Source organism: Oncorhynchus mykiss, chromosome 10 (genome assembly GCF_057628025.1).
Source record: "Oncorhynchus mykiss isolate SJ-2025 chromosome 10, ASM5762802v1, whole genome shotgun sequence".
NCBI classification, from domain to species: domain Eukaryota; kingdom Metazoa; phylum Chordata; class Actinopteri; order Salmoniformes; family Salmonidae; genus Oncorhynchus; species Oncorhynchus mykiss.
The window spans coordinates 38,375,182-38,438,827 of NC_143031.1; the positions used below are offsets into that span (position 1 = coordinate 38,375,182).

A 63,646-nucleotide genomic window follows, 5' to 3' on the forward strand; every position below is an offset into this window, starting at 1 on the left:
ATCAATGAAATTAACCTTTGCAAGAATGTTCTTTTAATATTTGTTGTGTGTGCTAATTTCTCTTGTGTTTTTTTGACACATTAGATGACATTTAGATAGTTATTACATTACATAATCAAAGGGTGTTCATATAGGTAAATCATTATGGTGTTTGATAAGGAATTATTAAATGTTTTGTTATACAACAATCTATGTTTTAGTAAAGACATATATTGGCCCATGCACTCTGCATTTAGGAAAAACCTTTTGCGTGAGCATGTTGGACCAGTTATGTTCCAGTTGGATGGAGTCTTATCCCAGGTGGCACTAATGCTGTTGCTCTTGTTGCTCTTGTGAGCAACCTGCTACTGCCTAAGGAGAGTGGTTGAAATTTGTTTTGGATAACTGTGTCAGCGATGTAAGCCTGTGGTGGTGGCCGTTGTAAACGCCATGTATTTTTAGTAGCTACAAGCATTGCATGATGAGCAGTGATGTATCATCATGCATAATGGCAAAATTAGACCTGTGCTCTGCCACTGCATGTCCACGACACCGACTCAGCCAACTCTAACCTTTTTATTATAGGCTACTGTGGGTTGGTCCCGATTTTAACCCTATCTAAGTAAGTAATTGCATGATTTTCATATTTAATATTCACATTGACTGTCTAGCCTACTCCTATCGATATATTTTGAATGACTCTATGTATGCCTACTGGCCTTAATCCAAGGAATGTTTTATTTCGTCACTAGGGAATGTTGCCAAACTCAAAGGCTGACGGCAAAAAGGAACTCAAGGACTTTGGAAGCGAACTTCGTCCATACACAAACTTGCAGCAAACCAAACATTCTTAAAACCAAGCATTCAACTGTTCTATCGGGGTGTTCAGTTGTTTGATGACTTTTGTAGGTGCTTCACTCGTTTGTAGGCTATAACCTTTAAATGAATATTAAACGTTAGGATAGGCCAACTAGAGGAGTTTCATAGGTGAAACAGGCAGCGCTTCTCTCCGGCAACGCATTTGCCATATTGGACACAGACCATTTTTACCATTGCACACTCTCAAGAGGAAGAAAAAACACGATTATAGTCCATCGACAGAACTCATCACTTCAGGCAGTTTCATTTTCGCCTTCATGAATGGTGAGCGCAAATCTGTCATGAAGGATATTTCTGCTGGCTATATGTCAAAATGTATGGATCCGTGAGCAAAATTTTAATCAAATGTTTTATTTATGAAATAACGACATATTCGTTTTCATAAACGTTTTTATTTAAACTGGGTAAATAGTGTGTGATTTAGGCTACAAACTTCTGACAAAAAACTGTTCAATTACGCAATAGGGCAATCCTCCTATTTTTTTAAGGCTCAGTCTAATTATTGCCTCATTGTTTTGTTAACTGGAATAGGGCTATGACTTTAAACACTTATTAATGTGGCCTACTTGATCAATTCCGTTTCTTAAACATTTTTTCAACTCTGACGGCCTATCAGCGTAAACGCCTTTTTTTGGACTATGGAGATTCCAGTTGGATTAGGAGGAGTTTGTGACTCCCCAAACATAGTTTTTCGCGGACCTTTCCAAAACGTTTTCCACAACGTGAAAGCTACACTGCCTAGTAACACTACTGTCACCGAAACCTTGGACTTTTCTAGTTCGTACAGTTTCATGCAGAATAAACACCCCTGGGAGATGCGCCAAACTAACCGGCAATCACCCCGAAAAGAAATATCGTCAGGGACGGCTCGCAATTCTGACATTGAAGTGAAGGAAGATGACAGTATTAGTTTTTCCAGAACACTCGAATCGGATGCAAGACGTATCCATTTTGCCAAAAGCTCAACAGGAAACAAAACCGGGTTTTCCTCTGTGAACGAATTAGACTATCCAAACGCGAATGGATACGGATCCGGTCGCCCTGGACCGTTAGCCTGCAACACTAAACAACAGTGCTGTCAACCAGCTGTGCCCCATCACGGAGTGGAGTTAAGTCCTAACAGTTACGCCCGTGTGGCGAACAGTTGTTCCAATTCTGCCTGCACAACCATATCAGAAACGGCGAGGGAGCTCTGCAACGCTGTCTCTGTGTCGCTGGGATTGACCATGGACTTGAATGAGATGAATGACCTGGGACCTAATTACGCACCATCCAGTGCAAATGACCAAAGTCAAGGCAACTATTTGTTTCAGGTGCCTCTATTGAATTGTTCTGGAGCTGAAGAAAACGTCTCCATTACAGAATACAAATGCCCTAGTGAGCGCAATGCCAGGCCACTACAAAGTGATACACGAGTTAAGATGTTTAAAAGTTCCCCAGCAAATGACCTTACAGAAGAAGTGGCGACCATGGAGCACCTTAGCTCCAGACATCCATCCACAGGTGAACAGGAATTTAGACTGAATGAAAAGAGTGATGACCCGACTTCAAAAGAAACAGAGAATTCTCTGAGTACAAGAGCACGCTCTGCATCTTGTCATTTTGACCCACTGTTGCCAGCACACTTGGCACACTTCAGTCAAACTGACCCAGACAGAATCTCGTCTCATGTCATCCCAGCTCATGTCTGTGAAACTGGAGAAACAATGGAGGACAAATATGCTGACTACTTACAACAACAGTACAGTGTCAAGATAAAATATGAGGCCATTAGTAATGAACCTGCCGGAACGTCATGGGGTTCTCAGTACAACGGGTATAATGACAATGACAACACACAATATGGACCGAGGCAGGGTATGAATCCATACAATGCGGGACCAGACTCCGGGTTCATTTGTAACCCTTATGAATATGAGCGGGGTGGTGGTCTGGTGCGCAGAGAGCGGCCAACTTCTGAGCAGTGGTATCCGGGCGGGATGCTAGGGAGGATGCCCTATCCCAACTCCCCGTACTTAAAGAATGAGGTCGGTGACTGGCTGGATGTCTCTTACACAGATGCCAGGTAAGAAGGTTATTAAAACTCACAAATTCACAAACACTTTACATTACAGTGCCCTTATTAAGGGGTAATTAACCTACATGTTTAAATGCAGTGTAACAAAGCAATCTTTCACCTGTCAAGTTTTACAATGTTATGGGCTGCATAATTCTTCATTCCCTCTTCCAACAGACTATCACAATGTACTTACTCTATAGTAGACTACTTTTATATTTATGATGTATTTGATCAAAAACAAAATCAACGACCCCATTGTCAAATGGTTATATTGCAAATTATATAGTGCGCTGTATTGTATTATCTTCATGAATGTACAACATCAGTAGTAACAATGACTTCTGCATGAGTTAGACCACTATTGATTCTGAAAAGGATAGCTGTGAATAGTGTTGAAGGAACAGAAAAAAGACCACATTTTACCAGTTCAGATTTTTTAAACATAGAGGAATTGCAAAGTTTCACCTCCATATCTTCATGATCACACTCCAGTCAGCTTTGGGGTTTCCCATTGATGCACATGTCTTTCTCTCAGGGACTTTGCAGACAAGGCAAACAAGGTAATTTGTTAGCCACTTGCTCATTACAGCAAATAAAGATGTTATCAGCCTACTTTGTAGCCTACTTTGAGCATCTATAGGTATAAGCTCTGAATAGTGTATGCCCAGAGTGCTTGTCTGTTTTGCTTTTTTAAACAGGACGTTCTAGGCTTCGTTAGAACTTATGTAAATAATGTTGTGTGTATATCTTTGTCCTCTGATTTAATTGGACACAAAGCCACAAGCCACATGACTTAAGTATTTGTTGTGTACAGATCCATGGAACAGTTCTCAACAGTAAAATAATACATTTGTTAGGCTACTTTGAAGTGTTTCCAACATATATTTGGTCAACCTGCATGTAGAATGTGCAACTAATATCATGCAAAATCTCTGCAAAGTAAGCATTGCATTTGTAGTGTCTATATTACACTGAGTACAGTCCTTGAGCAAATGCTAGTTGTCTTAATGTTTTACTCACAGTGGTTTGATGCTTGGTGTAGTTGTAGTAGGATGGATAAAATGACGCGAAAGAGAGCCCTTATTGGACCAAGCATGGTCTGAAGTTCCGTGATCAGGATCATTGCGCAATACTAGAATCCCAGTTTTTACTATTCAATATCTGGTTTTGCATATTGTTTAAGTTTGAGAAGCAGGAATCTCAAATTACCAGAAAACAGACATTTACTTCCTTTCTGAGCTAATTTTTTAGCAAATATCTGAGCAAATGTTGCTAAATATTCTTGTTACTCTCACCTGGAGGTTGACACACTCATTTAACTTCCTGCTCTTTATTTCTGAGGAAAGGTTGCTAAATGAAAGCTGTAACCGTATAGTGTAATGTATATGGTGTACATCATTTTCATTCAACAGTACTGTATGTGCTCAGAAATTTGCCCAGAGAGGTAGTAAAATCAATCTCAACTTTAAAGGGGAACTGTAATGTTTCAAGAACTTATCATGTAGCCTACAGAGTAAGAGGAAGACATTATATACAGACTAGATGCTCTGTGAAGATTGACTTCTAAGAGTCAGTAACAATTCAATGAACAGACTTTAATCTTACACACAAGACATCACATACCCTAACACTGAATGGAGGGAGAATCTGTTATCGGTCCAGCCACAATGTTTTTCATTTCACTCCAAAAATAGCTACCGATGTTCTCAACTCCCATATATTCAGAACAAGAAATGCTATAAAATCATGTTTACAGTATAAACTGTTTACTAACATGATCATATGAGACGTGGACCTCTATTAATTTAAATTCAGGAAATATCTCAAACAAATTTCTTCCTTCCTGCCCTGTGAGAAATCTTTCTCTAAATCAGACTGATTTGGTGTTCAAATGTGATTACACAATATGCAGTAATCACATAATAATACAGTTGGACACATCCATTCCTTCTGTAAAGCTTGTTAAAGTAAAATACTAATTGTATGTGCCATTTGTAAGCACGAGAAATGATCATGAAGATATTAAGACATCATTTTTAGATGTGGGTTGAGAGACATGTCTCTGTCTGCAACTTGAAACTCAGCGATACAGCAATTATGTTCAACCAGAAGACAAAGAAGCATCTCTATAATATCTGTTAAAGGGAGAATTATTTCTCTAATTTCAGGATAATAGTGCATCTTTGGTTCCCTTACTTGTTGATTAATTTTGCCCTGTAGTTTTCTAATTTGCTACTTGCATTTACAAGATGTTTCTAAGATATTGAAGTGGTATTGAAATTATAATCAAACAATTGCATGTATTGTAATGGGTCAGATTTGCAGGTTTGCGTGTATTTCTCATTTCCACATTGTCACAAATATGTACATTTAGGACTACTTTGATTAATGTCATGAGATAGAGAAAGTTCTATATAAGGTAACTATGGTGACGTACTTTACTGTCCGTTTGACAGCAACCCAACATTATTCATACACATGGCCTTATTTTAGAATCCCTTTGTCTCTCTTGGAGAGCTCATCTCTATACGTTTTAACATGGTCTAATAGGCCCATTATAACTCATCCCTAGCTTGAGTTCCCATGTGAATTTCATTGTTTATTGAATTACCCCCCATAGACAAAATAGTATTGTCTCTGTCAGAAAATGCTTCACAGTGTGGCATTGACACTTACATTGTTCTGAGCTGCAGTATAACAGCAGTAACTACAATTCAACCAAACATAGACCTAATACATCACATTAGGTGCTTTTAAGTACACCCTTCTGGTGTACATTGTGTGTATACGTTCCTAGAAATATAGCCAGCTTGTTACTGTGAAGGTACAACCAGACCATGTATTTTCAATTACACATGATGTTCTTGTGTGCGGGCGGCAGGTAGCCTAGCGGTTAAGAGCGTTGGGCCAGTAACCGAATAAGCGCTGGTTTGAATCACCAGGCCGGGAAGATGTAAAAATCTGCCATTCTGTCCATGAGCGAGGCAGTTAACCCCCAACAACAAGTGCTGCCCGGGCGGCAATGATGTCAATTATGGCAGCTCCAGCATCTTTCTGATTCAGAGGGGTTGGGTTAAATGCAGAAGACACATTTCGGTTGAATGCATTCAGTTGCGCAACTGACTTGGTATCCCCCTTTCCCCATTGTAATAGCTTCCTCGGTTGGATGGTTGTATAAGCAATGTACTGTATGATCCAAGGGTATATATTATTTGAATAGACTGGAACTACACTATATTTACAAAATTATATGGACACCCCTTCAAATTAGTGGATTCAGCTATTTCAGTCACACCCATTGCTGACAGGTGTATAAAATCAAGCACATAGCCATGCAATCTCCATAGACAAACATTGGCAGTAGAATGGCCTTACTGAAAAGCTCAGTGACTTTCAACTTGTCATTGTCATAGGATGCCACCTTTCCAACAAGTCAGTTTGTCAAGTTTCTGCCCTGCTAGATCTGCCCCAGTCAAATGTAAAAGTTGTTATTGTGAAGTGGAAACGTCTAGGAGCAACAACGGCTCAGCTGCAAAGTGGTAGTCCACACAAACTCACAGAATGGGACCGCCGAGTGCTGAAGCGCGTAGCGCGTAAATAAAAACTGTCCTCAGTTGCAACACTCATTAACGAGCTACAAACTCCCTCTGGAAGCACGGTCAGCACAAAAACTGTTCGTCGGGAGCTTCATTTAATGGGTTTCCATTGCCGAGCAGCCGCACACAAGCCCAAGATCACCATGCACAATGCCAAGCATCGGCTAGAGTGGCGTAAAGCTCCCCGGAGCAGTGGAAACATGTTCTCTGGAGTGATGAATCACACTTCATCATTCTGACAGTCCGAACTGTGTTTGGCGGATGCCAGGAGAATGCTACCTGCCCCAATGCGTAGTGCCAACTGTAAAGTTTGGTGGAGGAGGAATAATGGTCTGAGGCTAGACCCTTCAGTTCCAGTGAAGGGAAATCTTAATGCTACAGCATACAATGACATTCTAGATTATTCTATGCTTCCAACTTTGTGGCAACAGTTTGGGGAAGGCCCTTTCCTGTTTCAGCATGACAATGCTCCCGTGCACAAAGCGAGGTCCATACAGAAATGATTTGTCGAGATCGGTGTGGAAGAACTTGACTGGCCTGCAAAAAGCCCTGACCTCAACCCCATTGAACACCTTTGGGACGAATTGGAATGTCGACTGTGAGCCAGGCCTAATCGCCAAACATCAGTGCCCCGACCTCACTAATGCTCTTGTGGGTAAATGGAATCAAGTCCCCGCAGTAATGTTCCAACATCTAGTAGAAAGCCTTCCCAGAAGTGTGGAGGCTGTTATAGCTGCAAAGGGGCGACCAACTCCATGTTAATGCCCATCATTTTGAAATGAGATGTTCCACGAGCAGGTGTCCACATACTTTTGGTCAAGTAGTGTTTCACCAACCACGTTACATAGATGTTAGAGGGTAAAGGGTACAGTGCCTATAGAAAGTCTACACCCCTCTTGGATTTCTTCACATTTTGTTACAAGTACAAGTAGGATTAAAATTGATTTAATTGTTATTTTTTTTGTCAACGTTCTACACAAAATATACTAATGTCAGTGGAAGAAATGTACAAAAATTTGTTTAAGATGAATTTAAAAATAAACACTAATATACCTTGATTACAGCTTTGAGTCTTCATCAGTAAGTCTCATTAGAGCTTTGCATACCCGTATTGTGCAATATTTGCCCATTATTCTTTTCCCAATTTTTCAAGCTCTGTCAGGGTTTTGGGGATAATGACTAGACTGCAATTTACAAGTCTTGCAATATATTTTCAAGCAGATTTAAGTCTAAACTGTAACTTGGCCACTCAGGAACATTCACTCCCTTTTTGAGCAACTCCAGTGTCGATTTGGCTTTGTGTTTGTTGTAGGTTATTATCAAATCAAATCAAACTTTCGGTCTGGTTGGCCATCCGGTTGGCCATTTTGATTAGTTGTTCAGCAGTCTTATGGCTTGGGGGTCAGTCTATGACTTTGGTGACTGGAGTCTTTGACCATTTTTGGGCCTTCCTCTGACACCGCCTAGTATATAGGTCCTGGATGTCAGGAAGCTTGGCCCCAGTGATGTACTTGGGCCAAACGCATTACCCTCTATAGCGCCTTACGGTCAGATGCTGAGCAGTTGCCATACCAGGCAGTTATGCAACCGGTCAGGATGCTCTCGACAGTGCAGCTGTAGAACTTTGAGAATCTGGGGACTCATGCCAAGTCTTTTCAGTCTCCTGAGGGGGAAAAGGTGTTGTCGTGCTGAATCAGGTTAGGATTCCTCTAGGATTTTGCCTGTACTTAGCTCCAGCCCGTTTCTTTTCATCCTGAAAAACTCCCCAGTCTTTGCAGATGTCAAGCATACCATTCCCATGATGGAGCCACCACCATGCTGTGATGTGTTGTTGGATTTGCCCCAAACATAAGGCATTGCATTTAAGCCAAAAAGTGTATTTCTTTGCCGTGTTTGTTGCAATATTAGTTTAGTGCCTTGTTGCATACATATGCATGTCTTGGAATTTTTATTCTGTATATTTGTGTTCGTCTTTTCACTCTGTCATTTAGGGCATTATTGTAGAGTCACGACAATGTTGTTGATCCACCCATCACAGCCATTGAACTCTGTCGCTGTTCTAAAATCACCAATGGCCTCATGGTGACATCCCTAAGCAGTTTCCTTCCTGTCCTTTAGCTCAGTTCAGAAGGAAGACTGCATCTCTGTGTCTGGGTGGTTTGATACATCATCCATCCATATACAATTTTTTACTTGACCGTGCTTAAAGAGATATTCAATGTCTGATTTGTTATTTTTCCCCTTCTATCAATCACTGTCCTTATTTATGAGGCTTTAAAAAGCTCCCTGGTCTTTTAGTTGAATCTGTGCTTGAAATTCAATACTTGACTGAGGGACTTTACAGATATTTTAGGTGCAGTATGTGGAACAGAGGAAGGGGCAGTCATTCAATTTAACTTGACATATAACAAAATATCATTTGTTAAGCCAAATTTGACTTCTGAACTCTTTTAGGCTTGCCTCAACAAAGGGGATGAATACTTATGCAGGGACTATATGGTAGTTATTTCATTTGTATAATTATTTTTTCACTTTGACATTATGGAGTATTTTGTGTGGATCAATGACACAAAAATTACAATTACTTCTATTTCAATCTCACTTTGTAACACAACAAAATGTGAAAAAAGTAAAACAAATATAGACTTTCTATATGCACTGTAAATGTTAAAATTGGCCAGTAATAATATATATAATGTATATTATCAAATGAGAATATATACTGTAGTTCCAAAAAGGTCAGTACAGTGAGTAAATAGGAACATGGAAGTGTTGAAAAACAAGATAGACCTCAAAAAGGCTTGTTAGGCAAAGGGTCAATTAAGTTGTCCATTTCTGTTGCAGCAATTATGCTCTGTTTGGTGTGAAAATAGATTTTTGCCTTACTCAGCAGTCACTGGCACCTAACACTTGTATTTTTGGGCTGCTACTTACCTTTAGCTGTCATCACCATGCCTATTTGCATATTTTTAACTATTGATGAAGATGAAGTTGTTCTACATTTTCCACATTATAGCAGCCAACCGTGTTTCCACCCAATATCACACAGGCGGTATAGTTCTTTACACTGTAAGTTTCAGGTTTAAAATAACAGTACAAATAGTTACCACCACATTACATTGACCATATTTACTTAACATTTCAGGGTGAGGGTTTGAGTTTGTAGTTACATTGAAAAATAACTACAACACCTGTTCTTTCCATGACATGATGACCAGGTGAGTCCAGGTGAAGCTATGATCCCTTATTTATGTCACTTGTTAAATCCACTTCAATCAATATAGATGAAGGGGAGGAGATAGTTTAAAGAAGGATTTTTAAGCCTTGAGACAATTGAGACATGGATTGAGTAAGTGTGCCAGTCAAGACAAAAGATTTAAGCGCCTTTGAATGGGGTATGGTAGTAGGTGTCAGGCACACCGGTTTGTGTCAAGAACTGCAACGCTAGTGGGTTTTTCATGCTCAACAGTTTGCCATGTGTATCAAGTCCATGTGTATCAATAGTGTGTATCAATAGTCCACCACCCAAAGGACATCCAGCTAACTTGACACAACTGTGGGAGGCATTGGAGTCAACAACGCTTTTGACACCTTGTAGAGTCCATGCCCAGACGAATTGAGGCTGTTCTGAGGGAAAAATAGGGGGTGCAACTAAATATTAGGAAGGTGTTCCTAATGTTTGGTATACTCAGTGTATATGCCACTGACTTAGAAGGCATGTGCGCACGTGTGCTCTTTTTGAGAACAAAGGGCTGGATGCACTAATGCTCAGTAGGCCACTGCTGATGTTGATGACCTAACCATCCGATCCACTCATGGTGAATTTACCTGAGATTCTAAATTACTCTCCAAATTGCACCTTAAGCGTGCAAGTGCTGTGCTAATGACGATTCATATGTCAGCCACACACCACTCACAGTGTATTATCTGGATTCCACAGTCTGAAATGTCTAAGTGTTATGATGCAAGATTTATATCAGATCTGGAACTTACAAACCATATGGCTATTACAGTTGCTCCAATTGGCTTATGGGCTACATTCTTCATATCAGCCCTCCTCTACTCCAGCCAATAAGCTTACATAAAATACAGAATAGCTTATTTTGCTCATGTTGAGTAGTCATTCACTTAGGCTACATTTCATCGGGGGAAATGTTAGATGTCTGGGTTAGATGGGGTGGGTACAAAGAACATCTGCAAAATTCTGTGGGTACATGGCAGGTCTGTGACAGAGTGAACAGTAATTTCTGAAGGAATACAATATAAACGTTTCTTGTTTGTTATCCTCAATGATTTTGACAATACAATTTATATGTGGAGATTTTTCTGTGTTGTCAAAATGGTCAGAACCAGTCTGGGTGAAAGGAATTCTACTTTTCTAACCTTTTTCCGTTTCCCCCCTGCTTTGCCATGCCATGCCCCAGTTTACATTCATATTCTTACGCCATGTTGACATCCACAGGATATGCCATCAACAATATAATGTTCAGAAGCATTATCATCATCACATATCCTCATTTTGGATTTCCAACAATTCCAATTATTTCCTTAAAGGTTTATAGCTAAAGTGGATAAGAGCAGCATAGAGTAACATTTATATCCTTGCATTGATTACATTAATAATTTCATCACACATTTGAAGTACCTACATTTATTACTGATTTATGATTAACCAGATCAGTCACTCTCAATATCTATGGATTAATTAACCAGTATTTCCCCTAGTTTTGTCAATGATCATGGAAGGGGTGTGTGTGGCTAATTTCCAGGAAAACAAATTTCATGCAATCCCATGCATTTTGCTGTGGCTAATTCTGTGTTCTTATGCTCAAATAGTATAACAAAACCAATCGGGACCCCCTGGGCATGTGCCCTGTGTGCCCCGTCAGTAATCCAGCCATGACAAAAAATACTTTTAAATACATTATTTTTAGGATGTTCAATTCTCCCTTAGTGTCTAGCTTTATTTGGGTGATTTCTAGTTCTCAAAGATTATATTATTTTAAATTATATAGTTTAATTATCTTTTCTACATACTTCCTGTCTGGCTTTAGGAACAATTTAGTGGTGCGCTGCTGCTTAGTGAACATATGGGAAACACTGAATTACTTCAATCTCCCAGTAACATCAGACCAGGTCATCAGAACAGAATTATACTCATCATATTAAGGCACTGAAACTGAGCTTTGTGCTTTATTCTCTAACAGCTGGCTTTTCTGGCTCTAGATTCTGACCAAGAGCCAGTGGGCATTTAGCCTACTGCTGATACTGTAGAGAGGACTGTTTTGCTGCTTGGTTATAAGCTTTGTCCTTGTGTTTTTTACATAGAGCCTTGACACCTAACGCTATACGTCATTGAGGTATAGTTATGTCTGTACACACTGTCCAATCTCTTCCTGTGCTGACAGCTGCAGTAGAGCACCCCTCTTGCCCCCCTTGGCCCTGGCACTGCTGTTCACACCTTTCCCACACTCTCAAGTCATCACACCCTCTGCCCAGCTCTGATTAGAAATCAGATACATTCTTACCCAGTCTGGTTCACCCGATGAGGATCTCACTCAGAAACTGTGAATCTGAGGGAGAAAAGTGAAAATGCTTAAATAATCTGGATCTGTGAATCAAATGAACTTTTCACTAAATATAAAGAACCACACAAATAGGGTATACACTTGATGGCAGTAGTATTGCACATAAGGCCTCAATGTGAGGAGTCGTATAGAATGCCAGCCAGAGGCAATCACGTTTAATTTTGATCAGGGACCATGGTCCAGATTGGGTTTCAGCTTTTGTGTGGGGTGTTAAGTGTCAGTGGCGTATACACTGAGATACCAAACATTAGGAACACCTTCCTAATATTGAGTTGCACCCCTCCCCCCCGTTGCCCTCAGAACAGCCTCAATTTGTTGGCATGGACTTTACAAGGTGTCAAAAGCATTCCATAGGGATGCTGGCCCATGTTGACTCCAATGCTTCCCACAGTTGTGTCAAGTTGGCTGGATGGCCTTTGGGTGGTGGACCATTCTTGATACACATGAGAAACTGTTGAGTGTGAATCAATCAAACCGGTGCACTTGGCACCTACTACCATACCCAGTTCATAGGCGCTTAAATATTTTGTTTTGTCCATTCACCCTCTGAATGGCACACATATACAATCCATGTCTCAAGGCTTAAAATCCTTCCTTAACCATTCTCCTCCCCTTCATCTACACTGATTGAAGTGGATTTAACAAGTGACATAAATAAGGGATCATAGCTTTCACCTGTATTCACCTAGTCAATCTATGTCATGGAATGTGTGTGTTTTGTATAGTCAGTGTATATCACAATGTTTATTTTTTTTAGCAAAATAACAACTTGCTTAAGCGAGCGACGTGCTTTTCATAATGTTAGCAATTGTTTTGTGCTTGTCAATTTGTCATATCATGACAATCAAGCTCTGCTGTTACACTATTGTAGTTTTGATTCATTTGAATATTCCATTAGTCCATTCTCAATGGTTTCACCCCTGAAGGAAAAATTACAGGCCTCAAGCATTAGGTTATGGTCACTTCTGTTAAAATGTCAGGAAACAACTTATCAGAGTGTATGTAGTGGCAAAAGAGAGAGGCAGAGGGTAATAGGAACACATGTGCTTATTGAAGGATGCTGTTGAGTAATTATGTACTGTTTGTTTGTGATGTTTCTAAAAGCCTTTAATATGTTCCTAAAGGTTTGAGGGTGGCAGAGACCACATGTTCCCCATGGAGTTCTTCTTCCCGCCCCAGAGGACCTGTCTGATCTGTGCAGATGAAGCATCTGGCTGCCACTATGGAGCGCTAACCTGTGGCAGCTGCAAAGTGTTCTTCAAGAGAGCTGCAGAAGGTAAGACTTGATAAAGTAATATGCCATTGCACCTCTCCACACAGAAGAAAGAGCAGAGCATCAATGGTGGAAATGGGATCCATAAACCAGATTCACCTCTCATGCTTTTTGGAAATAATGTATTAGATATAATGATGCCGTAAGAAACATAGTTCTTAATCTCTATGTATTTCAAAGGAAAATACCCATAGTATTGACATGGTTTATTTGGAATATGGAATAAAACCAATCTATGTACATTTTTTACAAAATTGCCAGAAGTTACATTCATCCTCGTCTACCCATCTGGGAAATCCTCATATGGAAAGTCATTACATTTTTTCAGTGAATCCTGTGAGTCATATGACATATGAAATCCTGTTTCTGAGTAAAAGCTCATGATTATGAGCAGGGATGGGCACAGCTAATCGAATATCCAGATATCTGCCCTGCCATAGGTATGCTACTTTTCCCACTTCAAATAGCAATTACAGTCACGCACCTCACCAGAAACTCCCAGCGCATAAAAGGGTTAGTTGTTTAGCAACAAAACCGACGTTTGCGCAACTATGGGGCAAAACAGACAGGGTTGGCTTAGATTGTTGACAACATGTAAACTACACTGAACAAAAATATGAACACAACATGTTCCATGAGCTGAAATAAAAGATCCCAGAAAATGTTCCATATGCACAAAAAGCTTATTTCTCTCAAATTTTGTGCACAAATTTGTTTACATCCCTTCTAGTGAGCATTTCTACATTGCCAAAATAATCCATCCACCTGACAGGTGTGGCATATCAAGAAGCTGATTAAATAGCATGATCATTACTAGGGTTGCATATTTTGGGGAATATTCAGAGATGGAAACTTATATGGGAATTAATGGAAATATATGCAAATTGATATGAATACCATTTAAATGTAGATGTTTTTTTGCATTGGATATATTTACCATATCATATGGAGACAGAAACATAAACCTTTTACCTGATCATAAGTAGACATATTTGCAAATTATTAAATCCTTCCAATAGAAATTTAAAAAACAATTTAGTTACGAATTTAACTTTAATTAAAGGAGTTGATTCTTCACATGGGATGATTTCACCGAACAACAAAAGAAAGGGAATATTAAATGATCCCCAATGATCTATCACATCTCCCAAAAACGTTTTCAACATACACCTGTAAAAAAGAAGTCTAGAAACTGAAGCTTTGGTGGTCTTTCTCTCAGGCTTCCATGTCTTCTCCCTGGATCTCCTTAATGTCCACTTCTTGAACATCAAACTCGGAGGCCTCATCTTCACTGTCACTTTCCAACCTTGTTGAGGATGGCTCATTGTCAGGCTCAAAAAGCAATCCACAAAGTCCCTTCCACCAGGTGGTTGATGAGATATGTTGGCACGACTGCCATATTGCATCTCCATCCCAAAGCCCTTGCTTTGGAAGTGTACTTTGCCAGACTGCCAAGAACCTTGCTCTCATCCAGGCCAAGGTGACGAGACACAGTAGTGATGACACCATAGGCCTTGTTGATCTCAGCACCAGACAGGGTGCTCTTACTTGGGGTCCAACATGTACGCTGTGGCATATATGGGCTTCAGGCAGAAGTCTTAAAGCTTTTTGATGTATTTTAGAACTGCAGTTTCCTCTGCTTGGAGCAACAGTGAAGTGGACAGGGCAGTACGGATTTCTTCTCTTACATCTGCAAGCAGAGTCTGAACACCAGACAGGATGGCATTGTCTCCCTCAATCTGTGCAATAGCTACTGCTATAGGTTTCAGGAGTTTCAGGCTGCTTACCACCCTCTCCCAAAATACATCATCCAGGAGGATCCTCTTGATGGGGCTGTCTATATCGTCAGACTGTGATATGGCCATTTCTTGGAGAGACTCCTTCCCCTCCAGGAGACTGTCAAACATAATGACAACAGGTGTTGCTGGGCAGCTTCAATGTGGTGCTCTTATTCTTCTCACTTTGCTTGGTGAGGTAGAGTTCTGCTATAACTTGATGACCCTTCACATACCTAACCATTTCCTTGGCTCTCTTGTAAAGTGTATCCATTGTTTTCAGTGCCATGATGTCCTTGAGGAGCAGATTCAATGCATGAGCAGCACAGCCAATGGGGGTGATGTGAGGGTAGGACTCCTCCACTTTAGACCAAGCAGCCTTCATGTTCGCAGCATTGTCTGTCATCAGTGCAAATACCATCTGTGGTTCAAGGTCATTGATGACTGCCTTCAGCTCATCTGCAATGTAGAGACCGGTGTGTCTGTTGTCCCTTGTGTCTGTGCTCTTGTAGAATACTGGTTGAGGGGTTGAGATGATGTAGTTATTTTTTCCTTGCCCACGAACATTCTACCACCCATCAGAGATGATTGCAATACAGTCTGCTTTCTCTATGATTTGCTTGACCTTCACTTGAAGTCTGTTGAACTCTGCATCCAGCAAATGAGTAGATAAAGCATGTCTGGTTGGAGGGGTGTATGCTGGGAGAAGAACATTCAGAAATATCTTCCAATACATATTGCCTGTGAGCATCAGAGGTGAACCAGTTGCATACAGAGCTCAAGCAAGACATTCATCAGCATTTCTCTGACTACGTACCTCCACTGAGTCAAAAACACTTCTGATTCCAGGAGGACCATGAGCAGTTGCTATCGATAAGGTGTCTGATTCATAATTTTTACCCCGAATAGAAGTAGAGCGACTTTTGTCAGAGGTTGATTGTTGTGAGTTCTGAGGGAACTTTGTGCACTTGGCCAGGTGATTCTGTATCTTTGTTGCCTTCTTCACATATGATTTGGCACAGTATTTGCAAATGTACACAGCTTTTCCTTCTACATTAGCTGCAGTGACATGTCCCCACACATCAGATAGTGCACGTGGCATTTTCCTGTAAAGATTAGGAAAAAATTAGTAAAAATAAATACAATTCCATGTACAGATAAATAGTTAAGCAGATAGATTAAACAACTTCTTTGTAAGGTAAATGTTATAAAATGAAACATGTATGGAAACAGGTGAATTAACACTCTTCAGTTAGCAGGCTCAAGCAAGCTAAAACCCACATGGTAGCAAAAACTAACTAGCAGAAAATGTTAACAAGTTAGAAATGATTTAAACACACTTTGCTGTAGGCTACTATTTACTAGTTAACAAAAAAATTATGTATGTCAGATAAAATATATTAACCCCTACCCTACCAGAAAGCATGTAGTCCTTGGCTCAGACAGTGTGGGCTCAATAGCATCTCATTAGTGTGCAAGATCTTGAGAATCAGCTGTACATGTGATGGAATAGTGCACTTCACATGTGATGGAAGAATGCACTGTGCATGCAGAGGGTTGCAATTCCATTGAATTGGGGATAGTTTAACCAAAATATGCACATCGGGCACCGCTCCCGAGCATACTACTCGCCAATGTCCAGTCTCTTGACAACAAGGTAGACGAAATCCGAGCAAGGGTTGCCTTCCAGAGAGATATCAGAGATTGTAACGTTCTTTGTTTCACGGATACATGGCTCACTCGGGATACGTCATCAGAGTCGGTACAGCCACCTGGCTTCTTCACACATCGCGCAGACAGAAACAAACATCTCTCTGGTCAGAAGAAGGGCGGGGTGTATGCCTTATGAATAACGAGACTTGGTCTGATCATAACAACATACTGGAACTCAAGTCCTTTTGTTCACCTGACCTAGAATTCCTTACAATTAAATGCCGACCGCATTATCTACCAAGAGAATTCTCTTCGATCATAATCACAGTAGTGTATATCCCGTCCCAAGCAGACACATCGGCAGCCCTGAAAGAACTTAATTTGACTCTATGTAAACTGGAAACCACATATCCTGAGGCTGCATTTATTGTAGCTGGGGATTTTAACAAGGCTAATCTGAAAGCAAGGCTCCCTAATTTTATCAGCATATCGAATGCGCGACCCGTGCTGGCAAAGCCCTGGATCATTGTTATTCTAACTTCCGCGATGCATATAAAGCCCTCCCCCGCCCCCCTTTCGGAAAAGCTGACCACGACTCTATTTTGTTGCTCCCAGCCTATAGACAGAAACTAAAACAGGAAGTGCCTGTGCTCAGGTCTGTTCAACGCTGGTCCGACCAATCGGATTCCACGCTTCAAGATTGCTTCGATCACGTGGACTTCGATCATGTTCCACATAGCGTCGGACAATAACATTGATGAATACGCTGATTCGGTGAGCGAGTTTATTAGCAAGTGCATCGGTGATGTTGTACCCACAGCGTCTATTAAAACATTCCCCAACCAGAAACCGTGGATTGACGGCAGCATTCGCACAAAACTGAAAGCGAGAAACACTGCTTTTAATCAGGGCAAGGTGACCAGAAACATGACCGAATACAAACAGTGTAGCTATTCCCTCCGCAAGGCAATCAAACAAGCTAAGTGTTAGTATAGAGACAAAGTAGAGTCGCAATTCAATGGCTTAGACACGAGAGGTATGTGGCAGGGTCTACAGTCAATCACGGACTACAAAAGGAAAACCAGCCCCATCGCGGACAACGATGTCTTGCTCCCCGACAAACTGAACAACTTCCTTTGCTTTGAGGACAACACAGTGCCACTGACACAGCCCACTACAAAAACCTGCGGGCACTCCTTCACTGCAGCCAACGTGAGTAAAATATTTAACCCTCGCAAGGCTGCCAGCCCAGACGGCATCCCAAGCCGCGTCCTCAGAGCATGCGCAGACCAGCTGGCTGGTGTGTTTACGGACATATTCAATCAATCCTTATCCCAGTCTGCTGTTCCCACATGCTTCAAGAGGGCCACCATTGTTCCTGTTCGCAAGAAAGCGAAGGTAACTGAGCTAAATGACTATCGCTCCGCAGCACTCACTTCCGTCATCATGAAGTGCTTTGAGAGACTAGTCAAGGACCATATCACCTCCACCCTACCTGACACCCTAGACCCACTCCAATTTGCTTACCACCCCAATAGGTCCACAGACGACGCAATCACAATCACACAGCACACTGCCCCAACCCATCTGGACAAGAGGAATACCTATGTAAGAATGCTGTTCATAGACTACAGCTCAGCATTTAACACCATAGTACCCTCCAAATTCGTCATTTAGCTCGAGACTCTGGGTCTCGACCCCGCCCTGTGCAACTGGGTCCTGGACTTCCTGATGGGCCGCCTCCAGGTGGTGAGGGTAGGTAACAACATCTCCACCCTGCTGATCCTCAACACTGGGGCCCTACAAGGGTGTGTTCTCAGCCCTCTCCTGTACTCCCTATTCACCCATGACTGCGTGGCCATGCACGCCTCCAACTCAATCATCAACTTTGCAGACAACACTACAGTGGTAGGCTTGATTACCAACAACGACGAGACGGCCTACAGGGAGGAGGTGAGGGCCCTCAGAGTGTGGTGTCAGGAAAATAACCTCACACTCAATGTTAACAAAACAAAGGAGATGATCGTGGACTTCAGGAAACAGCAGAGGGAGCAGCCCCCTATCCACATCGACAGGACAGCAGTGGAGAAGGTGGAAAGTTTTAAGTTCCTCAGCGTACACATCATGGACAAACTGAAATGGTCCTCCCACACAGACAGCGTGGTGAAGAAGGCGCAGCAGCGCCTCTTCAACCTCAGGAGGCTGAAGAAATTTGGCTTCTCACCAAAAACACTCAAACTTTTAGAGATGCACAATCGAGAGCATCGTGTCGGGCTGTATCACCGCCTGGTGCGGCAACTGCTGCTGTTAGGTTAGATTACTTGTTGGATATTACTGCATGGTCGGAACTAGAAGCACAAGCATTTCGCTACACTCGCATTAACATCTGCTCACCATGTGTATGTGACAAATAAAGTTTGATTTGATTTGAAGACCTAGAATTGCCTTATGTGTAACCCACAGAAAAGGTTCACTGTTATAAGCTAACTTTTTTGATGAATTTAAGCAATATCCCCCAAATTTTCCCATGAAAATTTCAGAAAAATTGAAAAAAAGCTTCCGACCCTTTGCAACCCTAATCATTACACAGGGGCACCTTGTTCTGGGGACAATAAAAGGCCACTCTAAAATGTTTTGTCACACAACACAATGCCACGGGGCGGCAGGATAGCCTATGAACTTGCAACCTTCCGGTTACTAGTCCAAACCCCCGAGCTGACAAGGTCTTTCTGTCGTTCTGCCCCTGAACAGGCAGTTAACCCACTGTTCCTAGGCCGTCATTGAAAATAAGAATTTGTTCTTAACTGACTTGCCTAGTTAAATAAAGGTAAAATAAAATAAATAAAATAAATATGCTGACCGCAGGAATGTCCACCAGAGCTGTTGCCAGATAATTACATGTTAATTTCTCTACTATAAGCCTCCTCCAATGTTGTTTTAGAGATGGCAGTACGTCCAACCGGCCACACAACCGCAGACCACTTGTACAGCGTCGTGTGTGTATGGCGTCGCAGACCACGACGATGGCAATTTGTCAATGGCAATTTGAATGCACAGAGATACTGTGACAAGATCCTGAGGCCCATTGTTATACCATTCATCCGCCACCATCACGGCCCCATGTCACAATGATCTATACACAATTCCTGGAAGCTGAAAATGTCCCAGCTCGTCCATGGCCTGCATACTCACCAGACATGTCACACATTGAGCATGTTTGGGATGCTCTGGATTGATGTGTGCAACAGCGTGTTCCAATTCCCGAAAATATCCAGTAACTTCGCACAGCCATTGAGGAGGAGTGGTACATCATTCCACAGGCCATAATCAACAGCCCTATCAACTGCGAAGGAGATTATCTCAGCTCACTGGTCACCATAGCAACACCCACCCGTAGCACGCGCTACAGCAGGTATATTTCACTGGTCATCCCCAAAGCCAACACTTCTTTGGCCGCCTTTCCTTCCAGTTCTCTGCTGCCAATGACTGGAACGAATTGCAAAAATTACTGAAGCTAGAGTCTTATATCTCTCTCTCCAACTTTAAGCATCAGCTGTCAGCAGCTTACCGATCAGTGTACCTGTACACAGCCAATCTGTAAATAGCACATCCAACTACCTCATCCCCATATTGTTACTTATCCTCTTGCTCTTTTGCACCCCAGTATCTCTACTTGCACATCATCATCTGCATATATATCACTCGTGTTAATGCTAAATTGTAATTATTTCACCTCTATGGCCTATTTATTACCTTACCTCCCTAGTCTTCTACATTTGCACACACTGTACATAGATTTTTCTTTTGAATTATTGACTGTACGTTTGTTTATGTGTAACTCTGTGTTGTTTTTGTCACACTGCTTTTCTTTATCTTGGCCAGGTCGCAGTTGTAAATGAGAACTTGGTTAAATAAAGGTGAAAAAAAGAATGTGTCGGCATGAGGCAAATGGTGGTCAACTATTTGAAATTGTTGCATGTTGCATTCATATTTTTGTTCAGTATATAGATTCCAAATGATTATTGAAAACATCTGTAGCGGTACTATATGTAGCTGGTGTAGGGAGTCAGGCTCAGGACAGCAGATATGAGTAATAAAGTACTTTACTCAAAAAATACAAATATACAAGGCAACAATCATAGCCCACAAACACAGACTGAATTACAATAAACAATCACTCACGAACACAACATGGGGAACAGAGGGTTAAATAATAATCAAGTAATTGGTTGAGTGAAGCCAGGTGTGATAAGACAAAGACAGAACAAATGGAAACTGAAAAGTGGATCGGCGGTGGCTAGAAGGCCGGTGACGTCGGCCGCCGAACGCCGCCCGAACAAGGAGAGGGTCCGACTTCGGTGGATGTCGTGACAACATCAATACATTTGCACAATGAGCACTGGTTTTCTCTCAAATACATCATTACAGTTATTAGTTAACTAGCTAGTGAATTTTTTGCCATATTAGCATTGACATGAAATCAGTCAAAACACCTCAAAACAAGACATGGTATCAAGAACAAGATAAAACTATCTGAAACGAGCCACATACGATTCCCCACATGGCAGCTTCTTGTTGCTAGCTATCTGACCGTTCAGAATCCGTCTAATAGCATTGGCTTAATCAGCTTAATCTACCAATCAATTATCTCCAACAACATCTTCCCCCTAACCCTTCCCATACGTGTCTTGTGTGCGTACCTCTGTTTACAGAGCCACACCTTGCAGTTGTGTGATTCGCTAAAATGAAAGATGACGAATATAGAATTCTTTGGTCACTCCCACTAAGGCCAACTTTTAATTGCTGATAACCAAGATGTAACGGTTTTCTTTATGAGAAGGAGAGTCGGACCAAAATGCGGCGTGTCTATTGCAATCCATGTTTAATGAATTAACAGACTAAACACAAACACTACCAAAACAATAAACTTAACAAAACCCGAAACAGCCTATACTTGTGTATCCTAACACAGAACAATGACATCAGGACACTAAGGACAATCACCCACGACAAACTCAAAGAATATGGCTGCCTAAATATGGTTCCCAATCAGAGACAACGATAAACACCTGCCTCTGATTGAGAACCACTTCAGACAGCCATAGACTTAGCTAGAACACCCCACTAGCTACAATCCCCACACATACACACCACATACAAAAACCCATGCCACACCCTGGCCTGACCAAATAAATAAAGATAAACACAAAATACTTTGACCAGGGTGTGACAGAACCCCCCCCCTAAGGTGCGGACTCCCGAACGCACCTCAAAACAATAGGGAGGGTCCGGGTGGGCGTCTGTCCATGGTGGCGGCTCCGGTGCGGGACGTGGACCCCACTCAATCAATGTCTTAGTCCCTTCTCCTCGCGTCCCTGGATAGTCCACCCTCGCCGCCGACCATGGCCTAGTAGTCCTCACCCAGAACCCCACTGGACTGAGGAGCAGATCGGGACTGAGGGGCAGCTCGGGACTGAGGCAGCTCGGGACTGAGGGGAAGCTCAGGAGTGAGAGGAAGCTCAGGAGTGAGAGGAAGCTCAGGCAGGTTGATGAATCTACCTGGCTGGCTGGTGGTTTCGGCAGATCCTGGCTGACTGGCAGATCCTGGCTGACTGGCAGATCTGGAAGAGTCTGGTCGACTGGCAGATCTTGAAGAGTCTGGTCGACTGGCAGATCTGGAAGAGTCTGGTCGACTGGCAGATCTGGAAGAGTCTGGTCGACTGGCAGATCTGGAAGAGTCTGGTCGACTGGCGGATCTGGAAGATTCTGGTCGACTGGCGGATCTGGAAGATTCAGGTCGACTGGCGGATCTGGAAGAGTCTGGTCGACTGGCGGATCTGGAAGAGTCTGGTCGACTGGCGGATCTGGAAGATTCTGGTCGACTGGCGGATCTGGAAGAGTCTGGTCGACTGGCAGATCTTGAAGAGTCTGGTCGACTGGCAGATCTGGAAGAGTCTGGTCGACTGGCAGATCTGGAAGAGTCTGGTCGACTGGCAGATCTGGAAGAGTCTGGTCGACTGGCGGATCTGGAAGAGTCTGGTCGACTGGCGGATCTGGAAGATTCTGGTCGACTGGCGGATCTGGAAGATTCTGGTCGACTGGCGGATCTGGAAGAGTCTGGTCGACTGGCGGATCTGGAAGAGTCTGGTCGACTGGCAGATCTGGAAGAGTCTGGTCGACTGGCAGATCTGGAAGAGTCTGGTCGACTGGCAGATCTGGAAGAGTCTGGTCGACTGGCAGATCTGGAAGAGTCTGGTCGACTGGCAGATCTGGCTGCTCCATGCTGACTGGCGGCCCTGGCTGCTCCATGCTGACTGGCGGCCCTGGCTGCTCCATGCTGACTGGCGACCCTGGCTGCTCCATGCTAACTGGCAGCTCTGGCGGCTCCTTGCAGACTGGCAGCTCTGGCGGCTCCTTGCAGACTGGCAGCTTTGGCGGCATCCTGCAGACAGGCAGCTCTGGCGGCTCCTTGCAGACTGGCAGCTCCTTACAGACTGGCAGCTCTATGCAGACTGGCAGCTCCTTGCAGACTGGCAGCTCCTTGCAGACTGGCAGCTCCTTGCAGACTGGCAGCTCTATGCTAACTGGCAGCTCTATGCTAACTGGCAGCTCTATGCTAACTGGCAGCTCTGAACAGGCGGGAGACTCCGGCAGCGCTGTAGAGAAGGAAGGCTCTAACAGCGCTAAACAGGCGGGAGACTCCGACAGCGCTGGAGAGGAGGAGGGCTCCGACAGCGCTGGACAGGCGAGGCGCACTATAGGCCTGATGCGTGGTGCTGGCACTGGTGGTACTGGGCCGAGGACACGCACAGGAAGCCTGGTGCGGGGAGCTGCTACCGGAGGGCTGGGGTGTGGAGGTGGCACAGGATGGGTTAGACCGTGAAGGCGTACTGGAGATCTTGAGAGCGGTGCTGGCACAGGACGTGCAAGGCTAGGGAGGTGCACAGGAGGCCTGGTACGTGAGACTGGCACCATCTTAACCAGCCGACTAACACGCACCTCAGGACGAGTATGGAGCGCTGACCCAGGTGCCATCAAATCCCCGACACGCTCCGTCGGGCGAATTCCATGTTTAAAACACCAACACAGCAACTCCCTCATTTCTCTCTCCTCCAATTTCCCCATTAACTCCTTCACAGTCTCTGTTTCGCTCACCTCCAACACCGGCTCTGGTCTCCTCCTTGGCTCCTCACGATAAACAGGGAGAGTTGGCTCAGGTCTGGCTCCTGACTCTGCCACACTCTCCCTGAGCCCCCCCCCAAGAAATTTTTGGGGCTGACTATGGGGCCTCCGTCCGCGCCGCCTTGCTTGCTTCGCAAACTCCATTCTCCTATATCCTTCCGCGCACTGCTCCATCGAATCCCAGGCGGGCTCCGGCACTCTCCCTGGGTCGACCGCCCACCTGTCTATCTCCTCCCAAGAAGTATAGTCCATACTGTACTCCACTTTGGGCTGTTCTTGCCTGTTGACACGCTGCTTGGTCCCTTTGTGGTGGGTGATTCTGTAACGGTTTTCTTTATGAGAAGGAGAGTCGGACCAAAATGCGGCGTGTCTATTGCAATCCATGTTTAATGAATTAACACACTAAACACAAACACTACCAAAACAATAAACTTAACAAAACCCGAAACAGCCTATACTTGTGTATCCTAACACAGAACAATGACATCAGGACACTAAGGACAATCACCCACGACAAACTCAAAGAATATGGCTGCCTAAATATGGTTCCCAATCAGAGACAACGATAAACACCTGCCTCTGATTGAGAACCACTTCAGACAGCCATAGACTTAGCTAGAACACCCCACTAGCTACAATCCCCACACATACACACCACATACAAAAACCCATGCCACACCCTGGCCTGACCAAATAAATAAAGATAAACACAAAATACTTTGACCAGGGTGTGACACAAGACTTATATGTTCTGTGCACAACACAAACATTGCGAGCTACCAAGGCAAGCTAATCAGGCCTTTACTGACAATTAGAACTCATTAAAACCTCTTAAACGGATGCCCTCTGGTGGCATTTTCTAAACGATGCATAATATTGAATACTACATTTTGGTTTTGAAAAATTATAACTTCTACGAACACATGCTTAATACTGTTAGAAAGGTAAGAACTGTGACCGAGATACAACAGGCCAAAAAAACCTGAAATATGTTTATTTAGTTTTTGGGGCATAACACATTTGAATATCTAGGTTTTAAATAAAATATGTCACCAATTACAGTTAAAAGGATAAAAAAAATTTTTTTAAATGACCATTTTTTTCCCATATCTTTTACCTAATGGTGGCGCTCTAAACATGTGCAAATTCCCATAGGAACACAGACATTTTAAAAGCGCAGGGCTTGTGCCTTCATTTTTCATCTTACAGGAATTATGTAAAGTATATATGAGGAGAACGCTGAAGTCTCTACCTATCCATTAATGTAAATATATTTCCTGTCTGATTTCGAGTTTGTCCACTACATAGTATTAGGACATATTTTGACCACTTAAAACAAGTTGCGTCTGGTTTGGGTAGTGAGTTACTGTGCCAAAATGGCTAAATACTCTAAGCAATCAGAGCTTTCAAGTTATGTTTTGTACTTTTTTGTAAGACAGACTGGGTGGAGTTGGGGGAAGTACCGGGTCCAAAACAACCACTCAGTAAATAACCAACAGGTTAATTACTATTTCAAAATGATTTTGATATTATACTGTTTCAGATGCAATATATTTTCCTTTTAATTGACCATAATCTGTAATGAAAATAACAGAAAACACCAGCTATAAATTCTGCCTTCCAACTCCTACTGTAGGTATTAATTTGTTTGGTTCAGTATTTTCCTTTCACTATTGAAATGTGAGCGGAAGCCCCATAAATGCCATCAAACCATGACCTGTAAAATTACAGATTTGATTTATTCAATGTGCTACTCAAAGAGCATATCAATTGACTCTTCAACGAAATAGCTTTTATAGTCTAAGCTCCTGCTTTTTATGATCACCACACTGGACATTACAAAACATATGACTGTTCCGGTCAGGGGTTGGAACCAAAATTATTTTCCAATCGTTTCATTCTGAACAGAACAATATTTTTTAACCACTGTTCCGACCAGCAAAATAAAGTTCTGAACTGATTCGAACCCCAAAAAAGTACCAATATTATTATTTATTTCCATTCCTTTTTATGCCTCTGAAATATATATATTTTTAAACATTTAGCATTTTACATTAAATTACTTCACAAATCAGTGTGGATAGAGGAGCTTGCTATTGAGTGGGTAAGCGATTTAATCTGCATAGGAAAGTAATTAGGAGAAAATTGTATTTCGCCGCAACAGCATGGATTAATCATAATGAAAGATACACACACACACACCTTGCTGCCAGTCACAGTGTATGGCACAAGATGCAACTGGAATTTTGAGGGTGAGGAGAGAGCGAGAGAGGATGGAGGAAGCTTGCCTTGAAGTGCTGGGCATCTTATTATGACATGCATTATCTGAATTAGGCCCACAGAATTGGAGGAACTTTGAATGTCTTTGAACTTCCGAGTTGGTTTAACATTGAACCAGAGAAAACGTTACCTAGCTAGCTAGTTAACAAGCTTCTGTATGCAGAGCTGCACTAGAATTAAAAATACATCTAACCTTTTTGTTAGTATCATTAACTAGCATTGAAAAAGTAAATCCATTCTTCTCTAATTAAACATCTAATTTCAGAATAACGTTGTCAGTAGGCTACAGTAACCTATGCTTCACAGGGGGAGGGGCAGGTAGCACACACTCACTGTAAAATATTTCCAGCTGGCAGGCAGATGCTGGAATAACTTCCAGAATGACAGAGTGAGGGCTTTGCATAGGCGCTTTGTTGTGGGACTAGAAAGAAATGCCCGGAATGTAAAATAACGTTATTAACCGGTTCCCATGCTTTTAAAATAACAGTTCCGGAACAGTATAGATCACTTTAGTTTTTGGTTCGGGTTCTGTTCCTCAAAAAATGTTGTTATTTTCCGGTTTTCGGTTCTGTTTCCTTGAACCAGTTCCAACCATTGGTTTCTGTGGTAATCATTTATGACTTACAACCATGTTACAACCATGATGTAACTTTCCTCCTCATTCAAAATAGAATTTCGTATTCTCTTATTCTTATCTTTGTTTGTCTTTGTTAGGTAAACAGAAATATCTGTGTGCCAGCAGAAACGACTGCACCATCGATAAGCTGAGACGGAAGAACTGCCCATCATGTCGACTGAGGAAGTGTTTTGAAGCTGGGATGACCCTCGGAGGTAAATACAACTATCAAGTCAATTTATTAAGTCAATGAGAAATATAAAGTACTTAGTGATCCATCCGCCCACCCACTGATCGATTATCATGGACAAAAGTGTGTGTATGTGCAAAACATTAAGAATACCTTCCTAATATTGAGTTGCAACTAGGGCTGTTATGGTGACTGTATTACCACCACACCGGCAGTCACGAGTAATGACCGCAGTCAAATTCCATCTGACCGTTTAGTAACAGTAACTAGGCTTCTCCAAGCTCTGATGCTGCTGATGGTCATTAGTAGCCTACCAAACTTGCTAACTGCCTGGTACTCAGGACTTTATTGTCCCTCTAATCACTCTGACATCAATGCAAATGTAATCAAAAATCAAATCAAACACCTCATGAGAGCCCATGAGCTCATGTTGCACAACATTTCTATAGGCTATGCAATTGTGTGAGAAAACAGAGTTTTGAAGACCTCTATTAAAAAGAGGAGGGTCCAATCAGCTTTCTATAGGCTAGGTCTACTATATTTATTTCTCAACTTTCCTAATATTAAGCACATTTATTATCTTTACAACAGGAGTAAAGCCTACCTGGCTGGCATGAAAATGAACCATGGGAAAAGCGTCCTCCATTCGCTATTTAAGTGCATAGATGACATTAAAAAAATGCCCTGCCCCCGTTCTGAGATAGTTGCATGATAATGGTCCATTCTAAATCAAAACTAATTTCACACATATATTATTTAGTATATGTAAAGACAAGATTAAATCAATTATAGTCTGATGGGTAACAATATTAGCCTATCACCCGTGAATGATATTTCACTTGAATGATGACCAGCTTGTGTGCAATAGAGCAAGAAACAGTGCATGCTTAATTTCTGCAACTTTTTTCAAATCATAGTCCCACACCTCATGTAGCCTAGCCCATAGGCCTATATGTTTTGATAAGGTTTGTAAACACAACTAAAGTGTCCAAATAACTTCTTAAAATGAAGCACATTAATCTGCTTTAAAACCGGTGTAGAGCCTAACTGGCATACATAGGCGGCGTGTGAGTTTCAAGTATGGGGAAGATCATTTTCACCATAAAAATGCACTTTTATAATAAGCATTACATGCATAATCGCATTTGTGGTCACTTTTGAGAATGGTGTTTTCCCGCTAATTGATTGCATTTTGGAACATTCATGCTTATAGCCTATGGTCGTGTGCATATTACTGTGCTTACAATGTGAAGAAATAGCCTAATAGTTTATCAACATTTTAAGATAAACATTCTGATTTGTTGCTTCAGCCTCATTGCTTAAAAAAAGGAAACTATTTTTTTGCAAAAATAAAGAATTCCACTTTTTCTCTGATTACGATCTTGTCTCATCGCTGCAACTCCCCAACGAGCTCGGGAGAGGCGAAGGTCGAGTCATGCGTCCTCCAAAACATGACTTGCCAAGCCGCACTTCTTAACGCCCGCTCGCTTAACCCAGAAGCCAGCTGTACCAATGTAATGGAGGAAACACCATTCCACTGATGACCGAAGTCAGCCTGCAGATGCCCGGCTCGCCACAAGGAGTCGCTAGAGCGCGATGAGCTAAGTAAAACCCCCCCGGCCAAACCCGGACAACGCTGGGCTAATTGTGTGCCGCCATATTGGACTCCCGATCACAGCTGGTTGTGACACAGATTGGATTCAAACCCCATTGCAGTGTTTTAGACTGCTGCGCCACTCGGGAGGCCCTGCCTCATTACTTTTTAAAGGTTATTTGATGCAAGTGGTTGTATTAATTTAGGATCTATCGCATCCCATAATTTATTTATCGCACAGAAGGACAAGGTGACCAATAGAATAAGTCAACTTTTGTACTATGGGGGATAGTAGATTGACGTAGGCTAGTGCTTTTTCTGTTCATTTAGCCTACTCATCTTGTTGGCTGACAAAAAATAAATGTGGACAGATCTTATAACATCTTAAATATGCGCCTCGGATTTCGATAAGAAGGAAGTGCGCAGTGGAGTCCCCGATGTGTCTGTCTTTACTTGTAGCCTTCTTCAGAGCTGAGATAGATGCCTCTGAGAAGAGCCCAATCACATGACGGCTAATAAGAATTGCGATATCTGAGAGAGGCATGTGAGTGAGAGGTGCTTCGGAACACGCAGCTGGGAGAAGGGAATTACAATTATTGTAATCAGCCAAAGGGCATAATGGCCGCTGGCTGCAAAAGGCATGGATTTTAGGGGGATGCCGCCGGGAAATTAGAGGCTTTTATCAAGTGGTGGTCAATTTGTGAATGAGTGACTGATGAAGTGTGTGCAGCCTGTGCAAGAAACAAAGCAGAGCTTATGCCTTTCGTGCAACTTTTTTCAAATCATCATTAGTCGCATCATGCAGCATCATGTTTGTATCACAACTAAAGTTGCATAAATAACTCTAAATGAAACATATAGCAGGACCTGTTTCTTTGTTAACCACTCAACACAGAATAGCCGCATGTGGACACTCCCTCAGAAATCGTTTGGAGAAAACATCCTTTCTATTTCATTCAGCTACGTTAAAATGAATAGTTCATACTATAAAATAATATAAAATAATGCCACGGAATTCTAAGCAAATCTTGTCTGCTAAATGAACTAGTATAGGCCATAGCCATATGGCATAGCCAGATCAGGGCCTAACATAAGGACAGCTCAGAGTAAGCTATTCTGTTCTTCTGAAATATATTTTCTTCATGTCATGTTTCTTTAGACTTGTCTAAAATAAATAATGAACTTATTGTGATGGTGTAGGCTATATTAAATTGATTTATTAGACTTATTAAAATGTAGATGTTCCAAAGGTCTGCATCAGTGGCTTGTAGGCTATGCGTGGAAGCCAGGAGATGCTAAATGTGTTTATGTTAATTAATGGCCAATTACCATGAGACTGGCAGTTATTTGCTTGACAATCATGGGCTGACAAAATTTCATGACCGCCACAGCCCTAGTGCCTTCAGAACTGCCTCAATTTGTTGGGGCATAGACTCTACAAGGTGTCAATAGTGTTCCACAGGGATGCTGGCCCATGTTGACTCCAATGCTTCCCACAGTTGTGTCAATTTGGCTGGATGTCCTTTGGGTGGTGGACCATTCTTAATACACACGGGAAACTGTTGAGCGTGAAAAACACAGCAGCGGTGCAATTCTTGACACTCAAACTGCTGTACCTGGCACCTTTTACCATACCCCGTTAAAATGCACTTAAATATTTTGTCTTGCCCATTCACCCTCTGAATGGCACACATTCACAATCCATATCTCAATTGTCTCAAGGCTTAAAAAACATTATTTAACCTGTCTCCTCCCCTTCATCTACACTGATTGAAGTGGATTTACCAAGTGACATTAATAAGGGATCATAGCTTTCACCTGGATTCACCTGTTCAGTCTATGTCGTGGAAAGAGCAGGTGTTCTTAATGTGTTGTACACTCGGTGTATATACAGCATGAGCACATTTCTCATTTTAGGGCATACAACTGAACTACAGGGTTAAACTCAGCATGGAGGATTTTTCTGCAATGCTCCCTTTCAGTCTAAGTACCTGATTTCTTGTGAATGTTGCAACCAGTACTACACATCTTAGCCAGCTCTCTTGAATCGCTGCATCACAAAGGGAAATACTACTGCTAATCAAGCCTCTGACTGTGCCACCAGGCAATTTAGACCTATTTCATTCACTTTCCCTTACAGTCACCAAGAGCTGTTTGTCGTATTAGGTCTCAAAGATGGACATGTGCTGGACAAATTTCCGTTCTTGTGTTCAATTTTCACTCCCTTCCATTTTCTCATTCTGTTAACGGTGAAAATTGCACAGAGAAGCACAAAGCTGACATGAGACATGTGAATTAAAGGAGCAGAAATGCTGGTAATTTAGCCACCAGACGCTGACAAGCCCATGGGGGAAAATGCGATGTGATGCTGTGATTGTCAGGGAAAGGCACCTCTATTCCAGTTGCAGTTAGAAAGTGCCTTCCTTCCCCTCAAGCGCTCCTCTCATAGATTTTTTATGTGCACAGGTAAGTTTGTGACAGTAATTTGAAAGCTCAGACGAGGGCTTCAAATGTGAACGATTCTTCTCTGATTACAGACTAATGCATTGGTTGAATTTGTTTTACTGCAAAATGGAAGAGACTAGTTAAGTATCATTGCAAGGAGGTTTTCTTTTGGAATGCAGAATTCCATATTACGTAATTACTCTCAAAATTGTAATTACTTCTCCAAATAGAACATTGATATGACAGTTAATTTTACAGATCCACTGAAGCTATTTAATTTAGCAGAGGTATATTGAAATAGAAAAAGCATTGAAAATATAATCTGGGTGACATTTTCCTGCTCCTAACCTTCCCATTTGCAGCTAAAAAAAGATGTATATGGTTACAGGATAGACTATCTATGTCGGCTGAGGCCTATGAATCAACCCTGGGATTAAATGTGTTGTGTCTTGTAGGGTACAGTAACAGTTGAAGGCAATTACACCAACTCCTGGAATATTAGAGGTGCTTCCTGTTTCCCGATTCCCACCCTCCATTCTCTTGCTAAAAAAAAGAATGATGATTTGAAACTTGAACCTTTTCCCAAATTCCATTTGAGCTTTAAAAGTCCTCTCTGCATTTTCCTTTGTGCATGGCAAATCCCATGTTTAATAACATGTTTTTGAGGAGTTCATACAGTGCATTTGGTAAGTATTCAGACCCTTTAACTTTTTCAACATTTTATTATGTTATTCTAAAATGGATAAAATTGTAAAAAGTATCATCAATCTACACACAATACCCCATAATGACAAAGCGAAAAAGGTCTTTAGACATTTTTGACAAAGAAAATATTTATTTACATAAGTATTCAGACCCTTTGCTATGAGACTCGAAATTGAGTTCAGGTGCATCCTGTTTCCATTGACCCTCCATGAGATGTTTCTACAACTTGATTGGACACCTGTGGTAAATTCAATTGATTTGACCTTATTTGGAAAGGCACACACCTGTCTATATAAGGTTCCACAGTTGACGGTGCATGTCAGAAGAGCCATGAGCTCGTAGGAATTGTCCATAGAGCTCAGAGACAGGATTGTGTTGTGGCACAGATCTGGGAAACAGTACCAAAAACATTTCTGCAGCATTGAAGGTCCCCAAGAACACAGTGGCCTCCATCATTCTTAAATGGAAGAAGTTTGGAACCACCAAGACTCTTCCTAGAGTTGGCTGGTCACTCTGACAGAACTCTAGAGTTCCTCTGTGGAGATGGGAGAACCTTCCAGAAGGACAACCATCTCTGCAGCATTTCACTAATCAGACGTTTATGGTAGAGTGGCCGGGCAGAAGCCACTCCTCTGTAAAAGGCACATGACAGCCCGCTTGGAGTTTGCTAAAAGGCACCTAAAGGACTCTTAGACCATAAGAGACTAGATTCTCTGGTCTGATGAAACCAAGATGTAATTATTTGGCCTGAATGCCAAGCGTCACGTCTGGAGAGACCTGAAAATAGCTGTGCAGCGACGCTCCCCATCCAACCTGACAGCTTGAAAGGATCTGCAGAGAAAATGGGAGAAAGTCCCCAAATACAGGTGTGCCAAGCTTGTAGTGACATACCCAAGAAGACTCGAGGCTGTAATTGCTTGCAAAGGTTCTTCAACCAAGTAATGATAAAGGGTCTGAATACTTATGTAAAAACTGTTTTAGCTTTGTCATTATGGGATATTATGTGTAGATTGATTAAGGAAAACATCTATTTAATACATTTTAGAAAAGCCTGTAACGTAACAAAATGTGGGAAAAGTCAAGGGGTTTGAATACTTTCTGAATGCACCGTATACCCACTCTCTGACAAAACTTTGTGCAGGAAAGTAACAAGCATGTGCAAAAGATTTTAACTATCTGCCAGCATATAATAGTTCCCGATTATCTTCATGAAAATGCGTAAAGATATAAACTGTACTGTTAGACAATTCAGATCATAGTAATGTTAAGACATGAAACCCGAACAATAACTACTTGCTAGACCTAAGCCATTCCAGTTGTTAGTTACTCAAGTTTGTTTATGATATATTTCGTTTTATCGGGATCAATTCCAACTAAATTATCTTATTTTATGCATAATGTAGTTATATTTTGTGTAATGTAACATTGTTATATTTAATTCACGTACACTTGTTGGCCAAGCACAAGTTGTACTCTGTGGAAACAGATTAATATTCGCAAACCACCATACAATAAATGATTCATACCTCATTCAAACCAGGAAAAGCTCAATTTTACTATTTTTTGCTATACCTACAAATCAGAAATAATTCCAAATACCATGTGTACATATCTTAATTAATAGATATCCTCTGCTCGTCTGAGTCATTCCGTAAAGATTTCGGAAATCAGTATACTGTATATTTTTATCTTTCCACTAAATTAGGACTAAGTTATTTGCAGAGAAAATTAACTAATGTCATGTCTTGCCTCTGTTTGTATTGGCATCAGTTTGAAGGGGGCGTGGATCTTAAGGGCAGCTCAACCTGACCTACTTACTATTGTATGTGTTATCCAAAGATCAGTGCCAAGATACCACAATTTTTAATATATTTGGGAATGTTTTAATTATTTTTCTTTATCTAAATTACAGGAAGGTTTACTTATTACATCTGAAATAGAATGTCATGATTTACCATCATATTAAGATTCAGCTACTGAGGCACTGTTCATTACTCAGATTGAGAAATAAATTAACAATAATACTGGGATCCAAGTGTGAACTGATTGTTCACTCTACATTTCCTTGAGCTAATTCTATTTAGGAAATGGTATTATTGAATGTCCACCACCAAATGTATTGCCACTTTAATTTGTAGTCCCCTCTGCACAATGCATTGTTGTCCCGTAGCACTATGAAAAGCACTATGAAAAGCACTATGAAAGCATGCATAGTGCATGGGACCATCATTAATTTGTGGTCATGATAAGCTAGCTATAAAGATGGAGTCACTGGGCCACTCTGCACTGACAGATATTAAAGGTATATATTTTTTATTTTGGTCAAAGTTCTGCAGGTACATGTGTGCACCTGTTCTAGAAGAGATCATTGGTGACCCCATAATTCAGGTGATTCTTTCTGCACCATCAGGATTTAACTTCCAGGTTACCTGGATGTTAATTGCATACACCTGTATGGTTTCCTTTTAGATAATAATGACTGTATCTCTGTAAAGCCAGATGGAACTTTTCAACATAATGATCTTACCAAAAGGAAAGTTTTTTTGGACTATTTTCTACATTGCAGAATAATAGTGAAGACATCAAAACGATGAAATAACACATATGGAATCATATGGTAACCAAAAAAGTGTTAAACAAATCAGCATACAGTATATTTTATATCTGAGATTCTTCAAACCTTTGCCTTGATGACAGCTTTGCACCGTCTTGGCATTCTCTCAACCAGCGTCACCTGGAATGCTTTTCCAGCAGTCTTGAAGGAGTTCCCACATATGCTGAGCACTTATTGGCTGCTTTTCCTTCACTCTGTGGTCCGACTCATCCCAAACCATCTCAATTTGGTTGAGGTCGGGGGATTGTGGAGGCCAAGTCATCTGATGCAGCACTCCATCATTGTCCTTCTTGATAAAATAGCCCTTACACAGCCTGGAGGTGTGTTGGGTCATTGTCCTGTTGAAAAACAAAGGATAGTCCCACTAAGCCCAAACCAGATGGGATGGTGTATCCCTGCAGAATGCTGTGGTAGCCTTGTTGGTTAAGTGTGCCTTGAATTCTAAATAAATCAAAGACAGTGTCACAAGCAAAGCACCCCCACACCGTCACACCTCCTCCTCCATGCTTTTACGGTGGGAAATACACATGAGGAGGTCATCCGTTTACAAACACCGCGTCTCAGAAAGACAAGGCAGTTGGAACCATAAATCTACAATTTGGACTCCAGACCAAATGACAAATTCCGACTGGTCTATTGTCCATTGTTCGTGTTTCTTGGCCCAAACAAGTATTTTCTTCTTAATTGGTGTTCTTTAGTAATGGTTTCTTTGCAGCATTTTGACCATGAAGGCCTGATTCACACAGTCTCCTCAGAACAGTTGATGTTGAGATGTTTCTGTTACTTGAACTCTGTGAAGGATTTATTTGGGCTGCAATTTCTGAGGCTGGTAACTCTAATGAACTTATCCTCTGCTGCAGAGGTAACTCTGGGTCTTCCTTTCCTGTGGCGGTCCACATGAGAGACAGTTTCATCATAGCACTTGTTTTTGTGACTGCACTTGAAGAAACTTTAAGTTCTTCAAATGTTCCCGGATTGACTGACCTTCATATCTTAAAGTAATGATGGACTGTTGTTTCTCTGCTTATTTGAGCTGTTCTTGCCATAATATGGACTTGGTCTTTTACCAAATAGGGCTACCACCCCTACCTTGTCACAACACAACTGATTGGCTCAAATGCATTAAGAAGGAAAGAAATTCCACAAAATAACTTTTAGGAAGGCACACCTGTTAATTGAAATGCATTCGAGGTGACTACCTCATGAAGCTGTCATCAAGGAAAAGGGTGGCTATTTGAATTTGGAATTTCAAATATAAAATATATATATTGATTTGTTTAACACGTTTTTGGTTACTACATGATTCCATATGTGTTATTTCATAGTTTTGATGTCTTCACTATTATTCTGCAATGTAGAAAATAGTCAAATAAAGAAATACACTTGAATGAGTAGGTGTTCTAAAACCTTTGACCGGTAGTGTATATGTTTTATTGTCACATACAGGAGTTCCAGTGTGCAGGAAATGCTTTCACTCACCATTTAGAATTTTACATGTTGTTTTTCCTCTTTGCACTATACCCCCCCGGTAAACGACTTTTCCAAAAACAGCATAACACATTACAAAGTAAATTATAGCAATCCTCACGCTAAAACATTGAAATAATTTGTTTGCTGTGTTGAAGTACATCCATGCTAATACTGTAACAATACAGTAAATGATTGCTACATTTGTAAGCTGCTAATATTGTCATCAAGGTGTATCCCTGTGACATGGTGGGCCCACTGTCTCTGTCTGACCTTACCAAATGGCCTGCTCTGCCCACTGTTGCCATGGTCATTGATCCGCTAGCCAAGGTTCCAGCCTCCCTCTCACATTGCTCACCTAGTTACAGTTGAAGTTTACATACACCTTAGCCAAATACATTTAAACTCATTGCCTTTTAAATAGTTTAACTCTGGTCAAATATTTCAGGTAGCCTTTCTCACAAGCTTCCCACAATAAGTTGGGTGAATTTTGGCCCATTCCTCCCGACAGAGCTGGTGTAACTGAGTTAAGTTTGTAGGCCTCCTTGCTCGTACATGCTTTTTCAGTTCTGCCCACAAATGTTCTATAGGATTGAGGTCAGGGCTTTGTGATGGCCACTCCAATACCTTGACTTTGGTGTCCTTCAGACATTTTGCCACAACTTTGTAAGTATGCTTGGGGTCATTGTCCATTTGGAAGACCCATTGGCGACTAAGCTTTAACTTCCTGACTGATGTCTTGAGATTTTGCTTCAATATATCCATATCATTGTCCTACCTCATGATGCCATCTATTTTGTGAAGTGCACCAGTCCCTCCTTCTGCAAAGCACCCCAACAATAGGATGCTGCCACCCCCGTGCTTCACGGTTGGGATGGTTTTCTTCAGCTTGCAAGCATCTCCCTTTTTCTTCCAAACATAACGATGGTCATTATGGCCAAACAGTTCTGTTTTTGTTTCATCAGACCAGAGGACATTTCTCCATGTGCAGTTACAAACCTTTTTGGAGCAGTGGCTTCTTCCTTGCGGAGTGGCCTTTCAGGTAATGTCGATATAGGACTTGTTTTTACTGTGGATATAGATACTTTTGTACCTGTTTCCTCCAGCATCCTCACAAGGTTCTTTGCTGTTGTTCTGGGATTGATTTGCACTTTTCGCACCAAAGTACGTTCAGCTCTAGGAGACAGAATGCATCTCCTTGAGCGGTATGACGGCTGCGTGGTCCCATGGTGTTTATACTTGTGTACTATTGTTTGTACAGATGACCATGGTACCTTCAGGCATTTGGAAATTGCTCCCAAGGATGAACCAGACTTGTGGAGGTCTACAATTGTTTTTCTGAGGTCTTGGCTGATTTCTTTTGATTTTCCCATGATGTCAAGTAAAGAGGCACTGAGTTTGAAGGTAGGCCTTGAAATACATCCACAGGTACACGTCCAATTGACTCAAATGATGCCAATTAGCCTATCAGAAGCTTCTAAAACCATGACATCATTTTCTGGAATTTTCCAAGCTGTTTAAAGGCACAGTCAACTTAGTGTATGTAAACTGACCCACTGGAATTGTGATACAGTGAATTATAAGTGAACTAATCTGTCTGTAAACAATTGTTGGAAAAATGACTTGTGTCAAGCACAAAGTAGATGTCCTAACCGACTTGCCAAAACTATAGTTTGTTAACAAGACATTTGTGGAGTGGTTGAAAAATGAGTTTTAATGACTCCAACCTAAGTGTATGTAAACTTCCGACTTCAACTGTATCTTCCACAACTGGTATGTTTTTTTTCATTGGTGGAACATTTGGCTCTAATTGCATCCATGTGTAGTCTTTTAAGCATTTGGAACAATTCTGGTAATATTCAAGATACATTTATTCCTGTCCTGTGGCTGGGTTTCTATGCATGGCTTGGCTAGATTATGATTAAACATTGCTCAAGTATTGGCAGTACATGATATGTTTTGGGGATCAATATGCCATGATTTCTCCACCTTACTTCCAATAATGTATTTAATGTGAATAGGCTCTGAGAAGGTTTTAAACAGGTGTTCACATGCATGTCATTACTGGATGGGTCTATTCTGGGCCTGGGCTCATAAAAGCGGTATGCCAAGCTAGAACTGAAATTGTTCTCAGAGCCTTGACCCAGTGGTGATAATGATGGCCAAGCCCATTGAGGCACACACTGAGCAATATTATAATTGTTGCTAATTTATTCTAATTCATGACAAATGTGTCTAATACTGTTATTATTATTACTGTGCACGTTTTAAGCATAACGCCCCAAGTTAATGCCACAAACACAAAGCCTGAGAAGATGAAGCCTCAAGTTCTCATGATTGTATCCAGGTTAGAGCTACTATGCATGCGCCACATGTTGAGGGACATCAATAGTCCTTCCTTCAGGGGCTTCTTAAGCCTGGGATCTGTGGAGAAGCAGAGTGAAGATCCCATTTATAAGCAAATCCCTTATCCTGAACTAAACTTCTGACCCGAGAAGTTACTATGCACAGGAAAACTATTCTCACCTTAGACTTCAACAAAACTTTGTAAAAGCAGCGAGAATGTATCCTACCACTCAGTTAGAGTATTTGAAATGCCTATAGGTTATTGATCAGATAGTTAGGAAGCAACTATTTGCATTTCTCTGTCACTCACACTCCTACACAGGTGCCAAGCATATAGAGGCAGCTGAAATAACAGTGTGAACCTAGAGCTCAGCAACTTCAGAGTGGTGGTGTTATCTGGCAGAAATAATTAGATTGAGTGAATGGTGGGTTATATACTTGTCTAGTCTGTGACTGTAGTCATAGGATTGTTGGTTAGGGCACAGATTGTTTGTGATCATTATTTCACTCGGATTGACTTAGTTAGGGCAGGAGTTGTATCCCGTCAGTAGGCTACAATTCAAAGACCTGTTCAGTTTCTCAGTGGAGGGCATCAACAGTCAAACATCTGCCAGAAGCTGAAAGGAAAGCCTGCCATCTCCATCCTCCCTGGTATATAAAGTTGTAGTTTTATTGTTAGTTAAGAAATAATATTTAGATACGTTGCCTAACCCATCTGTATCTTTAGCAGTTCACTTCGGATTGTATCCAAATGACTCACAGTTTAGGTGCTTGTTGTTGATTGTGGGTACACTACTGTACCGTATGCATACACAAATTATTGCGCCAATTAAAGCAGAGTTCTGTACATCAGAGAGAGGTCTTCATTTTATTCAACATGATTTAGGACAAGAACATAACATTATTAGATTTTGATGAGTAAGAGATACAATGGCCTTTCATTTATCCCATGCTTCTCTAACAGATGAGGCCCATCTGGTCAAATGTATTTTTAATGGGATTGTATTTTGGCAGTACCTATTAGAAGACCACGCTGTTCTAGCCTGTTAGTCTCTTACTCTATTCCTGTTGTATTGCACAAAATGATTGCAAAACTGGAATTGTTGTTTACATGGAAACATTCTCCACTTCCATAGTAACCTGAAATGAGATTAGATAATGGCAGATGTTTAAGATCAGAATGTGGAACGTAAACAACTAATAATCCAGACCTTAATTTTCACATTTCAGATAAGAATGCTGTTTTGCCACAGAACCTTCCGGATACTAGCTTTGTTGGATCAAGGCCCTGAATTGAAATGGACCATAACCTCATCGCAGCTGCAGTACCACAGTACTGAGAATAACGTCACTCACATTTAAGGAATTCTAAGCTCTCTTATATCATAATTAAACTAAAAAGTAGGCTTTTCACTATAGCTTACAGTGTGACATATCTTATTACAGTCTCCCCTGTCAAGAGTATGCTCTCCCTTGGTACGTCGTACTTTGTTATGTTTAAACTTGAATTATTCTCATGTTTTCCCTTCCTCTACCACAGGTGATTCTTGAACCTGAATTTCTTTAAAGTTCAAATCCGCATTAGGGGAAACAGGACCTCTGTTCACCTCCAGCGTATTTCTTTTTAATGAAACAGAGAGGAGCCTCCAGCAGTGTGAAGAGTATTAGGGCTAAGCAGAAAATAAATAAATGCTGATGCACTTAGATTATATATTTTTTTGTATGGATAATACTTAAAAATATCAACATTTCAAGAATCAAGTCGAATAAAATTGAATAAAATTGCAGTAATATTTCAATATTTGGTTTATTGCATGCTTCCCTGGCTCCCTGTTGCTGTGTGCCACCATTGAGTTAGATGACCTGGTGAAACTATATTTTAGAATTGGCTTTAGTAACAAGGAAATCCTTGCTCTTTTAACACAATATTACCATATTATTATAAGTATTAGGATCTTGAAGATGTTGTGCTGCATATTTGGTCTGTTCAGAAGGAGGAACCACACGGATTTGGATGAGGTATTGGCCAAAGTGAAATCAACAGAATTGAACAGATACATATTAGGAATTGAATCATTCCTCCTCCTCAGACCTGACCCCTCACCTAGTCAAGTTTTAACCCTGCAATAGTCAAGTGTCACCCCTGCTCCTCTTCAACCCTCACCCTCCCCTATTCAAATATCAACCCTGCACTAGTCAAGTGTCACCCCTCAAACTCAACCCTCACGTCTCCCTTCAGGGCCAGCTCTAGCCTTTTTGGGGCCCTAAGTGAGATTTGGTTGGAACCCAAAACGTATTGTTTTAAAGTTAATTTCCTGCAATTCTACACATTTTGCCATGGGGTGGAGAGAAATTGTTGAAGTTTTAAAGCTAGTGGCCACTTATGTCGTTTATGCCTGGAGCTGGCCCTACCTCCCCTAGTCAAGTATCAATTCTGCACCCTCCTCCTCAACCCTCACCCCTGCATTTGTCAGGTATCACCCCTCTGCGTCATCTCTCTCATCTGTGCATCAGTCTGTTCTCACCCTTGCATTACACCACATTCTTTCTTTCTTTTTAAGTTATACTGAACAAAAATATAAATGCAACATGTAATGTGTTGGTCCCATGTTTCATGAGCTGAAAAAAAGATCCAGAGATGTTCCATACGGACAAAAAGCTTATTTCTCTAAAATGTTGTACATAACTTTGTTTACATCCCTGTTAGTGAGCATTTCTCCTTTTCCAAGATAATTCATCCACCTGACAGGTGTGGCATATAAAGAAGATGATTAAACAGCATGATCATTACACAGGTGCACCGTGTGCAGGGGACAATACAAGGCCACTCTAAAATGTGCAGTTTTGTCATACAACGCAATGCCACAGATGTCTCAAGTTTTGAAAGAGCGTGCAATTGGCATGCTGACTGCAGGAATGTCCACCAGAGCTGTTGCCAGATAATTGAATGTTCATTTCTCTACCATAACCCTCCTAGAACGTCGTTTTAGAGAATTTGGCAGTACGTCCAACCGGCCTCACAACCTCCGAGCACGTGTAACCACGCCTGCCCAGAACCTCCACGTCCAGCTTCTTCAACTACGGGATCGTCTGAGACCAGCCACCCAGACAGCTGATGAAACTAAGGAGTACTTCTGTCTGCAATAAAGCCCCTTTGTGGGAAAAACATTTTTTCTGATTGGCTGGGGCTGGCTCCCAAGTGGGTGGGCCTCTGCACTCCCAGGACCACCCATGACTGCCCAGTCATGTGAAATCTATATATAAGGGCCTACTGAATTTATTTTCAATTGACTGACTCCCTTATAAGGGAAAGGGGGTATCTAGTCAGTTGTACAACTAAATGCATTCAACTGAAGTGTGTCTTCCGCATTTAACCCAACCCCTCTGAATCATAGAGGTGCAGGGGGCTGCCATAATTGACATTTTTTATGAACTGTAACTCAGTAAAATCGTTGACATTGTTACATGTTGTGTTTATATTTTTGTTCAGTGTACAATGAGCATGTCTATTGGCCAAAATACATGTCATGTCAAGCAATTACAAATCAAATGTCATTGGTCACACAAACATATTTAGCAGATTTTATGGCATGTGTAGCGACAATATCTTAGGAAAATTATATATTTAGATATAAAAACTTCCCTTTCTAGCTAGCTATGTTATTTTATTTACAGGCTAGCTAGCACGTAAATTAGATGGGGTAGGTCTAGTTACAAAGCAGGATCAATGAGTTATAGCCAATTCATTTGCTTACATTTAGGAAATATGTTTGAAATGGTCATGGATACCTTTAAATTATTAAACCAACCCATGTTGTTATTTAGCGATATTAAGCTATGGTGGTGTACCACAATTCTAAGATTGTAATAGGTTGGCCCAGATCCAGAAAGTGGAGTTGTTGTGTTTGCATGCAGCCACTCAAGAACATGTACTGGCTTCTTGGTAAGCAACTCCAATGTAGATTTGGCCTTGTGTTGTAGGTTATTGGCCTGCTGAAAGGTGAATTCCTCTCCCAGTGTCTATTATAAAGCAGACTGAAGCAGGTTTTTCTCTAGGATTTTGCGTGTGCTTAGCTCCATCTGGTTTATTTTTTATCCTGAAAAAACTCCCCAGTATTTGCCGATGTCAAGCATACCCATACCATGATGCAGCCACCACCATGCTTGAAAATAAGGAGGCAGTTACTCAGTGATGTGTTGGATTTGCCCCAAACATTAGGCCAAATATTTTGTTCCTTTGCCATGTTTTTTTTGCAGTATTACTTTAGTGCATGGTTTTTATTTTGTATATTTGTATTTTTCTTTTCCATGTCATTTAAGCCATTTTTGTGTTAGTCAATACAATGTTGTTGATCCATCCTCAGTTTTCTCCCATCACTGCATTTGAACTCTGTAACTATTTTACAGGTAATATCCCTGAGCAGTTTCATCCCTGTCCTGCAGCTCAGTTCAGAAGGACAACTGTATCTTTGATGCATCTGGGTGGTTTATAACATAATCCAAAGCATACTTTTTAGAGATATTTAATGTCTGATCCCTGCCCTTCTTTATGAGGCTTTCGAAAAGCTCGCTGGACTTTGTAGTTTAATTTGTGCTTGAAATGCAATACTTGACTGAGGGACCTTACAGATGTTGTACATTTGAAGTCGGAAGTTTACATACACTTAGGTTGGAGTCATTAGAACTCATTTTTCAACCACTCCACAAATGTCTTGTTAACAAACTATAGTTTTGGCAAGTCGGTTATGACATCTACTTTGTGCTTGACACAAGTCATTTTTCAAACAATTGTTTACAGACAGATTATTTCACTTATAATTCACTGTATCACAATTCCAGTGGGTCAGAAGTTTACATACACTAAGTTGACTGTGCCTTTAAACAGCTTGGAAAATTCCAGAAAATGATGTCATGGCTTTAGAAACTTCTGATAGGCTAATTGACATCATTTGAGTCAATTGGAGGTGTACCTGTTGATGTATTTCAAGGCCTACCTTCAAACTCAGTGCCTCTTTACTTGACATCATGGGAAAATCAAAAGAAATCAGCCAAGACCTAAGAAAATAAATTGTAGACCTCCACAAGTCTGGTTCACCCTTGGGAGCAATTTCCAAACGCCTGAAGGTACCACGGTCATCTGTACAAACAATAGTATGCAAGTATAAACACTATGGGACCACGCAGCCGTCATACCGCTCAGGAAGGAGATGCATTCTGTCTCCTAGAGATGAACATACTTTGATGCGAAAAGTGCAAATCAATCCCAGAACAGCAGCAAAGGACCTTGTGAAGATGCTGGAGGAAACAGGTACAAAAAGTATCTATATCCACAGTAAAACGAGTCCTATATTGACATACCCCGAAAGGCCTCAGCAAGGAAGAAGGCACTGCTCCAAAACCGCCATAAAAAAAGCCAGACTAAGGTTTTCAACTGCACATGGGGACAAAGATCGTACTTTCTGGAGAAATGTCCTCTGGTCTGATGGCCATAATGACCATCGTTATGTTTTGAGAAAAAAGGGGGAGGCTTGCAAGCCAAAGAACACCATCCCAACCGTGAAGCACGGGGGTGGCAGCATCATGTTGTGGGGGTGTTTTGCTGCAGGGGGGCCTGGTGCACTTCACAAAATATATGGCGTCATAAGGAAGGAAAATTACGTGGATATATTGAAGCAACATCTCAAGACATCAGTCAGGAAGTTAAAGCTTGGTCGCAAATGGGTCTTCCAAATGGACAATGACCCCAAGCATACTTCCAAAGTTGTGGCAAAATTGCTTAAGGACACAAAACAAAGTCAAGGTATTGGAGTGGCCATTGCAAAGCCTTGACCTCAATCCCATAGAAAATATGTGGGCAGAACTGAAAAAAAGTGTGCGAGCAAGGAGGCCTACAAACCTGACTCAGTTGCACCAGCTCTGTCAAGAGGAATTGGCCAAGATCCACACAACTTATTGTGGGACGCTTGTGGAAGGCTACCCGGAACGTTTGACCCTAGTTAAACAATTTAAAGGCAATGCTACCAAATACTAATTGAGTGTATGTCAACTTCTGACCCACTGGGAATGTGATGAAAGATATAAAAGCTGAAATAAATAATTCTCTCAACTATTCTTCTGACATTTCACATTCTTAAAATAAAGTGGCTATCCTAACTGACCTAAGACAGAGAATTTTTACTCTGATTAAATGTCAGGAATTGTGAAAAACTGAGTTTAAATGTATTTGGCTAAGGTGTATGTAAACTTCTGACTTCAACTGTATATTGCTAATTTCCCTCACAATCTGAACTGTCATTTATGTACAGTTGTATCATGCATTTGGCAATTGTTAACAGCTACATTAGATATTACACTATTATTCTATCATTACTCATCCATGTTCCATTTCTTGACCATGTGTAGCACGTAAACTGAAGAAGATTGGACAGCTGAAGAGCCCGGAGGAGGATCTGCCTACCCAAGGCCCCACTGATGCCATCCAGTGTGTCTCTCCCCAGTCCGGCCTGACCTTCCATTCCCAGCTGGTGTTCCTCAACATCTTGGAGTCCATCGAGCCAGAGGTGGTTAATGCGGGACATGACCATTGCCAGCCGGACTCAGCTGCAGTGCTGCTCACCAGCCTCAACGAACTTGGGGAGCGCCAACTGGTCAAAGTGGTCAAGTGGGCCAAAGGCATGCCAGGTACAGTACTGGAATAGAAGAATCATACAAAACATATTTCCATGTGGTCCTTGAAGATGTCATAATTTAATTTATAACAAGTTTGCAATGGCATTGCAGCAATTTGCAGGTAGTGAAGGCATTAAGAATTCATCAGAGACATGTTTTGATAATAATCCAGTTCCATGTGGTTTTTCGTTTTCTTCTCAGGTTTTCGGAATCTGCATGTGGATGACCAGATGACAGTAATCCAGCATTCATGGATGGGGGTGATGGTGTTCGGCTTGGGATGGAGGTCCTACAAAAATGTCAATGCCAGAATGCTCTACTTCGCCCCAGACCTTGTTTTCAATGAGTATGTGCAGCTATGTGATACTGAATTCAATTATTTCTGTGATATTATCTTATTACCCCCAGGGCCACAACTCAGTGTTGTCCCATTATGTTGGTGGAGATTTCCTCCAGTGGCTTCTGTCTGTCATAAGTACGGCAGATGCCAATTTTGTTCCTTCTATGTCTGTCTTGCTCCTTGTCCCTGTCGCTCTCATTTTCTCTCGCTCTTTCTCTCTCTCTACTTGCCTCTCGCTTTCTCTGTCTCTCTCTCACCGATATGTCTAGAATTCCATGTGCACACGGGCTTACAAGCCTGGCTTTCAGTAACATTTATATTTAATTTCCTTATTTGGTGTTCTTTAGTCACATGATAAGTCCTGAGGAAGATTCAATTTTTTCAGCATTACATCACCTATGGTGCAGGTTTTAAGAGAAGTAGTGATATTTAGTTCAAATCTGAATATTACGGAGTACGCAAGTATCATAAGTGACTAAGGTAGTTCAATGGTATTTAAAGTGACATTACTAGGGTTGCATAATTCTGGGAACTTTCAATAAATTCTCTAGTTTTCCCAAAATCAAGGTTGTAGGATTCCCAGAATTAGGAGGGAATAAGCAGGAAATCGGGAACCCTCCAACCAGGATTTCTGGAAAACCAGGGCATTTATTGAAAGTTCCCAGGATTTTGCCACAATAGCCATTACTGAGGTGCAGTGCAGAACATTGTGGAGATATTATTACCCTGCCATGAGGTAAATTAAATATTTTGTTATTGCTTACATACTGTAAATGTTACAACTAAAGCACCCTTATTATCATTAGCTAGGTTTCCATCCTATTGGTGACAGATTTTCATTCATATATTCTAAAATCCGCATTAAAATCAATATGCACATTTTCCCAGCAGAGATGTGTCTCCATCAGATTGACTTGTTGCAGATTAAAGTCTGTCTGTGCGTGATGACGTAGTGCACATAAAAATACGTTTTGCGGTTAAATCCCATGTACCAAATAAAAAATACCAACACATTTTCAACTCTATTCATGGTTTTCTCACAAAAATGTTTGTATTATATAGCGTGTGCCCATTATGTTATTGGCACGTGCACTCTAATTAATATTTTACATGAGATTATTATGGACAAAAGAGTGAGATTATTTTTATTTGTCAAATGGCAGCCAAGCGTTGATGGTCATGACTCCCAAGTTTACTTTGATATGATGTTATTATATCAATATTTGCGCATTAAAGCATTTCCACCGACATTTATCGCATAATTAATTTTACCGACACAAAAAGATCCCACCTTGTCTAGCGTATTGAGTTTTGTTGACATTTGGAAAGTTTACCAAAGAATGTTCTGTTTCCATCAGGCCTGTCATGACATTTTTTATCCAATATGTACTTTACTCACAATAAAAGGTTGGATAGAAACCTGGTTAGTGATCCATGTAGCATATATTATATATTAAGTATATTAGAGTCTATTCCTGTGAACTATGTCTGTAAATTATTTATACATTAGATGTACAATGTCATCATAGAAAATCATGTAATCAGGTCACATTTTCAGTTTGTTTGAAAATAATCCTGGGCAGTATTCAGTACCAATCACTGTGATCCTGTATTATCAGACCACACTCAACCTAGCAGGCAAAACTAGTTGAAATGACATCATTACAAACAGATTTCATCCAGCTTTGTCCGCTGGGCAGTAGGTCAAAGGTGACATATGAGCATATAACTATGGTCATAAAGAGGGAGGATTACAATTGTAATCATTGCAACAGTTTCACATAAAGGTCTCACTCTCTTACCCTCTCATCTATTTGCCCCCTCTATCTATATCTCTCACCAGAACACGCTCACAGATTATCCCTCTCTTAATATATTCCCGATAAACTCCCCAACCCCGCTCTGATTTTTCATTGGCTAATTCTCTTTATACTGTATCTCACCCTGACCCTCACTGCCCCACTCCCTCCTCTCTTCCAATAATGGTGCTGGATGGGATGGTTTTACGGGCTCCTAACTAACTGTGCTATTTTTTTGTATTTTTTTTTCGCATTGTTAATAATTCATTTTGTACATAATGTTGCTTCTACTGTCTCTTATGACCGAAAAGAGCTTCTGGACATCAGAACAGTGATTACTCACCTCGATCTGGACGAAGATTTTTCTTTATTCAGTCCGAACGCAAAGGATATACTGCTTTGTCGTGCCTTGTAAGAATTTGCAGACGAGTAGTTAAACCACCTCTACCGTACGTATTATTTGCCAACGTGCAATCATTGGAAAACAAACTGGATTATCTACGATTAAGGCTATCCTACCAACGGGACATTAAAAACTGTAATATCTTATGTTTCACCGAGACGCGGCTGGCGATGACACGGATAATATAGAGCTGGCTGGCTGCTCCTTGCATCGTCAGGACAGAGCAGTTACGTCTGGTAAGACGAGTGGTGAGGGGGTGTGTCTATTTGTCAATAACTGCTGGTGCGTGATGTCTAGTATTAAAGAAGTCTCGAGGTATTGCTCGCCTGAGGTAGAATACCTCATGATAAGCTGTAGACCACACTATCTACCAAGAGAGTTCTTATCTATGTTATTCGTAGCCGTCTATTTACCACCACAAACCGATGCTGGCACTAAGACCGCATTCAATGAGCTGTATTAAGATCATAAGCAAACCAGAAAATGCTCATCCAGAAACAGCGCTCCTAGTGGCCGGGGACTTGCAGGCAAACATAAATCTGTTTTACATCATTTCTGCCAGCATTTCACATGTGCAACCATAAGAAGAAAAAAAACTCTGGACCACCTTTACTCCACACATGGAGATGCATACAAAGCTCTCCCCGCCCTCCATTTGGCAAATCTGACAATAAGTCTATTCTACTGATTACTGCTTACAAGCTAAAACTAAAGCAGGAAGTACCAGTGACTCGCTCAATACGGAAGTGGTTAGAAGTGGTTAGATGACACGGAAGTGGTTAGATGACATGGATGCTACGCTACAGGACTATAGCTGCCGTTTCAAGGAGCGGGACACTAATCCAGATGCTTATATGGCATCCCGCTATGCCCTCAGACGAACCATCAAACAGGCAAAGCATCAACACAGGACTAATATTTAATCCTACTACACTGGCTCTGATGCTCATCGGATGTGGCAGGGCTTAAAAAACAATTACAGACTACAAAGGGAAACCCAGCTGCGAGCTGCCCAGTGACGCAAGCCTACCAGACGAGCTAAATGCCTTTTATGCTAGCTTCGAGGCAAGCAACACTGAAGCATGCATGAGAGCACCAGCTGTTCCGGACGACTGTGTGATCATGCTCTCCGTAGCCGATGTGAGAAAGACCTTTAAACAGGTCAACATTCACAAAGCAGCGAGGCTAGACGGATTACCAGGATGTGTACTCAAAGCAGGCACGGACCAACTGGCAAGTGTCTTCACTGACATTTTCAACCTCTCCGAGTCTTTAATACCTACATGTTTCAAACAGACCAACATAGTCCCTGTGACTAAGAAAGCGAAGGTAACCTGCTTAAATGATTACCGCCCCGTAGCACTCACATTGGTAGCCATTAAGTGCTTTGAAAGGCTGGTCATGGCTCACATCAACACCATCATGCCCTTTCCCACCTGGACAAAAGGAACACCTATGTGAGAATGCTGTTCATTGACTACAGCTCAGCGTTCAACACCATAGTGCCCACAAAGCTCATCACTAAGCTAAGGACCCTGGGACTAACCACCTCCTACTGCAACTGGATCCTGGACTTCCTGACGGGCCGCCCCCAGGTGGTAAGGGTAGGCAACAACACATTTGCCACGCTGATCCTCAACACTGGGGCCCCTCAGGGGTGCACGCTTAGTCTCCTCCTGTACTCCCTGTTCACCCATGACTGCGTGGCCAAGCATGACTCCAACACCATCATTAAGTTTGCTGAGGACACAACAGTGTTAGGCCTGATCACTGACAACGATGAGACAGCCTATAGGGAGGAGGTCAGAGACCTGGCAGTGTGGTGCCAGGACAACAACCTCTCCCTCAAGACAAAGGGCAAGACAAAGGATCTGATCATGGACTATAGGAAAAGGAGGGCCACACACACCCCCATTAACATCAAAGGGACTGAAGTGGTGCGGGTCGAGAGTTTCAAGTTCCTTAGTGTCTACGTCACCAACAAACTATCATGGTCCAAACACAACAAGACAGTTGTGAACAGGGAACGACAACACCTTTCCCCCCTCAGGAGACTGAAAAGATTTGGCATGGCTCCCCAGATCCTCAAAAGGTTCTACAGCTGCACCATCGAGAGCGTCCTGACCGGTTGCAACAACGCCTGGTATGGCAACTGCTCGGCATCTGACCGTAAGGCGCTACAGAGGGTAGTGCATATGGTCCAGTACATCACTTGGGCCAAGCTTCCTGACATCCAGGACCTATATACTAGGCAGTGTCAGAGGAAGGCCCAACAAATTGTCAAAGACTCCAGTCACCCAAGTCATAGACTGTTCTCTCTGCTTCCGCATGGTAAGCAGTACCAGAGTGCCAAGTCTAGGACCAAAAGGCTCCTTAACAGCTTCTACCCCCAAGCCATTAGACTGCTGAACAATTAATCAAATGGCCAGTCGGACAATTTACATTGACACCCCCCCCCCCTCCCTCCCCCGTTTATTGTCTTTGCATAGTCACTTTACAAATTACCGCGACTAACCTGTACACCCGCACATACCGGTACCCTCTGTATATAGCCTCGTTATGTAATTTTTATTATTTATTATTATTTGTATTTTTGTTTTACTTTATTTTATTTAGTAAATCTTTTCATAACTATTTATTGAACTGCATTGTTTGTTACGGGCTTGTAAGTAAGCATTTCACGGTACACCTGTTGTATTCGGCACATGTGACAAATACAATTTGATTTGATATGATTCTCTCTCGTCCCCAGCCATCGGATGCACATCTCCAGCATGTTCGAGCACTGTATACGGATGAGACACCTCTCCCAGCAGTTTGTCCTGCTGCAAGTCACTCAGGAAGAGTTCCTCTGCATGAAGGCCCTGCTCCTCTTCAGCATCAGTGAGTGTTGCTGCCCAGCCCAATGTTGACAGGTCCATTAAAACAATGTAGAGAGCCTCACATGGTGTATTTCCTTTTTCATTAAATTGATTTGCAAGCGATGTCCTAGTGTAAGCCATTTTCATAATACTGTCGAAATGATCCAGTACAATCAGAGAAAGCTTTGATTTATAAAACCAAACAGTGTATTATCAATAGTTGAGCAACAGAAATGCAATATTGTGGACAAAACAACAATAACGTTGCTTGTCTCCTTCGCAGTTCCAGTCGATGGTCTTAAGAGTCAGAAGTACTTTGATGAATTGCGGCTGACCTACATCAATGAACTTGATCGTGTCATTAACTATGGAAGGAAGTCCAACTGCTCTCAGAGGTTCTATCAGCTCACCCGCCTCATGGATTCCCTCCAACCGGTGAGAGACAATGTGCATCCTCAATAACTTTATTTGGTATATTCTGTTATCTTAGAATGTATCAAGCTAAGAGCCTTAATGACAATCTTAAATTACAGTACCAAGATTTAATTACATATTTTATCTAAGTGATAAAAGTCTAACTTTGTCATGTTTAACTAAACAAAAACTGAGAATGTGACAGAATTGTAATGGAGTGGGTAACAGGTGTGCTATCTCACCTTATTCGCTGAGTGCTCTGCCATATACGACAATGACTTCAAATGAAATCCCAAGTTCAAGAACATTGGGAAACGACGGCATTCCTCTTTTTTGAGACGTCACCTCATTTCACCTTGTCGGCAGTTATGCCTTCATCAGAGCATCAAGAGATGTGCCAAAGCCATCGTTCTTTACGCAAGTGCCTAGGTGATAATTACAAATGCCCGTACCTGTGTGAGGGCAGTGCATAGTGGTATTCAAAACATTAGTCAACAAACAATTGTTACAATATATATAGAAATACATATGCAAATATACAGCACAAATACACAGATCAGCACAATAAACTCAACAAATAGCATTTAGGTATTCATGATGATGTAGGAAATTTGAGATATTTTCTTGCAATGAATTACTTCTTAGTGCACAATAATAGATGCTTTGGGGTATAAAAAATGAACGTCTGGTTGAAAGATTGCGACTGAATGTAGGAGAATATACATGAGCATACAAATGACAGCTTGGCCATATAGTCTACAAGAATAATCTGAATGAGAACTCATTGTTTAGACTAGGGTTTCCCAAACTTGTTCAATCACAATCTTTCTATCCAGATGTTTATTTTCCATACCCCAATGCATCTATTTTTGTAAGCTTTATTGTGCATTAGGAAGTAACTAATTGCGCCAACATATCTCAAATTTCCTACGTCATGAATACGTCATGAATACCTAAATGCTATTTGTCGAGTTTATTGTGCTGATCTGTGTGTTTGTATATGTATTTGTATATATAGTAACAATTGCTTGAATACCACTATGTACCACCCTCAAACAGGCAATTGTAATTATCACTTATGCATTTGCATAAAAACGATGACTTTGGCACGTCTCTTGATGCTCTGATGAAGGCGCAACTGCCGAAATACATTAGCCTGCCCGGACAAAATTATAAAGGTGAAATGAGGTGACGTCTTAAACATTTTGGAGTGGCGCCGTTTCCAAATGTTAATTTGAAGTGACAGAATTGTAACTGTGTATTGTCTCTGTCCATCTCTCCAACAACCAGATCGTGAGGAAACTCCAGCAGTTTACATTTGATCTGTTTATCCAGGCCCAGTCTCTGCCCACCAAGGTCAGCTTTCCAGAGATGATTGCCGAGATAATCTCAGTGCATGTGCCAAAGATCCTGGCAGGCTTGGCCAAACCAATCCTTTTCCACAAGTAGCAAGTAGCAGGATTTGCCATCATCCTGAGAATATCTGATCCGATCCAAGCTGACTCTATAACCCTACGGCTCTGTAGGTTTTCCCTGCCATTGTTTTCACTCTCTCAGCTCCTTTTCTTTTTTATCGACTAGCTCAACGTACCATTTTTAAATCATTACATCATTACGGTAGTTTTGCTGCTCATCAGACATAATTGAGATCATTTTCTCAAATAGGCAGCAAGGTTTTAGCATTTATCTCAAGAGTTGCAAGGTGTCACCTTGTTGACGGCCCTATCTGTCCTGTATTTCAAGAACAAATATCACACAAGACCAGTGGGGTTACATCAAATGTAAGAAACAGAAGAATACCATTCATTGACTGAATGAAAATAAAACTAATAAAACTAAATAATAAAACTAACAAATGCAGAAATTGTTAAACATATCTATGCATATCTTTACTTTTGGAACTTTCATGAGATTGTGCTATGTTCATTTAAAAAACAACTACCAAAGGGAATGTGGAATTAGTCGTTTACAGCATACTCACATGCATACACAATAGTCTATCTGTATTTACTAGCTAAATTGCATATATATATATGTATATATATATATAAACATTTATATATATATATATATATATATGTTTATATATATATATACAATGCATACATCACTACTGTACAGTACTTACAACTTTCTTGCTAGTTATTTAGTCAGTGAACAAACAATATATTCTAATGGTACCGTCATAATTTCATCTGATTATGGGAAATGTTGTAATAATTCACCCAAAAGTGACTTACTAATTATAGACACACAGAGTGAGACAATTTCAAATAATAACTTTTCAGATATATTTAGTGGCAATGGATCTTTAAAAGTATACTATAAAGATATAGTATGAAACCTGCTTACAACTTGGCTGCACATTTAGTCTCTTCATGTAGTTTCAGGTGGCCAAATTATTTGGTCAAACGGAGCATACCCATAATCTCTCAATGCTGAAAATGCTCTTATTGAGGTTTAACATGGCCTGAATATTTGCATTATTTAGTTCAACATCAGGATGTATGGAGGTTCATGCTCCATGTGTTTGTAGATGTTAGAATGCTTCAATCTTTATTGAAAACAATGCATGCCAGGTGTACATTTTGCAAGTTCAGTGCAGCTATGATAGCTATTGTGTTCAGAGTAATCTCCAATCTGCCATTCTACCTGTAAAAGCAGGTTGACATTTCATTAGTTTAGATTGAGTCAAGTCAAATATTACCGCTTTTTTCACATTATTTCTTATTAAGACATCGGCTTTTCTTGGTGATTCATTCTGGTTTTGCAGTTAAGTGCCAAACAGAGACATTTTATTCTCTGCACTAGCAAAAACATTCTGACATAACACCATTATTATACCAAAACAAGTCTTTTTATACAATAATCTGTACTTTTGCTTGTTCCCTAAAGTAGTGAAAAACAACAAAAACAATCAAGAAAAGCTCTGTTATAAGATCCATAACATGCAAACAATGTTTAAACTAGGTGAGTGTGGTCTTTTTGTTCAGATACCTCAACAAAAATGGCAACAGGTGCTAAACTATGGGATTCAATGATAGCATGGGATAGTCCCTGACTTTGCTTTTATATGCCAAATGTATCTTAAATTACTACATCAAATCAAACCGTTTCATATTTTAGACTAGGTGAAATGCATTATCATATTTAGAATGTCATTTAAATGCCTTTTAAAATGCTGAAATCTTCATGCAAATATCTGGAAAACAGCAAACTCCAGAAAGATCACATGTTCATGGCCTCGACATCTGATTGAACAAATGGTGGTTCAACATTGGCTGAACCAGTAATGTTAAATGGAGTTTGCTGGGAAGCATCTTGACGCTCTAAATACTGTAGGCTGTGGAAAGAATGGGTTGTCAGAATACACTTTACGTTTGACAGCCACAAGCACTATGCAATTACTTGCAGGTGTTTACCCATTTATAACAACACCATAGCTGCTTAATTAGAATATATGACTCCAGACTGAAACCTAGGCCAAGTTGAAAGTGCTTTATAGAAGAAAAGTGACTGTTAATATTTGTCCCTAAATAGACCACATCAAACCTACAACAGGTAGCACTTACTGTAATCAATTAGTGTTACAATACACATGCTTCTCAGATTTTAAGCAGTGATTGATTGCACCTATCTTTGCCTGACACCATAAAAATGTCCAGGGATGAATCAAAAGATAATTTGACAGCAGTAGTTTTTGTTGTTGTTTTATCACCATAAATGGCAATAACATGCATCCTTCACAACAATTGCACTCATTCTCAGACACATGCATGTGACGCATGCAAAAATGGAAGCGTTAGAACTCCAGTCTACCTTGGGCATGCAGAAAACCAGTCAATTATAGTGCTGTTATATATTTCTTCAATAGCTTGTGCATAAAAATCACTGTATACATTGTGACTTAAATCCTTTAACGCATATTACCATTAGTCAATTGAGACCATAATCAAATGCATTTGTACAAATGTAAGTTCAAGTTGTTGTTGTTCTTGTGTTGTGAGGAACTTGTTGACCACCATAATTCTTATAAATGTACTGCAATAATATGGATCTCAATTCAATGAAACCACATTGCAATATTCAAGCAGCAGCACAAATCTAAACATACCTTTTCCGTTATAAACAAAATGGCAAAATGGTTTTGGTAGAAACAGCAGGTAGTGCTTTCAGTTTTCAGACACGTGTGCATGACAGCAGTTGTGTAAACAAGGATACTGCATCAATATTGCTATGGCAGATTTAATTGAATTCGGGCCTAGGTTACAATTGCCCATCTGAAAACATCTAATATTTTCTCGTCGTAGAGACATTGGCTATGCCTACATAAAAGCAATAAAACAATTAATTTGAATATAGATAAGAAAATGTTTTAATACATCAGATGACAATTTGTAAAAGCCATGGGCACATACTTTACATTGGTATTGTCGTATTCCTTTGTTAATCATCTTGATAATAAAATATACTCGTTACAGGGTTTTCCTCAAAAGAACATCCCAAATCAGACACCTTAAATCAGAAAAAAATATTTCTATGAGTAGTAATTCAATATTAAAGCCATAGATTTGCCTTAAAAAGCATAGAGATTTTGTACCATATATTATTTTAGATTAAGTGTAAATTATTCAATTGTCTGTAAAGTAAAATGATCAGCAGTTGTGTCTACCATAATGAGGCCACATTACTTAGCTTGAATTCTGAGGTAAATGACGAGGTAAATTAGTTGGTAAAATCGTTTCTGATTTAAGGAAATTATCTCAAAGATTAAGCTATTTCTCTTTATACACCCAGTAGTCATGCTATGACTGCTTTGTTTATCATATAAAACATTTTTCACATGCTTTTTAGATTGACTTGGAGAACAGGATTGCACTGCCAAGCAATAAACAATTTGCCATAATAAACTTTACTTTAAATGTACCATGGTAGACCAACATTGAATCATAATGACAAAATCTATTTAAAAAAAATCCAGTTCCTAGAATTGATGTTTTCATACTGTTGTTATTAGTGGTAATGCTGGTATGTAAATGTTATATATGAGTAAATTACATCACAAGTATATTAAAATGTCAAAATGGACACAGCTGTATGTATTTATAAACCATATTAGCCTGGACTTGTGTAAATGGTACAATGACTTTGTGTACATGTAACTGATAAAAAAAAAAAGATTGGGAAATCAATTGTTAATGCTTTTTAACTACCTTCTGTAGTATTGACGATGTACTCTGTGTTTTGTGAGATTCTTTTTTAAACTGCAAACTTGCATAACTTTTTAAAGATATTTGAGGCAATCCTGACCATCAAAATGGTGTTACCTAATATTTGAAAGTTTGTAGTATTTCTACAATTTATCATGTGAAGTGACTACTAGTGAATGTGTCATTATTTAAGAATGCCCCCCCCCCCCCTCCACCCATAATCTGTAAATTGATTGTTCACTTTCAGCTATTGATATGAATTGTGTCAGATACGTCTTAGTGTAAATCGGGTTTAGTTTGTTTGTGTTCCTTTGCATATTATTAAAAACAATCAAAAATGTATTGTGTGTGTGAACTTTATTTACATACTGAAGTTATTTTATGTTAACTTTCCTAATATTTTTCTAAAATCTCTGAAGCCAGAAGCAAATCTTGTGTGCACCAGCTAGTGATCTACTCAGTTTATTTTGGGGGATGAAAATATGAGCTAATGGAAACAGCTGATTCAGACCATCCCCACTACAAAACCACTATGAAAATTCTGGTTAAAATCCCACCTCCACTTCAAGCACTAACTTGATTCGTCAAAATAATTAGTGATGCTGCTCTTCACCAGAAGATTTTTGTTCCCCTATCTCAGATTAAGCAAATATCGCCAACAGATGTCAACATTTATGTTTATGTTCTGTCATGAGAAATTAGCTATTGACCAGCACCCGCCTGCATCATTTTTTTTTTAACCCGACCTCACCAATAAACACTTCATGTGCAGGCAGTAATTAGCCTAAACATTTCTCAGAAAGACATTTTGGTCATTCTTGCATTTTTTATTTAAATGCATTTGGGAACATCTTCCCATACTAAATCAACTAATATGGCAGCTTAATGATTTCAAATGTTTAACCATTATGATAACATTGTGCTACCAGTAAGAGGCGCAACATCATTGATGGTAACACCAATTACACATTTTTGGTAATTGAGGACTTTTGTAAATTGAGTAACACCATTATCTAGGTTTCCATCCAATTGGTAACAGATTTTCATGTGAAAATTCTAAAATACTCATTAAGAAAATATGCACATTTTTCCACCAAATGGACTTGTTGCAGACATTCGCTGCCCGCACCTGCCCGCACGTCCAGCATCACTACTCTGGACGGTTCTGACTTAGAATATGTGGACAACTACAAATACCTAGGTGTCTGGTTAGACTGTAAACTCTCCTTCCAGACTCACATTAAACATCTCCAATCCAAAATTAAATCTAGAATCGGCTTCCTATTTCGCAACAAAGTATCCTTCACTCATGCTGCCAAACATACCCTCGTAAAACTGACCATCCTACCGATCCTCGTCTTCGGCGATGTCATTTACAAAATAGCCTCCAACACTCTACTCAACAAATTGGATGCAGTCTATCACTGTGCCTTCCATTTTGTCACCAAAGCCCCATATAATAACCACCACTGCGACCTGTACGCTCTCGTTGGCTGGCCCCCGCTTCATACTCATTGCCAAACCCACTGGCTCCAGGTCATCTACAAGACCCTGCTAGGTAAAGCCCCGCCTTATCTCAGCTCACTGGTCACCATAGCAGCACCCACCCTTAGCATGCGCTCCAGCAGGTATATCTCACTGGTCACCCCCAAAGCCAATTCTTCCTTTGGCCACCTCTCTTTCCAGTTCTCTGTTGCCAATGACTGGAACGAACTGCAAAAATCTCTATAGCTGGAGACTCTTACCTCCCTCACTAGCTTTAAGCACCAGCTGTCAGAGCAGCTCACAGATCACTGCACCTGTACATACAGTGGGGCAAAAAAGTATTTAGTCAGCCACCAATTGTGCAAGTTCTCCCACTTAAAAAGATGAGAGAGGCCTGTAATTGTCATCATAGGTACACTTCAACTATGACAGACAAAATGAGAGAAAAAAAATCCAGAAAATCACATTGTAGGATTTAAAATAATTATTTGGTCAATAACAACATTTTATCTCAATACTTTGTTATATACCCTTTGTTGGCAATGACAGATGGTCAAACATTTTCTGCAAGTCTTCACAAGGTTTTCACACACTGTTGCTGGTATTTTGGCCCATTCCTCCATGCAGATCTCCTCTAGAGCAGTGATGTTTTGGGGCTGTTTTCTATGGGGTTGAGATCTGGAGACTGGCTAGGCCACTCCAGGACCTTGAAATGCTTCTTACGAAGCCACTCCTTCGTTGCCCGGTTGGTGTGTTTGGGATCATTGTCATGCTGAAAAACCCAGCCACGTTTCATCTTCAATGCCCTTGCTGATGGAAGGAGGTTTTCACTCAAAATCTCACGATACATGGTCCCATTCATTTTTTCCTTTACACGGAACAGTCGTCCTGGTCCCTTTGCAGAAAAACAGCCCCAAAGCATGATGTTTCCACCCCCATGCTTCACAGTAGGTATGGTGTTCTTTGAATGCAACTCAGCATTCTTTGTCCTCCAAACACGACGAGTTGAGTTTTTACCAAAAAGTTATATTTTGGTTTCATCTGACCATATGACATTCTCCCAATCTTCTTCTGGATCATCCAAATTCTCGCTAGCAAACTTCAGACGGGCCTGGACATGTACTGGCTTAAGCAGGGGTACACGTCTGGCACTGCAGGATTTGAGTCCCTGGCGGCGTAGTGTGTTACTGATGGTAGGCTTTGTTACTTTGGTCCCAGCTCTCTGCAGGTCATTCACTAGGTCCCCCGTGTGGTTCTTCTCACCGTTCTTGTGATCATTTTGACCCCACGGGGTGAGATCTTGCGTGGAGCCCCAGATCGAGGGAGATTATCAGCGGTCTTGTATGTCTTCCATTTCCTAATAATTGCTCCCACAGTTGATTTCTTCAAACCAAGCTGCTTACCTATTGCAGATTCAGTCTTCCTGGTGCAGGTCTACAATTTTGTTTCTGGTGTCCTTTGACAGCTCATTGGTCTTGGCCATAGTGGAGTTTGGAGTGTGACTGTTTGAGGTTGTGGACATGTGTCTTTTATACTGATAACAAGTTCAAACAGGTGCCATTTAATACAGGTAACGAGTGGAGGACAGAGGAGCCTCTTAAAGAAGAAGTTACAGGTCTGTGAGAGCCAGAAATCTTGCTTGTTTGTAGGTGACCAAATACTTATTTTCCACCATAATTTGCAAATAAATTAATTAAAAATCCTACAATGTGATTTTCTGGATTTTTTTCTCATTTTGTCTGTCATAGTTGAAGTGTACCTATGATAAAAATTACCATCCTCTCTCATCTTTTTAAGTGGGAGAACTTGCACAATTGGTGGCTGACTAAATACTTTTTTGCCCCACTGTAGCTCATCTGTAAATAGCCCATCCAATCTACCCCATCCCCATTTGATTTGATTTATTGATTTATCTTGTTCCTTTGCACCCCAGTATCTCTACTTGCATATTCATCTTCTGCACACCCTACCATTCCAGTGTTTAATTGCTATATTGTAATTACTTCGCCACCATGGCCTATTTATTGCCTTACCTCTCTTATCCTACCTCATTTGCACATGCTGTATATAGATTTTTCTACTGTATTATTGATTGTATGTTTGTTTATTCAATGTGTAACTCCGTGTTGTTTTATGTGTCGAACTGCTTTGCTTTATCTTGGCCAGGTCGCAGTTGCAAATGAGAACTTGTTCTCAACTAGCCTACCTGGTTAAATAAAGGTTAAATAAACAAATAAAAATAAAACACAACGTGCCATTGGAACACAGGAGTGATGGTTGCTGATAATGGGCCTCTGTACACCTATGTAGATATTCCATAAAAAATCTGCTGTTTCCAGCTACAATAGTAATTTACAATATTACCAATGTCTACGCTGTATTTCTGATCAATTTGATGTTATTTTAATGGACAAAAAAAGGTGGTTTTCTTTCAAAAACAAGGAAATTTCTAAGTGACCGCAAACTTTTGAACGGTAGTGTGTGTGTGTGTGTGTGTATATATATATATATATATATATATATATATATATATATATATATATATATAGCATTTGTTTTTATTTAACTATACAATATATGACATACTTTTGTTTACTTTCCAGCATTCAAAATAATAGATATCACTTAACCCCAAAAAACATGTAGTAGTAGCTAATAATATTATAACCGCCTATAATCCAATAGCTGCACATAATATAATAACTTTTGCATTTATAATGTAATAAATGGTGCTAATGTAATGCATTGCCAATAATGTAAATATGTAAATAAATAAATATGCTGAACGTAATAATGTTTTTGTGCATTGATCATTACATTATGAAGTGGGGGGGGAAAAATCATCAATTGTGTCATAACTTTAACCAACATTGTAATAACAACCAATTAAACATGTAAAACGAAATGGACTATTTATTTTCATTTATATCAAGCGTAATGCTTCAGTAACAGCTGACTATACACCAAACCATATTCCTGAATCCTAGCTCTGAAGCTTACTTACTTTTGCAGTAATATCAAGACTTTCAATTGACACAATTTACTCCCCAATACACACCCAACAGCCCCTAACCCCCCCCCCCCCCCCCATATAATCAAATGCAAAAACTCCTAAGATGCTGTTTACTGTTAAAACAATGTTGAAACAATCCAAGACACTTTCAACAATTGTTTTTATGAAAAACATTTTATTTAATCAAACATTGTTCAACACTTAACAATCACAGTTTTATTCAACAAATGTGGCACTATTTTAACTTGTGCTCAAATCTTTAATGAACCAACATCTTTAATGAACCAACATATTAATCTTATAAAACACTTAACCAAACTTTTCTCCACAATTATAACAATTAACTAAAAGGTTATCCATGGGGATTTGGAAAAACAAAAAATAACAAAAAGGTTAGCCATCTGGGGATACTCCTCTCTGACGGTCATTGGGGTGGTGTTGGTAGTGTTGGTGGGGACACTTAAGGCGGTGTGGGTGGGGCTACGCGCTGCCTCACCACAGCCTGCAGCAAGCGCTGCCGAATAACTATTTTTCTACTGTATGGAGACAGTAGCCTGGTCAATCCTGGGATAAGGAGGAGTGAGAATTTGGAATATCACTGCAAGGTGTGTCTTTTTTTCTTGACGACACTGGATGTTTGCAATGTCAAACAAGTCTGCTTTGGCAATGGATGCAAATACAAAGTGTTCCTCAAGTGTCAAGTGTGAGATAATGCATTCCATTAAAGAAAGAGTGTGATTTTAGGTTGTTATTACATTATTTGTTTACGTTATTACACTATAGATTTTTAAAATCTACTTTACCATGTAATAATCAACGTTATTACATTGTTACATCATTACATCAACGTTAAAATGTTATTACATTATGCGTTCAGCATATTTAGCACATTATTTATGACAATAGCAGCATTTATAACATTATACATGCAAAAGTTATTAAATTTTTAGCAGCTATTACATTATTGGCAGTTACATTATCAGTTGCTACACGTCATTAAAACTCTACTCAACTCTACTCACTACAACTCTACCCCTGTCCAGGGGTATCGTCGGATGGGGCCACAGTGTCTCCCGACCCCTCCTGTCTCAGCCTCCAGTATTTATGCTGCAGTAGTATATATGTCGGGGGGGCTAGGGCCAGTCTGTTATATCTGGAGTATTTCTCCTGTCTTATCCGGTGTCCTGTGTGAATTTAAGTATGCTCTCTCTTTCTTTCCTTCTTTCTTTATTTCTCTCTCTCGGAGGACCTGAGACCTATGTCCATGCCTCAGGGCTACCTGGCCTGATGGCTCCTTGCTGTCCCCAATTCACCTGACCGTGCTGCTGCTCCAGTTCCAACTGTTCTGCCTGCGGCTATGTTTTCAACTCTCTAGAGACAGCAGGAGCGGTAAGAGATACTCTGAATGATCGGCTATGAAAAGCCATCTGACATTTACTCCTGAGGTGCTGACTTGCTGCACCCTCGACAACCACTGTGATTATTATTATTTCACCTGCTGGTCATCTATGAACATTTGAACATCTTGGCCATGTTCTGTTATAATCTCCACCTGGCACAGCCAGAAGAGGACTGGCCACCCCTCATAGCCTGGTTCCTCTCTAGGTTTCTTCCTAGGTTCTGTCCCTTCTAGGGAGTTTTTCATAGCCACCGTGCTTCTATACCTGCATTGTTTGCTGTTTGGGGTTTTAGGCTGGGTTTCTGTACAGCACTTTGAGATATCAGCTGGTGTAAGAAGGGGTTTATAAATAAATGTGATTTGATTACTACTGGGACAAGCCAATTTGATTCTCCTATGTACTTGAAACAATGCACAAAGTTTTGCAATATAAACCACTTGCATTATGTTTTATCGTTGATAAACAGTTCAATATAAACAAAAACATGTATGATGTGTAATTATTTGTAATTTTAAGGTGTTTTTCACGGATGCAAAGCTAAGGGACACAAATGCCACCCCAATTCAAGAATGACCCATATCAAATTCAATACAAATCAAATTGTATTTGTCACAAGCACTGTATACAACAATGCTTACTTACAAGCCCTTAACCAACAATGCAGTTAAAGAAATAGAGTTAAGAAAATATGTACTAAACAAACTAAAGTAAAACATTCTAATCAAATAATGAGGCTATATACAGGCGGTACCGGTACCGAGTCATTGTGAGGGGAACAGGTTACTCGAGGTAATTTGTCCCCTTAGGGCAATTACTAAATAAGGGTATCTTCTAATTGGCAAAAACATAATATAATCCAATCTATCTTCTTAATTCTTTCTTGTTAAGACTAAAGAGCATTTAACAGGTTATTATGAGTATGCTTTATAGGCCCAGTGCAGTCAAACACGTGATTTTCCTGTGTTTTATATATATTTAACTAAGAGTAAGACTGGCCTGCTAATGCTGAGTTTTTATGGTGTCCACTCTAACTTCCTGCAGTTAGGCTGGGCTAAGGAAATGGGTTTTGCTAGGGATAGCTTGAGCTGACAATGACTTGGTGATAAAAACCTAAAAGCTGTCATTCTATAGACAAGGTGTGGTGTGTGTGACCCGAGATAGAGATAGCCAGGAAGAGTTTAGATCAATGTCTCATTGTCTCATCTTCCTAGCATCTGGGAGACTAAGCCAGGTAGGAAGTAAAACAACATCCCTTGCAGATAACCAGGAGATGGACCAAGGTGGCTTATGGGAACAGTAGAAATGACTGACTGAGCATTTAGGGTCTATAAAATATCTGTTTTTTCATTATCAGTTAAGCTCTCTGCAACACAACCTAGAGTGTGCGGTCGACGGTTTCGTTATTGCAATAATTAATCGATGTTGAATAAAGATGATTGAATAATTGTCCAAGTCGCTCTCAGTACTGAAATTTCCACTACAAATAATACTGTGAAATTGTGAAAATTGTGATAAAGCCCTTTTAGTTTAAGAGCTGTTTGAAAAGACCGCCTAAAAATTCAGCCTCTTTTGGTGGGATGGAGTTTTGGGCTGCCTGGTGACATCAGAAGGTGGTAAATCAGTTAACAGACCAATAAGAAAGAGAGTCCCAAACCTATCTGCCAATAACAGCTAGTTTTCAGTTTTTCCTTCCCCACTCAGACCACTCCCTGACGGTCCTAGCAACGTTTTTTCTTGAGAAATGTAACTTCTCTAAGAAGATATTTTTGTTTATTTTTCACCTTTTTAATTGAAAACAAACACAGTAAGGT

The 63,646-nt window shown here is 40.6% G+C and overlaps 1 protein-coding gene across 4 annotated transcripts; it reads left to right on the forward strand.

Moving 5' to 3' along the window:
• Positions 1-439: 439 nt before the first annotated feature.
• Positions 440-56,275, forward strand: ar-beta (androgen receptor beta). Of its 4 annotated transcripts, XM_021617169.3 has the most exons (9): positions 440-601; positions 732-2,923; positions 13,226-13,377; positions 26,979-27,095; positions 44,644-44,922; positions 45,112-45,256; positions 50,205-50,335; positions 50,597-50,748; positions 52,018-56,275. In XM_021617169.3, exons 2-9 carry the CDS (start codon positions 1,497-1,499, stop codon positions 52,174-52,176), a joined length of 2,562 nt encoding a protein of 853 aa, XP_021472844.2. In that variant the 5' UTR covers positions 440-601; positions 732-1,496; the 3' UTR covers positions 52,177-56,275.
• The last annotated feature ends 7,371 nt before the right edge of the window (positions 56,276-63,646 follow it).

Coding starts and splice junctions, on each gene's coding strand:
- ar-beta (XM_021617169.3), top strand. CDS start 1,497: ATGGAGATTCCAGTTGGATTAGGAGGAGTTTGTGACTCCCCAAACATA. Junction 13,378..26,978: donor CTTCAAGAGAGCTGCAGAAG/GTAAGACTTGAT, acceptor TGTCTTTGTTAG/GTAAACAGAAATATCTGTGT. Junction 45,257..50,204: donor CCAGACCTTGTTTTCAATGA/GTATGTGCAGCT, acceptor TCTCGTCCCCAG/CCATCGGATGCACATCTCCA.